Source organism: Sorex araneus, chromosome X (assembly GCF_027595985.1).
Source record: "Sorex araneus isolate mSorAra2 chromosome X, mSorAra2.pri, whole genome shotgun sequence".
NCBI lineage: Eukaryota > Metazoa > Chordata > Mammalia > Eulipotyphla > Soricidae > Sorex > Sorex araneus.
The window spans coordinates 271,074,163-271,146,251 of record NC_073313.1 but is presented as its reverse complement, the minus strand read 5'-3'; the positions used below and the strand labels follow the sequence as shown (position 1 = coordinate 271,146,251).

Genomic DNA, 72,089 nt, shown 5'->3' with positions numbered 1-72,089 from the left:
TTCTGCTGGAAATCAGCCTGTCCATCTAGTTATGGATGTACTCTTGGAAGACAATCTGACAAAATCCACTCAGGAATGTCCAAAGACATACTCAAGATTTATATGAATGGATCTTTCTTCAGTATAGAATTAGGCATAAAATTTCTAAGTATTCACCTTCCAGGTTTTCATTATCACCCACAGAGCCCCTTCTTCGTAGCTCACAGGGTGAAGCTTTAAGTCCCAGATCCCATGATTTTTTCATATATATGTGTATATAAAAATATATATACACTATATATATTCTCCAGATATTAGCAAAGATTTGCTTAAATCTCCAAAGTCTTTAGTGGAATAACATTATTAATTGTGAGTAAAATTCTCATCCTGTATGCCAGAGAGATACTACAGTGGATAAGGTGCATGCTTTACACATAATCCACCAGGTTTTATTTCTGGCACTACACTTGATTCCTGGGGCACTGCCAGGAATATTACCTGAGCATAGAGCAGGAATAAGCCCTAACCACCTCTGGGGTTGGTCCCCAAACTGGAAAACAAAAAGATAATTATCACCCTGGACACACACCATATGTAATGCATCTCCCAGTTGTTCTGTAGAGAATAGAGACTTAAAATCTAGGGGTGAAATAACATTTCATGAGTACAATGTGGAATGGCATAGTAAATATTCAATAATTATTAGCTTTTTTCCCAAGGGAATCAAAGTTGATTCTTCTTGAAGTAATCATGTTTAATTCAGAGGTAAGAGTGATAGTCAGTGGGTAAGGTGATCATCTTACATGCACCTGGATTTTATCCCAAGCATTACATATTGTTCCCTGAGCTTGAAAGGAGTGGTTCCTGAGCACAGACCCAGGAATAAGTCCTTAGCATGGCTGAGTATAGCCCTCAAAATAAAAATAATTTAAATTTAATTTTATTTGATTTGGGAGTACCTCCTAAATGATATATAGGGGACATGAAAGTCACTCCCCATTATACTTAGCCAGCAATTCAGGGCTAGGCCTTGAGAATGCCATGGCTCTTAGTTCCTTTAGTGTCAGGGACACTAGGACCATCCCAACAGTACTCATATTTTCTTAGACCACACCCAGTGATGTTCAAAGATCTCCGGGGCTACATCCAATGAACTCAGTGATGCTCAGTAGAATGTGTAGTACTGAGGATTAAAATGATGCAGGACACATTACCTTGTCACTGTACTATATCCTGGCCCCTGATGTGATCATAGTTTGGAGTAGCAAACATTTATTTGACTCAGAAATTGGTCATTTAAACCAAAAGTGATTGAGCTACACAATCACTACCCAGCATGTAGTTTTTTTTAAGTTTATTATATTAAATCACTTTGATTTACAATATTCATAGTTGAGTTTTGGATAAATAGTGTTCCAACACTGATCTCAGCTCCAATGCCCACTCCCCTCCACCAGTGTTCCCAGGTTTCCAACCCAACCCCCAACCCCAGTCTGCAGCTTGATACACAACTTTTTAAGTTGGTTGTGTAAGTTTGTTTGTTTGTTTGTTTGTTTGTTTTTTCAGTGTTGTTAACTCTGTGGTTTGGTTATCTACCTATTATTTCCATTTACAACATTGAGTTTTAAAATTTCTGAATCTGATATTTCATATACATCAGTTCACAATAGCCCCTACCACTCATATTGAACCACAAATCATGATTAATCTGAAGGCTCCTGGAAGCACATGGGCTCTACTCTTCTCTCTTTCAAATTTCAAAGAATTTCAGTGACTTGTTCAAGGTTACAGAACTAAATAGATGTCAACTAGCATTAGGATGCAGATTATTTAGCTTCTAGACCAGGGATTTTGTGCTATAACCAAAATTCTTCCCCAAATATCTAAAATAGTAGTATGGCTAGAATTTGAACTTTCTTATTCACAATAAAAATTTAAACTCCAAGACTGACTGACTTTTCATCTAACCCACTGGCACACACAGAAAATACTTCTCACTGCACACATTGAAAAAGTAGACCCTGTTATCGCTTGAAGGGGTCAAGTGGAAGGGGTCTCCAATGATTTAAAAAAAAAAAAAAGAACCTCTTGCTGGCTTCTGACTATGTGGCATTTGGCACATTCCGCCGCATCCAATCTTCACACTCTTCTGCCATTGACAGTGTCTGATCTCAAGACTAATTGAAATGCCAGTTGCCACTATATATCTTTTTCTGGCAAAGGTGATTTCATCCAATGTTTCCAAAGTTATACATCTCAATCTTGCCTTCTGATAAACATAAACCACTCCTTAAAAGTCATTTCCCTCTATGGAAACCTGTCTCTTAGTGCTATAGCATCAACTGCTCTAGCTAGTTACAACACTCACCTTAATTTTATCCATGAACCCTTGCTGCATGGCTTAACTTTAGCATGACTTTTATTTTCTCTGGGTCTCATTTGTCCCATATCTAAAAGGGGGCTGACCATGCCTCGCTCCCACAGTTGTTGTAAAGATGATGCACAGTACTATGTGTGAAAGTTCCAGCCAGCAACAGTATGCTTTACAAATGTTAGGTCTGTAGTTTGTGGTTTTATGAAGCCTTCTGTTCTCAGCTTCCTCTATTTACCAGCATCTCATGTTTATTCATTTTTGTGTGTATCTATTTTTCCTTTAGAAAGCAAACACAATATTTTTAAGTTGGAAGCCTAAACAAGTCTATTCAAATTTGCTAGCTTGTACATTATTAGATTCATGGAAAATGTCATAATTTTTTCCATATGTATCAATTTTTAATTTTATCCAGCTAAACACTATTGAACAATTACGACTATAGCAGTAGTAGGAAATGCCATTTCTTGTCACAGAAACAATTTAACTAGAACCAGACCATGCTGTATTTTATTATAGCATAGACCTGACATTGACATGAGTTTCACCTATTAGTGTTTAAAATTCTAGATCAAAATTTTATTTCATCACCCAACCTTTATGAAATCTTGGGAATATTTGGTAAATTTTTGGAACTTCAAAGTCTTCATGTAGACAATTATAACTGCAAATGATGTCATGTTGTAGTACTTTGGTTAGCAAATAAGTCCAGACACTGATGAAAGAAGAAAATCAGAAATTTTTTAATTTCTTTTAAAATCTTGCAAGAGCTAATGTCCCATACAAGTAAACTTTTTAAAAAGTTTTATCATGTTTTCTAATTTTACGTGAAAATTTATCAAAACTGAACCAGTATGTGCAATTATTTTCTGATACATAGCTTTTCTGTATTATATTAGTCTGAGATGCCAATTTCACTACCTAAGATCCGAGCAACATAGAGGATTTTTCAGAGAGATTCTAAGAAAAACTGGGAGGTACAATATCTCAGTCTGTGATCCCCAAGGAAAGGAGAGAGAAAGTGAAGGTTTGCTAGAAATACTCTGTATTGAGATGCAGTTTAAGGCCTATTCAGGGACCAGAGAGCTAGTACAGCAGGTAAGGTGCTTGCCTTGACGTGGCCAACCCGGGTTCAACCCTTGATATCCCGTATGGTTCCCCAATTCCCATCAGGAGGGATCCCTGAGCAAAGACCAAAGAGTAAGCACTGAGCACTACTGAGAGTGGCCCCAAACCAAATAAATGCATAAATACAGTTCAGCAAAGTATTGCCAAATCCTCAAACCAAAGTCATTTCTCCAAGAAAGAAAAACCAGAAAATAGTCCACCCTAGTCTATCCTAGCCTACCTCAACACCCAAGTCATTCCGTCAGATCTTATAAGAGGGATTGCCTGGACCTAAGTACAACAATGTTGGCAAAAGCCCAAAGTCTGAGCCCTGTGCTTTATAGGTCCACTTCAACTCACATGTATCATTTATATTTTTAATGTGATTTTAATAATCCAAAGGCTGACAAGACATCAATTGAGAAACAGAATGGATCAAATATGGCTTTGAATGATTAATTTGTCCTTATATCCTTTGGCAATGTAATCCAATGATCTTGATGCTTGATACTGATTGAGCCATTATTTCATAAGAGTAACTCAACCTTAGATATGGTAATACCTGGTTCTGATCCTATCTGGGTATACTGTATAGTATTTTGGTATAGTCACTGAATTTCACTTACCTTCTTTCTTGTTTTCTAAAACTAAAATCCATAATAAATAAATGCTAAGGACTGAGAACTAAATATGAAAAAATGAATTGACTAACTTTTAGTTACCTGAAATAATTCAACTAACAAATTTATAGAAACACTTAGATTTAGCTTTGTCACTATATATTTTTTTAATTAATTTATTTATTTTTAATTAGTGAATCACCGTGAGGACACACTTACAGATTTATACACTTTTGTGCTTATGCTTCCCTCATACAAAGTTCGGGAACCCATCCCTTCACCAGTGCCCATTCTCCACCACCAGTAAACCCAGCATCCCTCCCACCCTCCCCGATCCCATCTCCCCCCACCCCACCCTGCCACTGTGGCAGGGCATTCCCATCTGTTCTCTCTCTCTAATTAGCTGTTGTGGTTTGCAATAAAGGTGTCACTATATTTTTTAATCATCGTTCTGCATAATATTGCCAATGGTCTCTTATACAGCATAAATATAATTATTTGAATATCTGAACTCTGTGGTTAGCACTTACCGGTCATTCAAAATTGGTCTTTTTTCTCTCTTCTCCATTTTTCTGACAATTTTTACTGCCCTTGAGCATAGTTTTCCATTGATTTATATTCAATAATTTTATTTTGGGGGGCCAATTATACCTTTTGTTTTCTTTTGTGGGTAAGGGGAGACCGATAAAGACTCCATGAACTCAGTTTTTTTTCTTTAATTTGGCAATTATTGAAAGTATCATTGGTGTCAAAGAGCAAAAAGACAGATTTTTATATACATTTTCTGGCCTGAGGTCAGAGTGAGAGTACAGGGCTTAAAGTAGTTGCTTTATATGCTTTCAATTGACCTCAGTTTGATTTCTGAACCCTGTATTTCCCTCCCCTCTCTTTGAAGTGCTGAGAGAGACTCCTGGATACATAGACAGGAAATGCTGACAGATTTAGTTTCCCATCAGATAGATAACAGAGAATTAGTAACTGATGGGTGTGATTCCAAAACTAAAATGAAAGGTAGATAAGTAGATGATAGATAGATAGATAGATAGATAGATAGATAGATAGATAGATAGATAGATAGATAGATAGATAGATAGATAGATAGATAGATAAAGTAATCAAGTCAGTAAATGTTTTTTTTTTCCCTGAAGAAGTGTATTCTCTGACATGGGTATAGGTTGGTAGATGAACAGATATGTAAGTTGCCTAAGCTTTGGATAGTGGTTACCCAAGAACAATGTGACCCACTCTGCTAGGAGTTCTGAAGTTTTCAAGAAAGTTTCTCTTTCCCCTCCTTTTCCACAATCTTTATTTTCTCTCTTCTCTCTCAAATAATTATCTTCATCATTACTATGGATAATCAACTAATGTATTTTGACTGTCAAGTGTCATTGATTCATTCATGTTGACTAAACTTCTTTAGGCAATTATATACCTTCATTTCACAAAGAAGGTTTAATCACCAATCTGCTTATTGGTGGAGCCTGTGTTCAAGTCCAGATAACCTGGATCAATGACCCACAGATAAATGGCTAAATAAAGGATATTCCACACTGAGTAGTGAGAAATTTGAGGGATTCAGTGGATGAAGAGTCTCAGGGAGAAAATGACAGCAGGAAAGAGTAGCAGCATGGGACCATCAGCAGCATCCTCATAGACTCCATTTGCCCATGCAAATATGGTCCCGGGAAAGAGCCTAGTCTTACTGACTGTCACACATAAGAGCAAGCAAGTATTAGAGTAGTGGTGGTTCAATATATTGAATGGGTGAAAGAATAATTCAAACTCTCTTCTCTTTCAGGAAGCTTATATTTTTAGCCAACACTGGCACAGAATGACTTCTCCTACACTCCCCATGATAATAAATATCTGTAATTCTCAGGTAGTTTTTTTTTTTTAAAAAGAGGCACCTTTTGTTTCTGAGGTTTTTCCTTGTTTGTTTTGGGGCCACACTCAGCAGTGATTACCCCTGGCTTTGCACTCAGGGAAAACCACTCACTGCACTGGAAACTCTAGGTGGGTGCCAGGAATTAACTGAGGCCAGCCATGTGCAAGATAACAGACTGACATGCTGTACTCTCTATCTACTTTTAATGGTGCTCTCTTACACATATGCTACATGGATTTATCTAAGAATAGGATTTATGAGAAGCAGTGTGATGGACTGGAAGACACACTCACTGGTGAGAAACACCTGCATTTGAACTATCATCTACTTCAGCAGTGTGACTTGAGGAACTTAATGTGTAAGGTAACTAATGTTTACCTTACACAATTTGAACCATATCTCTAAACTTGACAATGAAATCAGAATATATCTAAGACCCTCAAATTTTATGCCTACAACAATATGAATTATTTCCCTCTTGTACTTCTCCTTTCATCCAGAGATTATAAAACCAAAACCCTGCTGCGCAACATCTGATAGCCTAGTTCTCCCTCTTGGAGAATCTTACAAGCTACCGAGAGTTTACTGCCTGCACAGGGGAGAGCCTGGAAAGCTCTGCATGGTGTATTTATATGCCAAATGCAGTAACAATGATGGGTCTCATTCCCCTGGCCCTGAAAAGCCTCTAATGTGGCACCATTGGAAAGGATGAGCAGAGAGAGGCTGCTAAAATCTCAGGGCTAGGATGAATGGAAACCTTACTGGGCCAGCTCAAGCAAATCATGATCAATGGGATGACAGTGATACAGTGATACAGTGGTACTTCTTCTTTCACTCAAGTATTGCAAATAAAATTCGTGGTAAATACACTGTAGAAGAGTCCTATGAACCTTCAGAGTAGTGTAAACCCTACATCAGAGAACTCTGAGAACCTCATTAAGTCAAAGTGTTGGCAGTGTCATTCCTCAGGTGCTAGAAACTCAAATATTAATAATAAAAAATTGTGTCTTTCAATAGAAGAGCTCTGAACATCAGTGGTAGAGATAAGTTCTGATTGTTGGCTTGCATGGTGATTTGTGAAGTGGAAACTAGATTTCTTAACCAAAATCATAATTTGAAATTCTATTTTGCAATAATAGTAAATCGTTCATTCCATGAAACAGTCAACAAATATTTATTGAATTCCTGATTTGTGAAAGTTGGCTGATCTCAACTACATACACACACACATACACGAACATACTCTAAGAAACATGCAAAAAAATTGTGTCTTTAAACCCAGTCTAGGTTTCTAATTCTGAGCAAACTTTGATCAGTCTGACATGTTTGAGGAAATCCTCACAGACTTTATTTTCCTATAATATAATAGAGAGTTAATAATGCATTCCTGATAAGGGTTATCATAAAAATTCAGGCATGGCATATAAATAAAATATTTAGTGCTACAATGAGTGCATACTGAGTATTTAATAAACAATTAAGTGTATGTGAACTATATCATAGCATCTTCTTTAAAATTCATAATCATATGTTAAATTAAATTACAGGAATGTGCCCATACTTGAAATTCATAACTGTTTTCTGTGTTTTTTAATTTTTATGATCCTAAATCACATTTTTGGTTAGGAAAACTGAGGTTTTGAGAAAAGCTTCAGAAGTTGACTGTTATGTAGTGTTTTTTTCCAAGCAATAAGCTTAAAGATAACAAAATCTATTATGTTTTACAATTCAGCTGGTTTGAACTAATATTCTTCTTGCCTCATGTAATGTCAGATGGGTACTACCTAAATGGAATGTATAAAGTGGCTTTAACCACATGACTGAAATCTGGTACTGGCAAGTAGCTGGAAGCTGGAGTTTCAACCACTAATTCTGCTCCATGGGGAGAGGCATGGGACCATAAGCCATGAAGGAAGTTGAAGTTATCACATGGTGCTTGTATTTTCTCAGAAATTCAGCATTGCTGTCTCAAGGTAGTCAGACTACTTAAACCCTCCTAAGACTTAGTTTAATTATTGGAAAATGCCAGATACCCTGTATTCTACTGGATAACAGAAAGCCTCACTGAAGCAATGATTAGTTGAAATATCCTATGTTGAAAGGGACCATACAATAGCATATATACTAAAAGGAGCAGTTATATGAGGGTCCAACAGATTAATAATCTTCCATATCGAATCGCTTTCCCAAATTCAATACAGTGAGCAAGTAAATACCACATCTATCCCCCCTTTTTTTTTTCTCTAAAACTGCCTTGATGCCTGTTTTCTGGGCATAATGAGGAAAATTCAAGAGCTCCCCATCACCAGAGGGCATGACTTGAACAGTGTTACCAAGCTGCTTCTACATAGTTATATTCTTCATCCTAAGAATCCAAAGATGCAGTTGTAATCATTTTTATAGAGAGCATCTCTCTGACCTTCATGGCTGGATGATGAAATGAAAAGCCTCATGATAACTAAGAAAATTACCAGTGACATGGAATCCACTTTTGATGCCAACTGGCAAAAAAATCATTAAAAACAGTTACCAAAGTTTGAGAGATATTCAATTCAGGACTAATGAACATGGAACTATTGATCTTCTGAGATCGTGCGGGACTGATCAGTATCAGAGTCATAAATTATATTTATGAAGACATTCAAATAGCACACAATGATTACTTTTTCTCATAAAAGCACAGAATAGCCACAGAGGCATCAGTTTTGCACAAGATGATAGAACCACTTCTTCTACAGTTATCTGACCAAGACAGGAAGGCGGATAGTCATCAGCAAAAGGCACAATCTCATTTTGTTGACTTGATAGTTCCTGCTATAGCTCCTCTCAGAAACATTTAATCTCTTTAAAGAAGACAGTATGTGAAATCATTCTTCATTTGCTTTCATCTTTATAGTATTTGTTTTTTTTTAATTTGGTGATTTAAAAAATCAGAAGGCTCCTTGGTAAGATGTATTTGAGATCAGAAAATGAAGTCGTTAGCAGAATTTGCCACAACAGTTTGAAGAAGTAAATATTGATAAAATATCTATGCTCGATTTAGAATGCAGATTCCCATTTATCAGGTAGGGAGACTGAGACTTGCTCTTGTTAAGTAAGCTGTACAAGATTCTACAGAGAATATATAGCCTGACACAGATGGACACCTGATCCCTGTTCCATTGGAAGTCAAGTTCTCTGTTCAGACAGCATGATGACCTTTGTCACCTGGTCAATCATCAGTTAAAGGTCTGTGTGTGAGAAAAAGCAATGAGATTTGTTTTCAAATCCAGGGTTGCAATGTAAAGTCTGACAATGAATCACTGTGGAATTGGATGAAGCACTTAACTTTTCTGAGCTTCAGTTTTTCCAGTTGCAAAAGAACATGTAGACTAAATAGGCGAATTACACGGTCAAGAATGCAGTTAGATTTGACTGATGAATGTTAGCACATTTTACTGCTTTTCAAACATTTCACACCCGATGACTTGCACCAGTCTGTGTACTGATCCACAGACTGGCAGTTAATAACCACTGAGGCAGGGCAGTGGTTTGTGACATTTTTTGTACCTGTAGCTGACACTGGTGGTTTAAGATTATTGATATAGTATACCCACATGTTGATTTTTAATGAAGCACACACACCCCAAACATATTGCTAAAATGTTACTTCAAGAAAAATAAACTATTTATAATTCTGATTGCATTTTCTCACTAGCCCTGAGGAGATCTGGATCTGAGGAGGCTGGATAGGAATATTATACTTTAAAGAAGTAAAAATAATCAAACTTCCCATTGCAGGAGACTCTTAACCCCCAAAGGAATGGCTTTGCCTCTGCAGAGGTCAGCAGCTGTAGGAGGCTAATTTAGATTGTCCCTGGCTCATTGGCAATCATGAGGCTTGATATGCATTTGAAACAAACTAAACACTCCTAATCACCTCGAGAAAGGGATAACTCATTATAACTGCACACTAAGGAACTTCAGTGACATTTATTCCACATTTGTGTACAAATAGATTACATTATTTAACTAAATCAGTTTGGGCAGCTGGAAGCAACCCGTGTACTCATTTATCCCTGTGGAAGATTGAACAGTGATTAAAAGAGAATACCTCTTTAATTCAGATGTCATATACATTCCACAAGGAGCAGGTTTGTTAAAACTTCAATATTACACACACACACACACACACACACACACACACACACACACACACACACACAGAGCATCTCCTTGAATGTCACAGCCACATTGGAAAGATGAGCAGAGGAACTGTGAGAATCAAAGCAGTTCATATCTGGGTCACTCCAGTTCATTCCCACATACATTAGGATACTTATTACTCCACCCACTCACCGACATATCTGTGATGATAATAGTTAAGAAACAGAACCTTCTGTTTCATTGTTTGGATTCTTAATGTGACCATCTGGAATTCCAGGTAGCACATGACTTCCAAATGGAGACAGAACTTCCTAGGACAACCTACTCTTGGACACATATCTCTATTCTTCAAGCTTTGTTCAGTTTGAGGTTTATTTCTCATTTATTTCTTTTTTCTTCTCTCCATATAAAGAGTGGATAAAGATGACTTTTTCCATGACATGTTTATTTCCATGGTTTATATTACTAATTTTTGACAAGAACAGCCCCCATAAAATAGGGAAAGAAAGAAAAATAGGGAGATACAGAACTTTCTAAATACCTATTACAAGTCAGACATTTACAGTCATGTTACATTAACACTGTTCACTCTCTGGGGCAGGAGTGGTAGCACAGCCAGTAGGGTGTTTGCCTTGCATATGGCCAACCCAGGTTCTATTCCCAGCATCCCATATGGAATTAATATGGGATCTAATCTGGATAAGATCCCATATGGGATCTAATAGGGGTTATTCTGTTGTAATCATCACTAACTCCTGGCTCTATGCTCAGGGATCCCTTCCTGAAGAACTTAATAAACATAAGTGGTGCTGGGGATTGAATCTAGGCAAGTCACATGCAAGGCAAGTGTATGTGCCTTGGACTTACTACCGTACTTATGTACTATCACTACAGTCCCCATCACAAAATCATTAATGTTTACAAAACCTCCTTAACTTTTCTTTTTTACTATTTTTTGCAAACTAAGTGTCCAAATCCACGTATTTGGATTAGTATTATCCTTTCTGTACTTTGTGCATGTGTTTAAATATTTTTTTTAGTCTGCGAAGTATTAATGTAGACTGAGATGTCAAGATTTTTGTTCTTTACCCTGCACTTTTTCAAAGTAATAACTTCTTCATTCTTTATCTCGGAATACTTCCAACCCTAACACTGAGGTCAGGGGAAATGTGAGAAGAGCGAAAATGCTGATAGCAGGAAAATATATTTTAAAACTTTGAATGTTTTTCCATTTTTTCCATACATATACATTTTAATGCAGAAGTTGTATTAGAACATAAGATAAAATAATTAGCTTAATATGATATTTAGTAAGGTAAAAATTGAATAAATATTTTTTTTACTATTTCAAATGAGTCTTTTCCATCATGTATTGATGTAAGCTAATGGAACTCATGCCTTATCACATATTCTTCAAAGAAAAAAAAATATTTATTTTAGATATGGACTGGAGAAATAGTACAGCGAGTAGGGTGTATGCCTTGCATGTGGCCAACCTGGATTTGATTCCTCTGTCCCTCTCGGAGAGCCTGGCTAGTTACCTAGAGTACCGCACCTGAATGGCAGAGTCTGGCAAGCTCCCCGTGGCATATTTGATATCCCAAAAACAGTAACAACAAGTCTCACAATGGTGATGTTACTGGAGCCCGCTCGAGCAAATCAATGAAAAACAGGACGACAGCGCTACAGTGCTACTAAATAAGTCATTACTATAATAACATTGACTCTTTGTCTCAAGGCTATATTTAAATAATCATGCTCTTTTTCCTCAGGAAAATGCATCATCCATATGAGTCAAACACTTGAGCTGGCATTTGATGTGCCCAAAATATGATCTCAAACCATCTCACAGCCTTACCCAACACACTGTGCTCTAGCATTACGTATAGTCAGTCTATGTTGAAGACTTTGGTGTTAGGTGCAAATGTAAAAAACTACAAAGATATTATGCTAGAGAAACATAAAAGGGTTGAGAATCATGACTTGCAACAGTGCCAACCCCAGTAATATCTCTGTTACTACATAGTCCTCTGAGCACCACCAGGCATAATCCAAGAGTCCTGTGAGTTCTGCTGTGCCATATCAGGTAATCCCCAATATCACGAGGCCTGAGAAGCACCACATCTGCATCCTGTTGGCTGTAATGAACTGTAGGATAACATAGCCTCAGGTAATTTAGGTTTATTGGGTTACTCCCATCACAGTGCTCCCATTCCTCTGTGTTTATTTGTAGCTTCTTTCTTAGTGTTCTGTTGACTTGTAAATATTGTTTTTCTCTTCTCCTTGAGTCCTTTGCATAGTTTATTCAGAGCAATGTCCTTTTTGTATGGGCACAGGAAGACTGTAGCAAATGTTATGCTTTTGTAAACTGGGCAGTCATTTGGCTCTACATGATATTTTCCTCCTGGGCATCTGTTCTTTCTACCTAAGCCTCAGCTGACCTTACTTCCTAGCACCCCCAAAAGCAGGGTCCCGATGAGGGACGGGACGGACCCAGGGCAAGTGGTGAGTTGTGTGCTACCCTGGCATCGAGATCGGTCTGGTCAAAGTGCCTAATGCTTAACTATAAGTTAAGAGCTTGGTCATGAACAAATGTCATGATCCAAACAGTGATAATTAGATTTGGACCCTACTAGGGTTAGGAATTATTAATCTGGCCTGAGTGCTGTAGTCTGAGTCTGTGTCAAGATGTTGCCAGGAGAGCTGCCTTGCAAGCCTCAATGTATCTCTTGCTATGTCAGGAAGGGCTTTCTTATGTTGACTTTGCTACCTGGCTGTGTGTAGCCTAGGGGCAAAGGGGAGAGAGAAAAAGAGGAGAGAGACAAGAAAGGGGCTGCAGTAGATCCAGAGAGAGGAAGGAGCTAGGAGTGCGGGATATGAGAAAGATGGAAGATTGAATAAACGGTAACTAATCAGCAACCAGCTTGGTCCTCGTTCTTCGTTCACCTGTCTATGACCAACATCCATTCAGATCCAGCCCATACACAGCAGTTCCAGAGCACGGAACGCAGGCAGTGATTCAGAGCCGCCCGGAGAGCCCACGAGTGCACACACCCTTCGGTGTGCATAGTTTTTTACAATGAACCACAGGTCTAGTTGGTTGAAAATCACTCTCAAAGTTCCCTGGGTCTTCTGAGAATGCTTTGGGAAGAAAAAAAACTAGAAAAATAACTATATACATCTATGAAAAAGTATATAGTGAAAATGGTATGCTATGTGCTAGCACCATATCCACACAAAGACTACAGGGATTAATGCGTTAATTCATCAAATATTTCTTGAAAACCAACATTGGGGATCCTCTGCGCCTAAAGACTTTGATTCCAGAGACCTAACACATTTGGGCATCCAGCGCAGCTTCTTACAGCAATGCACTGGGACTGTGAGCTGGGCTACAAATTCATGCTGCCCGGGGATAGAATTTTCCTCTCCATCCTGTCTTTCTGCACAGGAAAATGGCGGTGGCAGCAACATCCACATGGCAGGAGCCATTTTCTAAGACTCCTAATCCAGAGGTATACGGTATTTACACTTGGGGCTCCTAGGGAATCATGGGAAGTGGGTGTAACCTGCACTCCCTCGGCCCAGATAAATCTGGAGCTGCTGAGAGCAAAACGGACCCTCTGCGCCTAAAGACTTTGATCCCAGAGACCTAACACATTTGGGCATCCAGCACAGCTTCTTACAGCAATGCACTGGTACTGTGAGATGGGCTATGCAATTTCTGGCAGAATTTTCCCTGGACTTTATACAGAAATCCAAAACCACGAGGACGTGGCCATGTTCGTGCGACTTAACATATCTTAATTGTCAGCAATGTGAAACGGATCCTTTTTAGCAGGTCTGACTTGGGGAGTGAAACCCCAAATAATAACAGTGAGTTTTCTTGTTGAAATATTGAAGGTAATCAAAGTAGCAGCCATTTATCTGGACTCTGAACTAAGCAACAGCCCCACGCCACCCAAGAAGAGGAAATATCCCTCTTTCCGGGTTGTTTCCCATTTTCGGGAGAAACTCGGCATGGCGTCTACCATACTATGAGGTGCAGGAAAGGGGATGAGGGGGGGGGGAAGGAAAAGGAAAAAGGGAAAAAAAAAGAGTTACATACTTGGAGCAGTGGGGCTACATATCTCCTCATTCTCAGCAATGGAAAACTAATTATCAAATGCTTCCTTGGTAGTAGGGCTATCTTTCTTGGGGGGAAACTCCAACAACAATAGTGGGTTTTGTGTTGAAATATGGAATGTAATCAAGGTAAAAATAAAATGAAGTGAAATTCATCAGTTATGCAGGTGGGGGGGGGCGGGGGGGGGAGTTATACTGGGGTTTTTGGTGGTAGAATATGGGCACTGGTGAAGGGATATTGTATAACTGAGACATAAGCCTGAGAACTTTGTAACTTTCCACATGGTGATTCAATAAAAAAATAAATTAAAAAAAAATTTTTTTAAATTGAGAAGAAAAAAAAAAAGAAAACCAACATTGGCCAGGCACTGTGTAATCCCCTCATGACATTTTCTCTTGCCCTCTAAATTTTATACTCTAAGAGGAAAGAGATATATTTTAAAAATAAATATAAGTTAAAAATATGTGATCCTTAATATGAAAGATAAACATATGGACTGGAATCATTTTGAGGTAGACTTTTCCTGGAGTGGTCAAAGGCAAGTAGGGAGATATACATTAAAATTTGTGATGCTAGCGAAAAGAAGCTCAAGTTAGGAAGCAAACAAAAAGTACAGAAATCCAGAGAAATGGCCAGCTGGATCCAAGTACTGGACAAAATGCTTTACTGCTCAGTGTCATAAAAGATGCCTCCCTCAGCGTCCAGCTGATAGAAGTCCCGACTGTCCATCTGTTGAATTTCAGTTTTCCCCTTAATAAAATGGAGTTAAAGGAAGGGAATTATATAGTTCCCACTGTCTCTGTTTCCTTTTAGCTCAGAAAATTCTGGAACTGAATGAATTCCAGAGGTGATCAAGATCAAGATCTGAAGAGGTATTCTAGAATATGAGAGAGAGAAGATTAAAGTAGTGCTAGATAACAGAAGAAAAAACACAGAATGCTTGGCACCCGCGGAATACACAGCACATTTTACCAATACTGGCAGTCAAGCTAATGATAACAATGTTTGCCAAAGCTAATCTCATTGTAGCTAATATATAGATATCAACACGTCTTACTCTGCAGCATGTACCTCTGATTGCTTCCCCAGCTCTGATATTTATCTGCACCTATCAAGGAAGCTAGTACAGTCTAGAAGCCTCTAACCCACTCTTCCATATTATAGACAAAGTTTCACTAACACAGAGATCCGACTATGTTCTGCTTGTTGACCCAAAAGTATCTAGGATAGAAGTCACACACTTGAGATGGAATTCAACTTACTCAAAATAGGGTCCCAACCACCTCACAGCTTTATCCTATACACTGTACTCTAGGACAAGAAAGAAATAGATTTTAAAACTGACTGCATTGGGCTGAGGGATGTACAGTGTGTAGGGTGTTTGCCTTACACAGGGCTACTTAGGTTTGATCCCCAGCATCTCATGTGGTTCCCTAGTCACTGTCAGGAGCAACTCCTGAGTCCAAAGCCAGAAGTAATCCCTGAGCATGCCCGTGTAGCCCCAAAACCAAAATAAATAAATAAAAATAAATAAAATTGGTCACATTGGCCCCTGAGTCCAAATCTGAATCTTTAAACTTCTTTTGTCTATTTTTGGACCATACCTGGTGGTCATGTAAAGGTCTTACTTTTGACTCTGTGTTCAGACATCACTCAGGACAAACTCATGGGAACATATGTGGTGCCAGGGATCAAATCTGCATCTGCTACATGCAAAGCATTACCCTACCTGTTGTATTATTGATCCAATTTCTGTTGTGTTTTGTTTTGTTTTTTATTTTTTGGGTCACACCCGGCGATGCACAGGGGATACTCCTGGAAGTACACTCAGGAATTACTCCTGGCGGTGCTCAGGGAACCATATGGGATGCTGGGAATTGAACTCGGGTCAGCTGTGTTTAAGGCAAACGCCCTACCCGCCGTGCTATTGCTCCAGCCCCCAATTTCTAAGCAACCTCCAGCAAGTTGAGTAATGGATCAAGAGCTTTTAGTCTATTCAGGACTTTAGTGGTTGCTGAACATTTGATGGCAATAAAAGTATAGTTACCTTATGCACCATATCATATACTTTAACAATATTGTAACCATGTCCCAAAAATTATAAAAAATAAAAGATGCGATTAAATAAGAGAACTGTAAAGAAAAATACTCCTTCTAAAGAATTTGAGCCCAAGAAAGATCACTTTGATCATGTTTTGTCCATTTCAGGTACAGGATAATTCAGGCTTCCAAATACTCTCATCAAAACTGAAATCCAGGTTTTGAAATCTGTATCTGAAAGTCTGAATTAGTCTGTACCTGAAATAAAAATATTCTGAGGGGTAAAAGAGAGAAGGATGATCCTGTCTCAGGAATGATGGGCATCTTATCTGTCTCAACAAGAAAGTATACTGAATTATAGAATTTACCTAGTTATATGTAAGTTGTATTTCAAGAGAAGAAAAGAAATCTTATTCAACCCATTTAACATCAGGGCCCTTATCTCTAAAATGAGATTGAATAATATTGGTAGTGACCTAAGAGAGTTGTTTGAATTAATTTAGTAATATAACTTATAGAGAGGCTGGGAAAGTACTCTTCAGCCTGGTAACATGTCACTTACATCTGCAGTGTGGGCAGTATGAAGTCACTGCCTGCTGTAAATGGTTCAGCATGGAAAACATGATCAAAATGATCCGGGGCATGGATTTCTTGGCTGTGGTAATACTAAATCTTTTCATAAAACTGGACTGAGCTTTCCCTCTGTTATTATTTATAACGACAAGAAAAACAATGGCAGTGTTGACAGTGCTGAGAAACCGGTGCTGTGACTAATGTTTCATAATGGACAAGGTTTATCTTGTGTGTCAAGACATTTCTATTGGTTCTGAGGAGACACAGGGTGTTCCAGCTCATTTCCTCATCTTTCAACCTGCCAGTGTGCTTAGAGGTGTTCATCAAATCCCTTTTCATTTTCCAGGGACAAATCCAGTTATACTGTGATTGGCTTGACTTTGTTGCCATACAGAATTTTACTGTTCCCTAATCAAGTTTGCGTCCTAGTAGCTGCATAACCCAGAGCAATTTAATGTTTTTGAGCCTCAGCTGTATCATCTCAGATATAAAAATAACCAAAAGTGCAAGCATTTTATAGATTTGAGATAGCAATGCCTAGAATACCTTTCCTGGAACTTGGTCAACTTTTAGAAGTTAATGAGGGCCATGTCACCTACTATTATTTTCTCTTGATTATATTACATTGTCCCAAACATACAACTCTTTAACCAAAGTTTTGGTGAATCCATATATACTGTGTCTTCCAAATAAAGATTTTTCCCCAAGGGGTGACACACAACAGGTAGTGCTTGAGGTTACTGTCAATGCAAAAATGAATTTACTCCTGAGCTCGTGGGTTCTTGTGAATTTTATGAAAGATTCACACAGGCAGCTCAGATGCTTCAGAAGTTCAAGTTATATTACCATTTAAGTTGATGAGTCTGAGGTCTTTCCTCATATGCAGGCCTCTCCTTTTATCTGTGATATCACTCATTTTGTTCCGTATGCTGGGTACAGATTATGATCTGCTGGCCCGGTTCATCTGCTTGCCTCTGGAGTATGATAACCTGGTCTTATCTCCATACCATTCTCTGTCTAGTGCACACTTAACCTCGTCTGAAATCTGCAGCTTGAACCCTGTTACCTGTGTCCCCTTGCTGTGGCATCCTGCTCTATAACCTGTCACTTGGCCTCTCTAGGACTGTGCCCCAAGTGAATCTTTGCATCCTTGGATTTCCTTGGTCTCAGTCCATGGCCTTGGTGCATGGGTGAGATCCCTGCGGACTTACTGTCTGTCTGCTTGTAAGGGAGAGAGAGGGCTCTGTGGCTGGGGGCTTCCTTTTATTGCTACTATGCCCCCCCCTAGTCATCCTGTTACCTATTTTGACTGTAGACTGAGTGCTTTGGGTGGGTAAGGTTTAAAATGACCAATTAAATTGATTAGTTTACCTGACTCCTTCCTTCCACTCTCACCATAACATGTGGTCCTGCCTCTGTGCTCATGATCACTCCTAGTGGTGCACAGGTCAAACCAGCAACAGGTGCATTCACGGCAAATGCCTTAATTCCTATACTATCTCTCCCCTCCTTAAGGAGTCTGCTTTACATTGCCAGCACACATTCTTTTAATAGGATACAGTACTCTAACAGGTTTTTTCTAGCCACAGATTTCATCTGATTGAATCATCACTCGGACTTGGTTTGTCTCATAAAACACCTGTTCATGTAGCAGCTAAACTCCTTGTACAGGGCTGCTAAATCAGGTTTTACCATACTAACAGGGTGTTACCATACTCATTGTTTTCTTTCTCCCCCCGCCATAAACTACCTAAATAAACTTATTTGCTCAGTAAGCAGCAAATTTTGAATTGAAGTGAAACATTATTTATATTTTGTAATATCCCTTAAGGCATTTTCTTTTCCTTAAAAATGCAACCATAGAAGCCAGAGAGATAGTACAGCGGGAGGGTGCTTGCACACCGCCAAGAGGGTTCATACACAGGCACCGCATAAAATCCCCAAAGTGCTCTACAAGCAATTCCTGAGAACAGAGCAAGAAGCGAGTCTTGAACACAGTTCGGTGGCACAAATCAATCAATCAAACAAACAAACAAACGCGACAATAGTAAAGGGAAAGCTACATCACTGGTTTCATATGTATTCTCCACTATCAACCTAAAAGATCACAGAGATTAAGGATTTTCTTTATCCAGGGCTGCTCTGAACAGAGACAGCACCCCACACACTTCAATCATTTGTTGAATGCAGAGTTAATTTCAGGTTCTGAGTGGGAAAAACTATGAATGCAGGTCATTTCTTTGTGCAACATATCATTTTGTATACATAAATGCTTCAGCAAATATCATAATGATTGAATTACATAAATCATATTGGATAGACTATATAAATTAGATTGTGTAAAATTAGAATATAGTGCTTTTGACCTAGAGAGATAGTACAGTGGGTAAAGCACTTGCTTTGTACATTGTTGAACCCGATTCAATCCCCAGAACCTCATTCAATTCCCTTGAACACAGAGCCTGGAGTAAGCCCTGAGAACCCCAGATTTTAGCACAAGAATAGTAGAGCTTTGGGACCACCAATGCCTATAAGTCATTAGCTAGCCTGGTGCTGCAGACTCCCCCAAACTACCCAGTCCTCTGAAAGAAGAGACCTGAATTATAATCTCTGTATACAATGTCATTGTCTACCAAAACTGATGTGAAAAGCAACCAAGTCAATGTGCTGCCAGTTTTGTTTTGTTTTTTAAGATTCAACATCATGACATTCCCTAAAACATATCTTAAATCAAGAGATCATGCATACACATTAGAGGATTGGTAGTACTAATTCAGAGTTCTCTGTGTTTTTTATTCTGAAACTTTGAGGTCTTTGAAGGGTTAGAGAAACAAACCCTGAAGCGAGGAGAGGATGAATCTGAATAAACATTTCTAATGGTTGTGCGCAGCACAATTTTCAGAACATCTTGCCAACACTCAAACTATACCTCTTCCCAGGCTCGCGCTATTCCACCACAGATTGCCTGTGGCACTCTCAGCCTTTTTAGCTCTCCTTTCTTCTACCATTTCCCCATCCACCAACCTGTTACTTTGGATAATTTTTCCAAATTAAACTACTGTGAGTTGCAGAAATTATCCATATTCTTTAATACTTGTGTGCCTTCACATGTGTCATTTTTCTCTCCTCACATTTTCAAAAACCTAGTGCCCTTCTTGGCCACATAGGAAATTATTCATCTTTCAAATATCTTTATAAAATATCCTTTCCTCATGACTTGGTTTTCTCCTGATGACTGAGACTCTGCAGAGAAAAATGCAATATTAGTTTACATTCTTAATTTTCAGAATGCTTTTAGTTCTTTTAAGATAGAGAGGAAAAGTTGTTTCTACAGGTCAATGGCTAGAGTGATAGTACAGCAGATAGGGCATTTGCCTTGCATGTGGCTGACCTGGGTTCGATTCCTCCGCCCCTCTCAGAGAGCCAAGCAAGCTACCAAGAGTATCCCGCCCACATGGCAGAGCCTGGCAAGCCACCTGTGGCGTATTCAACATGTCAAAAACGGTAACAACAAGTCTCACAATGGAGACGTTACTGGTGCCCGCTCGAGCAAATCGATGAGCAATGGGATGACAGTGACAGTGACAGTTAACAATTTAATTGAAAACTCCTATATTTATCACAAAATGTTACTAATAAAGCTTATGTTTACTCTATAAATAGCAAAGAGATAGTACAAGTACAGGGTTTTAAGCCTATCATATGGATGAGTATATTTGATCTGTGGAATTGCATACAATCCCCCAAACACTAACAGGACTGGTTCTTGAGCACAAAGCCAGAGTAAGCCCTAAATATAGCCTAAAAAATAGAGTTTATTGGGGCTGGAGCAATAGCACAGCAGGCATTTGCCTGACTTGCCAGCCAACCCAGGTTTGATTCCCAACATCCCATATGGTCCCCTGAGCACCGACAGGAGTAATTCCTGAGTTCACAGCCAGGAGTGACCCTGTGCATCTCCAGTTTGACCCAAAAGCAAAATACTAATAATAATTATTATTTTATTAATTATTGTTAATTTATTTTTATTAATTTATTAATGATCAATTTTATTAATTATTTATTCAGCATGTTATCATGTCAAGGAATTGCCATTTTCTTTGTTGTTGAACTTTAATTATTGACCCCAATTATTTCCTACTTAAACTTTAAAATAATGTCACACAACAAATATTTTAGAACTAGCTGACCACACAATTAATATTCAATATGAACTCTGCCATAGTTACACAAATCCACCATGAAGATAAAACAAAACTGACATTTTAAAAAAGAATTATTTGTAAACAGTGAAATATAAGGGTCTTATAATTTTTGTGTCATAAATATATAATTTTCTTTTTTTATGAACAACTAAAAATATGAAAACCTATAATTTGAGGCTGGAGAGATAGTAAAGTAGAGAAGTACCTCTCTTGCAAACAGCCAACCAGGGTTCAATCCCCCATCCCCCCACACACACATCAAATATCTCCAGGGGACATATAGCCCCTGGAGTAATGCCTAGATGAATCTCTGAGCTCAGAGCCAGGAATAATCCCTGAGAACCACCAGATATTTCTTAAAACCAAATATATGTTTATTTATTAATTTATAAATATTCTACTGGCTCCTTAGAAGCAGAGTAACAGCCTAAACTGAATAAACCTAGCTTAGTAAAAGTACTAAGTAAAAGTAGCAGAAGTAAAAGGTAGATTAGAGGATAGACTTGAAAAGTCCCTACTATAGAACCCTTTGAGTATCTGGTTTTTGGTGCTTAAGGAGTGGTGAAGAAGCATCCCCTCATATCCCATATTCTGGACTGATGGAAAATGGGGCCTCTTATCACAAAGAGGATACAAAGATGAGAGAATCTAGGCACAGGTAGATACTGAGAAATGCCTTTCAGTCTTCAGGGAACCTACTGTGTGAGATTCTTCTGTAAATGGTTATTGGATCTTTCTGTGCGTGGGAGGTTTTCTTGTTCTTGTTCTTGCACATATTTGATTACCATTTGAGTGTTGTTGTTGTCATTTAGAAGAGAAAAATGCTCCGGAGAAATGAATGATCATTGCTAATATCATCTCTTAAAATGTTTTACCTCCTTTAACATTTTCATAAAACTGTCTCACAAAAGTCCCAAATGAAAATGGGATCCATATGCCAGCACCCTCTATCAGCTATGTAAACACAATATTAAAAGGCTCGCTCAAGCTAGAATTTTTTCATCATTTCTTCATAGTATGACTCTCATGAAATAATTAGAAGATACACAAGCTAATGATAAATGTTGACATTTTTGAAATAGATTTTGATGAATTTATCATAACATGATTATGCAGCTTCAAAGGACCTTTTCACCAGCTTGGATTTTCCTCTTCTGATCCTATCTGTAACTGTCTGTGGCCAGAACAGCCTCTGTATGAGGATTTATGATGAACATTTAGAATTGCCAGGAGTTACCTCGCCCTGAGTCAAAAATATTCATAAAGGAGAACAGGTATTTGGACATTTTCCACCTTTTGGGCAAGTCCAGTGTTCTAGTAATGGCCCCAACTTACCAAATAAAGGAGAAAAATAGAAAATGTTCAAACTGGGAAATATATTACAAATATGTTTATATTAAATATCAGAAAATTACCAAAGAGAAAACAGAGCAACACATTTTAAAATTTATTATGCTTAAATTTGACTTTTTAATGTAATGTTTACAATAATCCAGCAATAACCTGATAATTATTTGCTACATGAATAAACAAGTCAATAAATCCTTGTCTAGTATCATATAACACATTAGTATCATATATTGGTAACAAACTCCCAGGTTCTTTACTCTTAGATCTGTAAAAGTAATCTTATAACTACATTTTCCTAAAGTTTGCTACAAGCACATACATGTACACATGAACTCATAAATACTCATATGTATTTGGATCAAATATGTTTGGTGCAGATTATTGAAGTAAATTGGTTTATTTGTTTTAAGAACTCTCTGAATGCCTAAAGATAGCAGTTAATTTCTAACTCTTTAGATAGACAAATATAATGCACTCTTTTTCATATTATATTTTTACCCTTGACCATAATTTTTTCCCTTGGAATCTCTCATAGAACACAGCCCACCCTTAAAGATATATTGACAATCATATTGTCAACAACAGTTTAGACTTATCAGAAACTGAACCATCTTTATATCTTCATTTCCCTTCAAAAACAAATGTGCCTACAAAGATCTTCCACAAATAAAGAGTGAAGAATGTGACATACTTCTTCAAGGTTCCTTGATACTGATATTCTTGGGCAGCGGGTGGGGGGTGGGTGGATGGGAAACTCAAGTTGAATATTTTTCTAACTTTTCCCATATTTTACATGCATTTTCATATACACAGAACAAATTATGGTCACTCTAAATAAGAATTCCACCCCACAAAACGCATCTCTCTGTTCCTTAGCATGTTTGTGAAATGCAGAGCTTTTGTACAAAGATAAAGAGTGTTTCTAATCTCCCTACAGTTTGCCCCTCTTTGAAATACACTTTGCTGTCCATTGAGTCCATTTACAGAGTATGAAAAGAACAGCACATGGCAATCACCCATCACACAATTCTGTAATCATAATGGGCAGTAGTAGGGGTTCAGTCTCCCCCACGTTTGTTTGCAGATGCATCCACTTTGATCTGCACCCTGCACTGCCATGCCTGAATTCAGGTCTGTCATAATCTTCTGCCTCATGGTTTACATTTGCAGGGGCTTCCTTTATCTTGCTGGCACTGAAGAGGGTCTGATTCAATATGGACAAGTTGGGGCACATTATTCCCATGACATTCCCTTGCCGTGTCTGCTCACTCAGCCGCACAGAATCCCTCTAACCAGCCACAGCCTTATTTACTACATCCTTACTCTCCTCCAAACACTGTAAAACATTCTAAACTTGGCAACCTTTTTCAAAATTTTGCACCTCTTATAAAATTATCTTAAGGCAACACATTCTGTCCTTAATTAATTGATAGAGCAATGAAGCTATGAGAAAAGGAATAATTGGCCCATGTTCACATAGCTGGTAAGAATAGCATTTGGATTCAGATTTCTCTAACATCAGTCACTCCCCTGGGCTCTCCTGTCCCAAAAAGGGGTAGGGAAATACTTATGTGCTTTGATGGGTATTAGAATCAGTTCCAGTCTTAGTCCTTCAATAAAGTGTGTCTTATTGAAAAGTTGCATCTCTCTGCACCTTATTATACATGACTAAGAATAAAAATGTTAGGGCTGAAGAAATAGTGCAGTGAAGGGGGACTTGTCTTGCACTCATCCAACTTGGGTTCAATCTCTAGTTCCATGCATAGTCCCCAAATGCTACGAAAGTGAACCCTCAGCTCAGAGAGAGATACTCTTGAGAACAGCCAGGTATGACCCAAAAACAAACAAATGAAAATTACAACAAAATAAAGGGAAAAAATATGTTATCTGCTCCCTGATGCTATTCTGGGGATTAAGTGAGACACATTTCTTTTTGTTTGGTTTTTGGTTTGAGGGCCATACCAGACTATACTGGATTTGATACCAGGCTCTGCTCTCAAGGATCACTCCTGGTAGTCCTCAGGGACCATACATGGTGCCAGGAATCAAACCTAAGTTGGTTGTGTGCAAGACAAGTACCATCTATAAGGCTCAAGGTACATTTCTTGAAATAATCAATGGCAGTGAATGTTAATTTATTTCCCTTTTATTATAATATATTGCACAGAGGGTAGCACATTTGCCTTGCACGTGGCCGACCTGGGTTCGATTCCTCCACTTCTCTCAGAGAGCTCGGCAAGCTACTGAGAGTATCTCACCCACATGGTGGAGCCTGGCAAGCTACCTGTGACATATTCGATATGCCAAGAACAGTAACAACAAGTCTTACAATGGAGACATTACTGGTGCCTGCTTCAGCAAGTCGATGTACAACGGGATGACAGTGATATTATTATATTATTATTATATTATTATTTTCCTTTTATTGTAATATAAACCTAATCCATATTTTCAAAAGTTGGATTATGGGTTAAATTTTTCATGATTTTTTAAATTTAATTTCCTGGCTTCTGGATTTAATTTAAAACTTTAAATTTAGCATTTGAACTGTGTAATTTTAATGTTGGTGGTAAGTGCCTGAGCTGTCCAAAAAGCACCCCCACACTTAATAGCACTTTCCTACCTTTTCTCTTATCGGTTAAAACTTCTTTTACCTCAACATTTATACTTTGAACGAATGGATGGATGAGCTTATCAGAAGAATCTTCTTCATACTGCACTCCAGAAAGGAATTGTCAGAATAAATTTATTCTGACTGTAGCCCACATGCCTTATCATGAAACACTGAATTGTGCATCTCTTAATTCAGCTCTGGTATTTCCATTGATAAAACGAGGACAGTAGCCACTTCATATAATTGTTGAGAGAATTAAGTATGTTGTTGAAAGGATAATTCAGAAAGTATAATTCAGATAAATCAGCAGAAGTAAATAAAACATGATCATAATTTCACTGCAGTGAAAAAAACCAATTCAACTTGCTTTTTGATACTGTCTTCACATTCTTTGAACAGTAGTTATGAACCATTTCCACAAGCTGTAGTGGTCAAAAATCAACTTCACCATTTTTTTCCAGAAGCGAAGAATCAAAGCAAAGAAGCCTAGCAAAGAAGCAAAGCAAAGAATCTTGTAATCTTGAGTCTTGTAAAATCATCTGGGAGACTAGGATTAATTCCTGTTCATTGAGCTCTCTGTGTTTGCACTCTGATGTGTGCTGCACCATGAGGAATTACAGTCAGTCCAAACTACAACCATTCAAGATGGACATTAGTGTGCCATTTTTCATATGAAGTAACTGAGTAAGGGAGAATTATGCTAATGTGCTCATGATCAGACACATAACCAGTATTTTGGTTCACAGAGCCATGGTTTCTTCCCTACTGTTCTATCTCTTTAGGAAGAAATATTTGAAATAAACATCACATTCCACTTGTTACTTCTAAAGTTTTCACTTGTATCATTTGTCATTCCCTTGATCTTCAATTTGCTCGAGCAGGCGCCAGTAACATCTCCATTTGTGCCTGTCGCGTGCTAGTGTAGCCCAATGGTATCTGCTTGCTCCAGGAACAGGAAGAACCTCAAACCATTCATTCAGGGTTTTGACAAATAAGTCTGACCATCTCGTAGGTGGGGACCACCCAGTCTTTTGATATCCCGTGGAATCCAGTCAGTAACAGCTCTAATCCAGCAGTCATCTCTAAATTGCATTACATGTCTAGCCCATCTGAGTTTTGACGCCTTGGCAAATGAGACAGTGTCCCTGATTTTTGATCGTCGATGGAAGTTGGAACTCTGGATTCCTTCTCTCACTTGAGTGAAACATGATACTCCAAGCATAGCTCTTTCCATTCCTCTTTGGGATACCGAATAGAGTTCTCGTCCTGTTTTCGTAGTGCCCAGGTCGTGAGGCATATGTTAGTGCAGGAAGAACAGGATAGTCCAAAAGATGTGCCTGGAGCTGGAGGTTCTTTGTTCTCTTAACCAACTCTTCAATGCTCTTGAAGGCGTTCCACGCTGCTCTCTTCCTCCTGCGCAGTTCTGGCGCCAAGTCATTCCTCATGTTAGTTTCTCGACCCAACAGTTGTATCCAACAGGTACACATAGCTGCTGCTTTTGAAGATGTTTGTTGCATTGAGAGCAAATGGAACACCAAAGACTAGTTCATTTTTCATGAGCATTGTTTTGATGAGATTCAGCTGCAGTCCGACTTTTCCATGCTTGCAGTCGAAGTCGGCCAGCATTTGTGCCGCTTGGCTAATGTTTGGTGCTATGAGAACGATGCCATCAGTGAAGCAGAAGTGGTGTAGTTCCCGACCATCTATCTTCTCCCATTCCTTCTCATTCCAGTCATCACATGACGTTCTTGGGGGTGGCACTGAAGAGTTTTGGTGAAATAGTATCACCTGGTGGAACCCCTCTCTTTACGTCAATGATCACTTCCTTGTTGAATGGTGAGACCCTGGTGATCAATCCAGATTCACCACCAGGATCTAAAGTTTTAGACCTGAAAATTGATTCTGAAGAAGAGAAAGAAAGTTTTGGATCACTCCCACCAATGTTTTAAGGGTCTAGAAGGAAGTGAGTGAAACGCATAACAGAAAAATGACCATTGAAGATTCTGATGTTAAAGTCTCTTTTTCTCTCTCTCTCTCTTTTTTATTAAACCACCATGAGATTCAGTTGCAAAGCTTTCCTGATTGAGTTTCAGTTATACAATGAAATATACATCTCTAGATATTCTCACAATTTTCTGTATATTGGGTACTTTCTATAGAAAGAAAATGCATACTTTGTAAACATAAATTCCCATGAAGTTTCAGTGTAAGCTTTATCCTTAGGACCCACGTCCTCACTCTGCCTCAGGGCAGGTCACTTTGCCTGGATCTTACTTTCCTGGAGTGGATAGAATGGGCCACTCAAACACACCCAACCCTGGCAATCTGTAAGTTAATATTTATTTCTTTGTAATGTAACATTCTGCCTGTTGTGCATAAAGTATATTCTATGACAAAAAAAAACCACCAACATACAAGAAGAGTGGGTAGTTTAAATAGGAATAATTTACTATGCAGAGAAAGGGGAGATAATTGTACTAAAATCATGGATAAAATAATTACTATAATTGAACAATAAATAACATTGTAATTTATCTAGGCCTTTAGTTAATGAGTCTGCAAGTTGGTACTATTTTTTGTCAGTTTGCTCCAGTTTCAATCTTGAATATCCATGATAAGGAGGATTTGGAGGGAAAGTCCTGGACTAGACCAGCAGGGAAGTGGGAAGGGAGATACTTCTTATTATCACTAAATCTCTAAACCTATTCCAAATGTTAATTGAGTTCACACATCTGAGAAATTCAAAGTGAAAATCTAAATGTACCCTGTAGCTCTCAAACTACAGCCTTATTTGCAAAGTGACACTTTTCCTTGAGGTCTGAGAACAGAGCTTCCTTTGTCCATTGGGGGTCCCTATCATAGGCTCTTAGGCACCTCTCACTCCTGCCTGAAGTCACAGTTATGCACAGGGATCTGTCACCTTCCCTCTGACCACCCACCCAACTGACCTAGGGGACAGTGATAGCTAACTCATTTTTATAGATACAAAACAAATCATGTCTGTATGAATACATGGAAAGTAGCGAGAATTAGATTATATGATCACCCAGAATTGTAATAATTTTTTTTTATTTATTCCACAATTTAGATGAAGCATACTCAGTTGCGTGTTAGGCATCAGGGTGGAGGGTGGGGCCTCAAACTATCTAGACTGACAAAGAGTCTTCACTGAGAGGAGACTTATTAGTGTGCTTCGTAACACCAATATCAGTTGGGGTGGAGAATGGAGGAATGATTCTCTACTGCACTGTGGCACTGTACTGTGCCACGTTGAGTGGTATCCTCCCATTTAGGAAAAGTCTACTCCCACTAATTCCCTATGTGAAAGTAAAAAATGCCTGTAATCACTGTCCAATGACCTTAGGTGGCAAATATCCCAAAAGATTTACTAAAGTGGAGGAAGCCAGAAAAGCTGAATATATATGGAGTGAGAGATGACATGGTATCTAGCACCCAAGTCAGAGCACAAAATAGTGTTGGGGGTGTGGTCAAGAGCCCAGACTTCAAGCATCTGCGTCACATCCTTTCCTTCTGCTATGCAGCTTTGTGCTTCGAGGCTGTAAATGAACCTCTTTGTGCCTACATGTGTTCCTTTGTATAAAATGAGAATAACCTTTCTTGTCTCTTAAATTTGCAATAGCGACAATGGTACATTATGAGTAATTTGCATGCCTATCTCTCCTCTACTCAGTAAACTTCTTGAGAATAACACCACTTTCATTATTTTTTGTTTGTTTGTTTGATTTAAATCAATAACTGCTTGGTCTACAAGTAAACTTTAGCCCTTCAGAGGAAATGTGAAGCATTAAGATTTTCTGCATTCAAAGCCCCTTTTACTTGCCTAATAGTTGGACCTATTCATATCTCTCTTTTATTTATTTTTTCAGTTGATATATTTTTATTTATTTTTTATTAGTGAATCACCATGGGGTATTGTTACATACTTACAAACTTTCGTGTTTGTATTTCAGTCATACAATGCTCAGTACTCATCCCTCCACCAGTGCCCATTCTCCACCACCAATGATCCCAGTATCCCTCCCACCCACCTCCACCCCATCCCCCTCCCCACCCCACCTCTGTGGCAGGGCATTCCCTTTTGTTCTCTCTCTCCTTTGGGGGAGGATTTCACACCTTTTAGTATAGATATATCTATGCAGAATTTATAAATAACTATTACAAATCGTTGGGGAGAAGAAATGAATTAATGATAACAAATGTCATTTTGATTAAATGTATTTTGTAAGTTTTTACCAAATATATATCTGACTCTGACATTAGATATCAGTTAACAGAGTAGAGGTGACTTCCAGTACCCATGTTCCCCCCAAAAAAAGGAATAGAAAATTCTCTAAGTTTTCTCTCTAGCACAGAAAAGAGGGCTTCTGCCAAAGAGAACATCTGTTCATAACAACCCCATTGTTTAAGGGAATAATAAGCATTCAACCCCCAGCTCCCAGCAAGCATCAGATGCACTGGGCTAAAGCACAGGTCCCAGGCCACAGTGTCTGTGCATCAGACCACCCCCTCAACTCTTGGTGTCTCTAGCAGTACTTGATTATTTCTGTCCCTTTCCACTCAGGTAACCAAGCCATTCTCTCAAAAGCCTTACTGCTTCACCTGGACTTTCAATTTCTCCAGACTAAATCATCAACTACTCAAAGCAGATGCTCAACTCCTGAGATATTCCAAAATTGAAATATCAACCTGAAAACTCCATATGCTCCTCTTGCATATTTAAAGGATCCACAGCAAGATGTGATTCTTGCCCAGTCCACTCTCTTGCCCATGTCTTTCATTCTCTCAGAATGTTCTAGGGCTCCTGGACCTGGCTACCCTTCTTCACTGACTTCTCCATTTTCCTTCTATTTGCTTTCTTTTCACTCCTCAGCAGGTCAATTTTGTTCTTGTTCATGAGGAACAGTTTCATCAGCCTATCCAAAACCTTGGGTAGAGAAGATATCCAGACTCCCCAGGACCCACCTGTTTTCACTGATGAATCATAGCAAAATTCAACATATGTCTCTTTAGGAAAATCATATAACCGATGCTAAAATAGTATAATTTTTATCTGTCTGATTATAGCTATATAGAGACTTATTCAATTAGATTTTTATGGAACACCTGAGTGAATTTTCAATGATATTTTATGGATTGAAATGGTTATGAACTGAAAATAATCCACAATAATAGTAACTTTATCAAGTGCATTATTTAAAAAACAATTGTGATTAATAAGCAGGACATAAGTAGCCTTGTCCTAAGCATCCATATATAAGAAAAGGGTAGGAAAAAATCTTTCCAAATTAAACCTAGGAACCTGCCCTCTCTCATAGATCTTCTTTGACCTAAATCATACTAAGTGGGTCTTCCTCTTCTCTTGTATTAGTAATAATCATAGTGACTTAATAGCTCTCTAGTTGAGGTATGTATCACCCCAATGAGATCATAAATTCCCCTAGAGCAGAAACTATTTTCTTTCCTCTTGATTAGCCCTGTGTCTAACACAGGTTATATACTCAGCAGGTGCTCAATGAAAACAGTTTTTCTGCTCAAAAAATAATAAGAGGATGAGACCCCAGTCACAGAAAGTCATATTTCTCTTTAGAGTCACTAATCTACTTAAATTGTCAATTGGTCATGTACTTTGGCTTTTGCCAAAGGGACTTCTAAGATGAAAGGAAGAATGAACACATTCATAAAGCCATCAAATTATAATGTAAATGAAAATGCAGGCTCTAGGTTAAGGACCAAGAAACATGCATGCATCTTTTTATTATTAAGGTTATAGATGTGTTTTCTTAGATGTGTTTTTATTATCAAGGTTATAGATGTGTTAGAGAAGCTATGATCAAGAACCACAGGCAGGAAACTCAAGTACTGCAGAATGAGCAAAAGGATTGGGGGTAAGACATATGTGATGTCCAGTGTGACTTTAACAAATGAAATAACCCCTCTGTAACTCGGTTTCCTCATTAGCAAAAATATATTATGGCACCTCATTTTTCCAGAATAACAGAATCCCAGAAAATCATTCTCTATTTTCTCACAGACCTTAGTAGAGATGCTGAAGAGAATGTAACATTAGGCAAGAAAGACTTTCATGTGTTTAGAAATTTGACTCAAACTCTGAAGAGCTAGAAAGCTGGACTGGATTTTATAAGAGACATAAGACAACTCTGAGCTCTCAACTTTAAGGCTTACGCTGTGAAAGAGGAGCAAAAAGACCACAAAGCAGAAGACAAAGGAGGTTACGATGAGATTTAAGGAAAGTATAGCACTGTAGCACTGTCATCCCATTGTTCATCAATTTGCTTGAGCAGGCACCAATAATGTCTCCATTGTGAGACTTGTTGTTACTGTTCTTGGCATATCGAATATGCCACGGGTAGCTTGCCAGGCTCTGCCTTATGGACGGAATAGTAGCTTGCTGTGTTCTCCGAGAGTGATGGAGGAATTGAACCCGGGTTGGCCACATGCAAGGCAAATGCCCTACCTGCTGTGCTATTGCTCCAGTCCTAAGAAGAGTATAAATCCTAAAAGTTTTAATGCAAAGTAAATACCTTTCTCCATGACTTTTTTACTAGTCCCTCTGCCTGGCACAGTAAAAGTATCATGGTCATCAGTCGAATGACTTGGTTCATTTATATACACTAAACCAAACATTCTGATTCCGTGCCAAATGATATGGATATTGTATTTCTTCTTTTAATCTTTGCCTCCTTACTCTCATCTGGCAGAGTTCAAACTCACCCAGGGGAAATGTGAATCATTCATTCAGTTACAGTCCAATGTAAGGTGCCACTGTTTCTTATTCCAGGCTTTTAGAATATGACTTACATGATTCAACCAATTACCAATCACCAATTATCTGTGGTTGAAATCAGGAAGAAAACATGGTATAGTACAGCTTCCTGATGAAAGACTCCTAGATATAAGGTAGGAGTAACTAAGGTAGCTAAGGTAGCTCTGTAACACTGTCGTCCCTTTTTTCATTTATTTGTTCGAGCAGGCACCAGTAATGTCTCCATTGTGAGACTTGTTGTTGCTGTTTTTGGCATATCAAATATGCCACAGGTAGCTTGCCAGGCTCTGCTGTGTGGGCGGGATACTCTCAGTAGTTTGTCAGGCTTTGCGAGAGGGATAGAGAAATCAATCCCAGGTTGGCTGCGTGCAAGGCAAACACCCTACCTGCTGTGCTATCATCACTCCAGTCCACAACTAAGGTACAGGAGAAAAAATAGTTTACACTAACTTCTATCTTAACTTCTTCTCTGACTGATATAGTATATAAGTGCAAACTAGAAGTGATACCATTCCATGTTTGGAAAAATAAAGCTGAAAACAATGAAAATCTCTAACAGCAATGGGTGCTTGTTGCCTTCTGGAGTTGTGTAATGAAATCTCTGATTTTATTCATGTTTTGTATTTTATTTCATTCCAGCAATATTCAGGAGCTACTCATGCCTTGATGCTTAAGGATTACTCCTGACAGTGCTTAAGGCCCGTGTAGTCCTTAGGATCCAACCCAGAGTTTCTACATGCAAAGTACATGCCTCAGACTTTTGAACTATCTCCCTGGTCACTGTATTTCTAATTTTACAAATAATATAATATCATATGGTATATATTTGATATGCCAAAAACAGTAACAAGTCTCACAATGGAGATGTTACTGGTGCCCGCTCAAGCAAGTTGATGAACAATGGGATGACAGTGCTATGGTATATAGAGTGATACAGCAATAGAAGTGAGCCCCATACTCTTCAGATCATATTAATTTATCTGAGAAGGTTTATAATCCATTGCCATGGAAAACTAGCACAGTGGTTATCAATAGAACCAAACACATGCAGTTCTTATTTAATTCATATTTAACCCTTTATTCCATTTTTTTGACTTTATTAATTATATAAATGATCTGTTTAAGTTTTTAATCTGAAATAGAGGAATAATAAATAGTACCTACCCCAGAGTTATTATTGTGAGAATGGAGTGCAATAATATCCACAAAGGGCTTTTCATCCACGAGCTTGATCCTGGAGGTAACTGAACTACTTTGGACACGAGCAGCTCGCAGAAATGCCTCCAGTCTGTGAGCTGAGCCACTGCCCCATGCGGCGCCAGCGGGGCAGGATTTTTCTCTCTCAACCCTTCCTTCTTGGGCACAGCGTGGAAATTTTTAGAACACAGAATGCAGGTACCAGCTGGACACCCGGGAGACCCCATGGGGCGGGATTGCTGGACTCGCCCTTTGCTGATATTTAAGCGCAGCGCTACGCAGGTATGGTCTTTTCCGCTGCTGCACGAGCACGATCCTGGAGGCAACTGAACTACTTTGGAAACGAGCAGCTCTCAGAAATGCCTCCAGACTGTGATCGGAGCCACTGCCCCATGTGGCGCCAGTGGGGCAGGGTTTCTCTCTCCAGGCTTCTCCATCATATGAGCACCACAAAAGGGAAGTAAAAGCTTGCAGTGATGCAATTACTGGCGGAATTTTCCCTGGACTTCATACAAAATCCAAAACCGCACGGCCTAATATCTCTTAATTGTCAACAATGTGAAACAGTTCCTTTTTAGCAGGTCTGACTGTGGGGGGAAACTCCAAAGAATAATACTGAGTTTTTGTTGAAATATTGAAGGTAATCAAAGTAGCAGACATTTCTCTAGACTGTGAACTAAGCCATAGCCCCATGCCGGCCGAGGAGAGAAAATATCCTCCTTTTCTCGGTTCTTTTCCCTTTTCGGGGAGAAACACGGTGTGGCGTCCACCATATTATGAAGTCTATTAAGCAGGCACAAACTTAGAGGCATGGGAATGGGAGGGAAAAAAAATTATGTACTTGGAACAGTGGGATGCTTGGGCAGTCTCGGGCCGATACCAGCACATGCTCTGCCAAGATTCTAGCCAGGTAGCCACACTTTTGTGCGGCCACGTTGGTGCTGATCAACCAGAATCCAGAGGCCATCTAGACTACTTTTGGTTCCAGAAACTGCTTACAGCCATGTCTCTAGACTGTGAACTAAGCCATAGCCCCACGGTGGCTGAGGAGGGGAAATATCTTTTTTTCTTGTCAGGCGGCATGGCGTCAGCCATAGTATGAGGACTATTTATTAAGCAGCATGAACTTGGTGGCGCAGGAAAAAGGAAAAATAAATTCTATGTATTTGAAACAGCGGGACTTCATATCTCCCCATTCTCAGCAATGGAAAACTAATTATCAAATGCTTCCTTGGCAATAGGGCTGTCTTTCTTGGGGGGAAACTCCAACAATAGTGAGTTTTGTGTTGAAATATGTAATGTAATCAAGGTAAAGAGAAAATGAAGTGAAATTTATCAATTACGCAGGCGGAGATCGGGGGTGGGGAGGCGGGGGTTGGGAGGTATACTGGGGTCTTTGGTGGTGGAATATGGGCACTGGTGAAGGGATGGGTGTTTGAGTATTGTATAACTGAGACATAAGCCTGAGAACTTTGTAACTTTCCATATGGTGATTCAATAAAATAAATAAATTTAAAAAATATATCTACAAAGGACTTGTTGCAGTGAGTTGAACATGAAAAGTGCTGCAATCAGTAGCACTGTTTGCTATATTTCTGATGCCTATGGGAGCAGCAATATTATTAACTTACAGCACTAGTCTCATATATATAATATGGAGGTTCTCTGTGTATTAGCTGCTGATCTTTTCTTGAAAACAGATGCCCTATTTTTTTTCAAAACAATAAAATTGGTATCTTAGTATATTTAGTGCCCTTGGGTGTAGATTTTTCACCCTACCACATACTAGCTCAACCCTCCTCTGAATCATTTTCTTATATTTCTGTATACCCTTATTCTTCTTGCCTTACTAGACAGGATCCTTAAGTGAGAACCTGGCTGGTATAGTATAAGCTTCCTTTAGTGGAATCCTTCCCAGGTACTAACACTTTACATGAATAATCTCATTTTATCTTCAAACAACTTTTATTTGTTTACCCATTATATTGAAGAGTATTCAGAACATAGAGAACATTAAAAAAATAAAGTAAGACTTCCTATCCATTTAGCTGGAAAATAATTGAGCATCAACGTGGTGTAGATTCTCAAATCCCACTGAACTTTGGCCAATATGAACTCCCATGCTTTGAAAACAGCTCTGAAGATAATTTTGATTACGATGATGATGATTATAATTATAGCAAAAGTTATTTTTTATATTTTCTGTACCCTTAAAGCAACAATTATTATCTCCCTAATTATCTTGCTGTTCACAAGAAAAGGGTTTTCAAAACATTATCTCTCAACCTCAAAGAATGGCAGTTTTTTATGACAGGTGGTGACATCTATACCCTTATTAGCTGCAGAGCAGAAAGCACCTATGAAAGCATCCAAATGCCACCATGACCTTCAGTTTCTGTCTCATGCTCTTAATGTTTATCTTGCAGAAATGAAAAGCTTTGCTTCATTCGGTACTTTCTTATTCTTTCTTTTCAAACCAAACATTCACTGAAAACTTCTCTGATCTTTAAACTCATCACTATAGTCTAATAATTTGGCTGCCTTCTTCCAGTGAAGAGGAGCAATTATTATTCTAGAACGTCAGAGGTAGATGTTTGTGTTAGGGCTTATTGTACTGCTATTTCCATTGGCACTACAACTACTAAAAACAGACAGCTCCATGACAGTCCTATCTCCCTCCACATGGAACAATATTTTCATAGGTTTCTAAAGGTCATGAGGTCTGCTGCTAAAAGCTTGCTTTCAAATTTCTTAGAACAGCAATTGAAAAATCTTCATCCCTGTTGTTCATCAATTTGACCAAACAGACTCAACTTCAATTGCCATCATGCTCTTCAAATTCAGTTTGTCCAAACTGCCAGAATCTGTACTGGAATCTATAAATACAAAGCTTATATAAGGCATGATACAGAACTCATATTGCATACTTCTAGAAGGTAACAAAAATTAGTGAAGATAAACAGAGCCTTAGGTACAATCTAGAAAACTTTTCATTTATCCAAATGGTTGCAGAGTCTCTTGTCCCTGCACTTGGCTGTCTTCACTGGGGCCCTCGGAGGGGGTGAGTTGAGTTTCCCTCCCTGCCCCGAGCAGAGCCCCGGCAGCCAAAGACCTCCTGAACCCAACCACAGCCATGCTCAAGGCCCCTCTCCACACATTCGGACGAGCCTCATGCACGAAGGAACTGGCAGAGGATTCAGGTGCGCCAGACCCAGGGCTGAGATCTCTAAGCCTGCTCAGATCGGGACTGGGCCTCTTCTGCCCAGATCCCCCATTTTCCAGTAGCTAGGCGTCACACCCAGAAACTGCCCCCGGTCCCATGTAATCCCATCAATGACCAACATCCAGAGACTATAAAACCAAGCTCCCGAGAATGACATCTTATAGACTAGTCCTTCCTCAGAGAACCTGGCAAGCTAGCAAGAGTTTTCAGCCCGCATGGGAGAGCCTAACAAGCTACCCATGGCATATTCATATGCCCAAACAAGTAACAATGATGGGTCTCATTCCCCTGTCTTCTCAGTTAGACTTCTAAAGATAAGTCATTGAACTTCAATCAAGGCAAGCACTGAGTCATGAATGAATAACAATAAAAGTAAACATGGCATACCAATTTGAAATTTTTTTTTATCTCTCTATTCAACTAGCCACCTATCTAAACAAATAAACAAATGTCTGCCTTTAAATAATGCCTTTACTGACATTGTAATACTCAGGATAAGAAATCTCATATCATATAGTGAGACTCAAACCCCGTAATTTTCTATTTCATTAGAATCAGGTCAGACCTTATGCCACTCATACAATAGGAGAAAAGAACTAAAAAAAGTAAAATTATAGTCACACTGAATTTTAACACATTGTGTTAATTTTTTAAAATGCTTTCTATCTATTGAAACTGAAGTTAAGTGAAGCCCTGAGTGATAGGACTTTGCATCTTACTCTGTCTGGGGATTCTTTTTTCAAAATGAGGGATAAATAGTATGGGATAAAGAAACCAGACCTGAGATGGTAATAGCTGTTTCATCAACTCATATGGGAATAATACAGAAAAAATGATAAGTTTTAGGATTGGAATATCTTAACTGTTTTATTCTGCGTGAAGATCTTTGGTAACCATCACAGTTTGTGAAATTTTCCTTTCAGTCACTCAAATTCTCAAAAGGTCAAAAGAGAGACCTGAGCTTGAGTGGAGGAATGAAAGTTCCTTCCATATCTTAGCTCTCTAAGCATCTTTGCATCCCTAATGCCTTCCTGAATTCCTGGATAGGGGTCAGCTCCAGAAACTGATGTACCTCAGAACTCAGCCATAATTCCTTGCTTTCTTTCTGTTGCAGTCTTTGCAAGTACTCTTAGAAGGACAATCTTTCTAGTTCCTTGGATCTGGTAAAACAAGCAAATAAAAACAACTCCCTTTACTATTCTATTATCAGGAACTGTGCTAAGAACATTTATGTGCTAAGAACATTTCCTTTAGTCATCAGAGCAACTCCAAGTTGGTGGATCCTATATTATCATAATATGGGAGAATTTTTAATATTGGAAAACTGATGTGAACAGTATCTTATCCAAGGTCACAAGACTGAAGGTAGCAGAGTCTGGGCAAGAGTCACATGCTCACTAAGGTCAAAATCCTTACTTTTCAATTTTAATTGTTTTTTAATTATTTCATACAATTTTATGAAAGTTCAGGGGGTTCATGTCATGTTTCTACATATGAACAACACCCACCACCAAGAAGACCCTTCTTTTTACACCTTCCTCTTTGTCACACTAATATCCATCGTGTTTCTCACTGAGTCTAGAAGTTAGTTTTGTCATTTCTTTCTCTTATCTCTCCTTATATTCTACAGTTTTTATCCCATTTATCCCCCTGGGCTCTTGCCATGGAAATACTTTTGATGCATGTCTCACCCTACAAAGTAGGAATTCAATCCTTTGAGCAGGGAAAAAATCTCCATAGGACTCTGACAGAGAATTAAACTTATTCAGGGTCAGAGTTAAACGTACAGATGGACTCAAGATTCAAGCATTTGACAACTGAACTCACATTTTATCTCATTATATCTATATATGTAATTAATTCCCACAACAACACTGCAAATGTGACGTTCTTGTCTATTTAGCATAAATGTGATAATTAATATTTGAGATTTTTCCAAACCTACTCAAAGTTTCACAGTGAGTAGGACCTCTTATGTCAGAACCAGGAACTGAGGTTTTACCTATCCTATTATATAGTGGGATCATATTATGCATTAAATTTGACGAAGTCCCTGTATCCCCAAACATAATCTATTTCTCATTTATGAATATAAGCTTCCTCCTCCTCCCGCTCCTCATCCCCCTCTTCCTCTTCCCTCTCCTCCTCCTCTTCCTTCTCCTCTTCTCCTTCTCCTTCTTCTCCTCCTCCTCACATTCCTCCTCCTCCTCTTCCTCCTCCTCCTCCTTAATCTCCTTCTTCCAAACCCAGTTGTGCTTAGGAATTTCCCCTGGTGGACTCAGAGATACATGTGGGGTGCTGGGGGATAAAACCTATGTCAACTGGAAGCAAGGTCCTTATCTGCTATATTATCCCTTGATATACAATCCTTACTGAGTAATATGAGCTGTATTGTAGAAGAAGAAAATTCACTCTTCTTCCACCTTATCATTGCATTACTTTATAATTTCTGTTGAGTTTTCAAAGTCTTTCCTTATAAAACCATCTTTAGAAACCTGTCTTTTCTAAACTGGATGGTGGAGCAGTTATCTTCCTTCTTGTGACCGGATTATTTGTGAGTGCAAAATGTATTCCTACACATAGTGACTATTCAACGAGGACATAAACTAAGAGAATGCAATGTAAAGTATTACAGATTCTTTTTAACTTCCAAGATTTATCACCAGAAAGCAATTTGTCCCAAACTAGAATTAGGGAATAATCAAAAGGCTATATGTCTCCCTGAATTCTTTCTCTCCTTTCTCTTCAATCTCTTTCTCTTTCCTCTCTCCTCTCACCTCTTTTTCCATGTTCTCCTCTCTCTTTCTCTCTCCTCTCAATTCTCTTTCCTCTCTCCTCTTTGCCCTCATTTCTCTATGTTCCTCCCTATATCCGCCCTTGGTGGGTTGTCAATCAGGACTCCTGACATTGATCTTCTAGTTGTGTCCCACTTGCACATATTGTTTCTTCATCCAGAAGATGTGGTTGTTTGCATCTGCAGACTGAGAAATCCTGATGAGGAACATTTATGAGATGAAAAGAATCTTAAGCTGCACGAACAAAGCAAAGCATATAAACAAGACAGCACTTCAGAAAGAGAGTTGCAAATGAGGGTTTAGCACAAAGGGAATAAAATCCCAGAGGTGATAGAATAAATGAAGAAGTGAGAAACACTAAATCCAATCTTCAGTCACAAAGTTCAAGTTTATTTTCCCTTGTGGGGGTGCTGGTGGTATGTGATACACTGAGCAGTGATCTGGACCCTGTGGTGCTGGTGACAACCTGGGAACCAAGCGGTGGCAGGATGGAACCTGGGGCTGCAGTATACAAAGCAAGCATTCCATTCATTTTCTCACTTTTTCCCAGCCTTGGAAATCATTCTTAAGTGTGGGTGAGGAGGTCTCCTTTTGGGGGTGGATAATGTGATGTTGTCTTCCCTGTCATTTGATCACTGAATGGGAGTGAAGTGCCTGGCTTTCCTCTTCCTGGCCTCATGGGGAGTGGGAGGTAGAGTCCTGCTATAGTTATAGCATGCGGCAGGCTGAAATAAGTGGTTGAACAAGCTGCACTGTAGTTTGGTCCTGACACTCACTGGCTGTGGTTGCCTTGGGGCAAAGCTAGGGTACCTCCTTAAAGTGGAAAGCAGTGAAGTGTCTCCTTGGGAAGAGAGAAGTGCCCGTGGGGGGGTTCAGATTATTTTATCTGTCAAAAACTTTGACCCATTTGAAATTATCTTTCATTCTTTCTCATTATGTCAAGGAGAAAACCTCACTTTGGTCATATAGATAGCCCCACTCATTACAAAAGAAAAATATCTGGCTCAGAAGTGTCAAGGAATAGAATCTCTTGAGGATGGTGACTATTGTTACTATGTTTATCGATATTCTTAGTGATCCTTTCTCTCTCATTTATTGCAATGATATAACATTAAGTTATAAAAAAGTGAGGGGATTTAAATAAAGCATTACCTTTATTATAGGTGGTATTCGAATGAGTTATGGGAAACCCAATTCCAGGTGTGGCCTAAGGATCTGCTATTCTAAATATAATTTGCAGACCAGAAGCACCTGGAAGCCTTTAGAAATGCAAACAATCAGGCTGTTCCCTAGATAGATCCAGAGAATCAGAATATGCATTCGAACCAGATCCAGGGAGAGTCATGCATACACAAGAGTTTAGAAGCACTGCACTGTCTTTCTAGTTCTTTCTAGCTCTTTCTGAAGTTAATTCTATCACCATTATTATAAAGGCACTCTTTTAAAAATTTTTTAGTTACCATAAAATGCAAAATTATTCATAACTTGGTTTCAGGCACACAATGCTTCAACACCACTCGTTCACCACTGTCCACTTCCACAACCAATGCACCCCCATGCCCACCCCCATTTATGTCTCACCAACTGGTCTGCTTCTAGAAAGGCACTTTTAAAAAAATATAACATTGTGACCATGATTATCTCATTGTTTCTCTCTCTCAATTCACTCAGCATGATACTCGATACTCTCAGTTCCCTCCATATAGCAGAAAATTTTATGACTTTATCTTTTCATGTTGGCGGAGTAATATTCCATTGTGTATATGTATACTGTAGCACTATCATCCCATTGTTCATCAATTTGCTCTAGCGGGCACCAGTAATGTCTTCATTGTGAGACTTGTTGTTACTGTTTTTGGCATATTGAATATGGCAAGGGTAGCTTGTCAGGTTCTGCCGTGCGGGCGGGATACTCTCAGTAGCTTGCCAGGCTCTCAGAGACAGAAGGAGGAATTGAACCCAGGTGGGCCATGTGCAAGGCAAACACCCTACCCTCTGTGCTATCGCTCCAGTGAGAGAGAGAGAGAGAGAGAGAGATGATAGATAGATTAGATAGATAGATAGATAGATAGATAGATAGATAGATAGATAGATAGATAGATAGATAGATAGATCACTGTATCACTATAACACTGTCATCCAGTTGTTCATCGATTTGCTCGAGCGGGCACCAGTAATGTCTCCATTGTGAGACTTGTTACTGTTTTTGGCATATCGAATATGCCATAGGTAGCTTGCCAGGCTCTGCCGTGCGGTCAGGATACTCTCAGTAGCTTGCCAGGCTCTCCGAGAGGGATGGAGAAATTGAACCTGGGTCGGCCACGTGAAAGGCAAACGCCCTACCTGCTGTGCATAATATATAAAAATTAACATACAGTATATAATAATACAAAAGGAACAGAGACTGGCACCTCCTCCTCCCACAAAAAGGGTCTATTCTGGGGCCCATGGGGGTTCTCCAGTTTCATCACTGTTTTTCCTTGGGGTGGGGGCGACACTCAGCAGTGCTCATGCCTTTATTCTGGCTCAGTGCTCAGGGATCACTTCTGATAGTGCTCAGGGAGCCTTCCGGGGTTTAGGGCCTGCTCCTGGGTCAGAGGTGTGCAAGGCAAACGCTGACCCTGTAGTATCTTCTGGCCTATTTCATTGCTTTTTGTTTGTTTTTCTCTGAGGCCACACCTGGCTCTGGATAACTCCTGGTGATATGGGGGAGACCACAGAGTGCCAGAGATAGACCCAGGTTAGCTACATGCAAAGATCACGAATCACAAATCACGAAATCCCCGTTAATCGTCGATTTCTCAGGGGGGCTCAGTAACCTCTCCATTCGTCCTTTCCCTGACATCTTAGAAGTCTCTCTCGACCCAGCCCTCTCAACCATGTCCCACTGGAGGCTCTTTCAGGGTCAGGGGAATGAGATCCAGCTTGTTACTGGATTTAGCATATGAATACACCATGGGAAGCTTGCAAGGCTATTCCATGTGGGCAGGAAACTCTCAGAAGCTTGCCAGTTTCTCCCAGAGGGAGAAGTAGGCTACAAGATTCTGGAAGCTTGCTTTTAAGTCTCTAGGCGCTGACCGTTGATGGAATTACACACACCTGGGTTCCTCTGCCAGTACCTTCATGTGTGAGGCCTGTCCGAACGTGTGGAGAGGGGCCTCAAGCATGGCTGTAGCTAGGTTCCGGTGGTCTTCAGCCGCCAGGAGCTCTGCTTGGGGTGGGGAGGGAAGCTGGAGCCCATCCCCTCTGAGGGGCCCCGGGGAAGATAGCCAGGCATATGCGGGCAAGAGACTCTCATGCAAAGATAGATAGATAAAGTAAACAAGTCAGTAAATGTTTTTTTCCCTGAAGAAGCTTACTCTCTGACATGGGTAGGGGCTGGTAGATGAACAGATATGTAAATTGCCTAAGTGTGTGTGTGTGTGTGTATATATATATATATATATATATATATATATATATATATATATATATATATACCAGTTTCTTTATCCAGTCATTTATTTTTTTGGACCCTTGAGTAGCTTCCAGATTCTGACTATTGTGGATAGTGCTACAAGGAATAGAGGGGTGCAAATTCCTTTTCTCCATTTTGATGTTTGACCCTTGGGTTGTATTCCAAGAAGTAGAGTTGCTGGGTCAAATGGAAGTTCAATGCCTAGATATTTTAGGAACAAGAGAAGTCTTACCAGGTTTCTTATTCTCCTTATCTTGTACTGATATTAAGTGAAAGTTAAGTACATGAGTCTAAATAAAATTAAAATGATTCTTTTGTCACTGTAGAGCATGGCCTACCTAGATCTAGCCCCTTACTCCACCACTAATGTCATTTCTGTTTCACTGGAAGTTTTTTTAGTTTTGTTTCCTTTGTAGCATGGGGTTATGATTTTTTTATTCTCTTTCTAATAATTGCAGCACACACACACAAAGAGTCTCAGATCTGAAAATGGGAGCAACACCTGGCACCTAATAATAGGCCCATAGTCACAGTATTTCCCTTTCCATCTCCAGACCTGTTACAATGACATGGAGAAGTATATACACCCAATACCAAACAAAACCTTGAATTTCTTTTGGGAACCATGAATGGCCACATAATTTAGATGTGAAATCACAGTGCTTTCACGAGTGCCTATCCCAGTGAGTACAGCAACTATCAAAGTGGCCTGGCAGAGAAGGCATCTATATCTTATCTTGTCTCTGACTGCTCAGGATGCCAGATTACTACAAACCAGTTTCTGCAGAAGTCAGAGCCTTGAGTGAACAGAAGAAAGAGCACAAAATAGACTGGGATATGAGATGCTTTGAAAAGTGTGGCTGCCCATATTGCATTTCCTGTATCTTAGCCAGGGACCTGCATACTCATGTCTCTTTCTCTCCTGCCCCCAGCATGAAGAGGTTACCATGAGGAGAGAATGGACTTGGTAGACAACAACTCAACATCCTGGCCTCTTTTGTTGTGAGATCATTGGCAAGTAAGTTAAGCTCTTTATCTCTCAATGTTCTTTTTTTTAAAAAAAATTTTATTGAGTCACCATGTGGAAAGTTACAAAATTTTCAGGTTTAAATCTCAGTTATACAATGCTCGAATACCCATCCCTTCACCAGTGCTCATATTCCACCACCAAGACTCCCAGTATAGGTCCACCCCGTCCCCTCACACCCCTAACCCCCCCACACCCCTAGCCCCCCCACCCTTAGCCCCCCTCCCACCTGTGTAACTAATAAATTTCACTTTACTTTCACTTTGATTGCATACAATATTTCAACAAAACTCACTATTATTGTTTGGAGAGTCTCTCCCCTAAAGTCAGACCTGCTGAAAAGGAAGCATTAGATAATTTGTTTTCCATTGCTGAGGATGAAGAGGTATGAGGTCGAGTGACCACACTTAGTGGCCTCTCAGTTTTGGGTTTCTGTAATTTAGTATTTTAGTAACTAAGTCCAGAGAGATATCTGCCAGAAGTTGCATCGTTGCCAACTTGTACTTCTCAGTTACATTATATTCCACATATGAGTGCAATCTTTCTATGTCTGTCTCTTTCTTTCTGACTCATTTCACTCAACATGATACTTTCCATGTTGATCCATTTATATGCAAATTTCATGACTTCATGTTTTCTGACAGCTACATAGTATTCCATTGTGTAGATGTACCAGAGTTTCTTTAACCAGTCATCTGTTTTTTTCCAGATTCTGGCTATTGTAAACAGTGCTGCAATGAACATAGAAATACATATGCCATCTCTACTATACCGTTTTGCCTCTCCGGGATATATTCCCAGGAGTGGTATTGCTGGGTCAAATTGAAGCTCAATTTCTAATTTTTTGAGAATCGTCCATATTGTTTTCCAAAAGGGCTGAACCAGTCGGCATTCCCACCAGCAGTGAAGAAGAGTCCCTTTCTCCCCGCATCCACGCCAACACCAGTTGCTTTTGTTTTTTGGGATGTGGGCCAGTCTCTGTGGTGTGAGATGATATCTCATGGTTGTTTTGATCTGCATTTCCCTGATGATTAGTGATGTGGAACATTTTCTCATGTGCCTCTGAGCCATTTGGATTTCTTCTTTAGGAAAGCTTCTGTTCATTTCATCACCCCATTTTTTGATCGGGTTGGCAGTTTTCTTCTTGTGGAGTTCAACCAGTGCATTGTATATCCTTGTTATCAACCCTTTATCGGATGGGTACTGCATAAGTATCCTTTCCCATTCTGTACATTGTCTTTGTACTTTGGTCACTGTTTCTCTTGAGGTGCAGAAACTTCTTAGTTTGAGATAGTTCCATTCATTTATCTCTGTTTTCACTTGCTTGGCCAGTGGCGTGTCAGCTTTGAAGATACCTTTGGCTTCAATGTCGTGGAGGGTTTTGCCGACCTTGTCTTCAATGTACCTTAGGGATTCTGGTCTGATGTTGAGATCCTTAATCTATTTTGATCTGACTTTTGTACATGGTGATAGGTGGAGGTCTAAGCCCATTTTTTTGCATGTAGCTGTCCAGTTTTGCCAGCACAATTTGTTAAACATGCTTTCCTCGCTCCACTTCGCCTTTTTGCTCCCTTATCAAAGATTAGATGGTCATATATTTGGGGGGATGTGTCAGAGTATTCAACCCTGTTCCATTGGTCTGCGGCTCTGCCTTTGTTCCAGTACCAAGCTGTTTTAATGACTACCGCTTTGTAGTAGAGTTGGAAGTTGGGGAGGTTGATTCCTCCCATTTTCTTTTTCCCAAGAATTGCTTTAGCTATTCGTGGGGGCTTATTGTTCCATATGAATTTCAGGAGCACTTGCTCCATTTCTTTGAAGAATGACAAGGGTATCCCTATAGGGATCGCATGTTCTTAACTCAAAAGCCCAGAAATAATCATTTGACTTAACAGACATGGAGGAATGAGATTTGGTATGTATTCTTGGCACAATATCTAAGACAGTAATCTCACAATGGCAGGCAGCCAGTACTAAGAAAGTATTCTACTTTCTCTCTCATCAGATTCTACTATACCTTTTATATTTCACAATGTGTGACTGTGGTCAAGGTATGATACTTATATTCTCCTACCTTTAGTTCCCTGACTAGAAGTGAGAAAATACCTTCCTCCTAGTTCTAGCTCAAGAATGCTGGCAGACAGAATCTGGGAAAAACCCCATTGTCCAAGATTAGACGACTGGTTAAAGAAACTCTGGAACATCTACACAGGGGAATAATATGCAACTGTTAGAGAAGATGAAGTCATGAAATTGGCATATAGGTGGATCAACATGGAAAGCATCATGTTAAAAGAAATGAATCAGAAAGAGAGGGACAGACATAGAAAGATTGCACTCATTTGTGGAATATAAACTAGCAGAATGGGAGACTAACACCCAAGGATTTGTTCGAGTGGGCACCAGTAACATCTCTCATTGAGAGACTTATTGTTACTGTTTTTGGCATATCCAATATGCATGGGTAGCTTGCCAGGCTCTGCCGTGCAGGCTCCATACTCTCAGTAGCTTGCGAGGCTCTCCGAGAGGGGTGGAGGAATCGAACACGGGTTGGCCACGTGAAAGGTGAAAGACGAACCTCTGTGTTATCGCTCCAGCCCAACACCCAAGGTTAGTAGAGATAAGTATCAGGAGGTTTGCACCATGGCTTGAAAGCTGGCCTCACATGTTGGGGAAAAAGGTATCTCAGATAGAGAAGTAGAGAAGGAACCACCAAGTAAAAGGTGTTTAGAGGGCCCGCTCAGGTTGGGAGATATGTGCCAAAAGTAGACTATAGACCAAACATGATGATCACTCAATACTTGCATTGCAGACCAGAATACCCTAAAGGAGAGAGAGAGAGAGAGAGAGAGAGAGAGAGAGAGAGAGTAGAAGAGAATGCGCCTGCCACAGAAGCAGGGTGGGGGGTGATAATGGGGAGATGGGAGAAATACTGGGAACATTGGTGGTGGAGAACAGGCACTGGTGGAGGGATGAGCACTTGATCATTGTATGACTGCAATGTAAGCATAAAGTTTGTAAGTCTGTCACTGTACCTCATGGTGAATCATTCACTTCACTTGTTTCACTTGTCATCCCGTTGATCTTCAATTTGCTCGAGCAGGCGCCAGTAACGTATTCATTAGTCCCTGTCGCGTGCTAGTGCAGTCCAATGATATCTGCTTGCTCCAGGAACAGGGAGAGCCTCAAATCATTCATTCAGGGATTTGACGAAGAAATGTGACCATCTAGTTGGTGGACAGCCACAAGGTATTCTGACATCCCATGGAATCCACTCGGTAACAGCTCTAGTCCAGTGGTTGTCTCTGAATCGGCCCATCTGGTTTTTGATGCGTTGGCAAACAAGACAGTGTCCCTGATTCTTGACCATCAATGGATGTCAAAACTCCAGATTCATTCTCTCACTAAGTGGGACGTGATACTCCTAGCATAGCTCTTTTGATTCCCCTCTGGGATACCTTAATAGCGTTCTCATCCTGTTTGCATAGGGCCCAGGTCTCTGAGGCATATGTTACTGCAGGAAGAACGGTGGAATTGAAAAGATGTTCCTGGAGTCGGAGGTTCTTCATTCTCTTAACCACTTCTTCGATGCTCTTGAAGGCATTCCATGCTGTTCTATTCCTCCTGCGCAGTTCTGGCACCAAGTCATTCCTCATGTTGATTTCTCGACCCAGGTACAAATAGCTGCTGCATTCGGAGATGTTCATTCCATTGAGAGCAAATGGAGCTTCAGGGAACAGTTCGTTTTTCATGAACATTGTCTTTGTTGAGATTTAGCTGCAATCCAACATTTCCACACTCGTGGTTGAAGTCGGCCAGCATTTGTGCCGCTTGGCTAATGTTTGGTGTTATGAGAACGATGTCATGAGCGAAGTGGAGGTGGTGTAATTGCCAACCGTCTATCTTCACTCCCATTCCTTCCCATTCCAGTCGTCGCATGATGTTCTCGAGGGCGGCACTGAAGAGTTTTGGTGAAATGGTATCACCCTACCACACCCCTCTCTTTACATCAATGATCACTTCCTTGTAGAATGGTGAGATCCTGGTGGTGAATCCACAATACAGCTCTCGGAGGATTTTGATATACTGAGTTTGAACGCCCTGTTTGGCTAGGTCTTCGATGACCACCTCAGTCTCAACAGAATCGAAGGCCTTCTTTAAGTCGATGAACATTAGATAGAGCATCATCTTGAACTCTCTCGAAACTTCAATGAGTTTGGTCACTGTGTGGGTATGGGCTATCGTGCTGATACAGAACCCGGCTTGCTCGCATCGTTGTCCTTTGTCTAGTGTTCTGCCTATTCTATTCAGGATGACACGAGTGAACAACTTGTAGACGACAGACAGCAGGCAGATTGGGTGATAGTTGCCTATGTCACGGATGTCTCCCTTCTTGTACAACAAAACGGTCCTACTAGTTTTCCACTGGGACGGAAACTTATATTCTGACAGGTAGCGTGTGAAGAGTCAGGCCAGTGTATTGTTGAGTACTGGTGGCAGATTCTTCAGGTGTTCGGTCTGACCTTATCCGGACCAGGTGCTGTACGGGTCTTTACCAACGAAATGCCGTGTCAATTTCAGAAGGGAGGACGTTGGGAACGACATATCCATCCTTTGGAATTTGGTCTGTGGGCAGGTGGACATGGCTGTCAGAGATCTGAGTAGAAGTCATGAATAATTCTCTCCATTGCCTTTCTGGAAGATGTGGTAGATACATCGGGACGTCGGAGAACAGTCATCTTGGTCTTGTAGTTGGCGAAGGATAGGCGAGCGTTGCAAATACTTTTCCCAGCTTCTGCTGTACTGGCCAACACTGCTGCTCTTCTCTCTTTGAGGTCTTCCTTTATCGCATCTCTGCACAGTTTTGTGAGCTCGAACATTAGCTTGTGGTTGCCTGAGGCTACCACCAAACCATGCTGATGAATGAGCTCGAGAGCTTCCAAAGACAGGTGTCTGTTTGTGGCTTTCTCACTCTCGGTATTCTTCGCACAGTCATGGAGGTGCTGAACCATTCAACTGTAATCCTCATCGATGTTGTCAAGGACGGCATCTTCCCACATTGCTGCAATAGTGCCAAAGAGCTCCCAGTTGGTGGTCATTCTGGGAGTTGCCTTCTTTGACTTAAATTTTGCAGACATTTTTCCCCACTCTGTGAAGTAGAATTTTGCATGAAGGAAATGGTGGTCCAATCCTGTTTGGAATTTTGGGACAACAGTGACATTGGTCAGGCAAAACCTTCGAATGAATATGATGTGGTCAATTTCATTGTGGAACTGTCCACCGGGAGACTTCCATGTCCAGCGTTTAGATTCGGCCTTCTGGAACTGTGATTTACCATGGATGGTCTTGGTCGACATGGAATTCAGACAGTCTCTCACCCTGATCATTCCATTCTTGGCCATGTGTCCCAATGTGTAGTTCTTCGGGCGACCTTCCCGGACCTATCTTGGCATTAAAATCACCAACAATGATCTTGTAGAAGGTGTGGTCTTCTTTATAGAACTTCTCCAGTTCCATGTAGAATCTCTCAATTTCTTCTTCATCGTAGTTGGAAGTTGGTGCATAGACGATGAATATAGAAACTGCAGGCAGTGAGCCACATCTATTCAAGCGTAATCATGTGATTCGGGTTGTTAGGCATTCGAATGAATCAATGCTCATGTCCAAGTTCGTGTTGACAAGGACACCAACGCCACCAACGCCTCTGTTGTCACCTGTTCCAAGGAATAATTCTTCTGCAGTGTCGAAAATGGCATGATGTGATTGATGTCTTCTTGTTTCGGTCAGACCAATGATGTCATACTTGATTTTCTGTGCTTGTACCATCAGGTCCTCGATGGATGCTTCTGATGCCAGTGTACATGCGTTGAAAGTACAGACAATCATTCTAGTCTTTCTTTATTTTGGCAGTCTAGTTCATCCCCGAGATTTTTTCAGCCTCTCCTTGCTCATCATTCTTAATGCTGCCATATTAGGGGCTCTTTTGGTGTCAGGTGAATGAGGCCTATTATTATTACTGTTGTTGGCATATCAAATATGCCACGGGTAGCTTGCTAGGCTCTGCTATGCGGGTGGGATACTCTTGGTAGCTACCATAAGACACACCATAAGACACTATTAACCATTATTCCCGCACCATATTTGATAGGGTTCAAATTTAATGTGAACCATGGTAACACCTCTAAGGGCGATTAAAGGCCTCCGTAAAAGCCTTTGTTCCTCTCGGTGATTCATTAGAAATAAAAAATTTGAAAAAAAAAATGCTGGCAGAGTACCTGGTTCATGGAGTTCACTCACACAGACAGAGTATGTTGGCACGCACTGCTGGAGAGAGTTGAGTGCACATCATACTTCTCTGTATGGAGTTTTATAGTCCATCTTCTCTGCAGCAGCCTACTCACCAGCTGGACCTTCAGGACACAAAGTTCTCAGCCCAGGATCTCTTCTTTCCCCATGCTTCTTTTTTAGATAGGCACCTGGAACTTATGTTCATAAAGGCCAAATAACGATGACTCCAAGTTAAACTTCCAGAGCAGAGTTCTCCTCTGAACTCTAGGTTCATTAATTTAACCACTGCATAGTATTTTCATCATAACATCATAAAACCATCTCAAATTTTCCATATCCCAATTGCTCTTTTACGGTCTACTTTGAATCACCACTAGACCCACCATGTTTCTGATCTTCCCCTTGTCAGAAGCTTGAGAAAAAACCAATAATAGAGTCAAATTTGTCTTATGCCTTGCTTTTATCCCCCATTTCTGATCATCAACAGGTTGTATTAGACAAATCTTAAAATGCATCCACATTATATAATCGATAAATTTCAGATTAAAATCTGTAGTTATCATATGATTTGCAAGTTTACATATGAGCCAGGCTTCTCTGGCCCTCAGTTGCATATTTTCTTTCTGGGACTCTGGGCTGACCCATGAGCATGTAATTTCTTTACTCCTTATTTTTCCTAGAAAGTTCTTTCCCCAATTACCTGCATGGCCTACTCCCATGTCATTCTGATTTCCTCAAATATAACCAATTAAAAGGCCTTCCATGACTATTTTGCTTTATATATAATTATCACTTACCAAATTCTTTCCCCCTTCCCATAGCTTTCACTTCCACCAAATAATCTTTTGTCTCTTTTATAAACTCCTTAACAAAAGTTTTATGCTACCTACCAGTGAATATTTAGAAAATAATCAGTAAATATGCAATGATTCCATCCAATTTTATTTTACTCATCACATGAATGCTTGTGGTGCATATTACTCATAATTCTACTTTGATTGTCTCCCAGTAAACAGCAATGATATGGACAATTTACATTTTTATAAGATATATTATTGTTTATGTAATCCTTTTTTACAACTGAAATTGTTACAAAGCTACTCCTTCATGTACTCCTCTGAACAACCTATAAGAGCAGTAACCCACCCACACTTACAGATGATAAAATTGATATTTACAGTCTTAAGCAATTTTCAGAAAACTACATACTTAATACAAAAAATAGCACTGGAATTAAAGTCTTAATGCACATGATCTAATATATTTTCTATAAAAATATACATTCTTTATATTTGTTGTTAAAATTATTTGCTTTGAACAGTACTTTTCTTCTTTTTGTTCCCAGAGAGGACTGATTCCCTTTATTCTTTTCTAGTCTCAAGTTGATCTAACACAGAATCAAAATACACAATAAGAGTTCTTGCGGTCATTTTATTCGTTTATTTCTATTTTTATTATTTACTACAATCTTAATGTTATCTAAGTGTGTGGTTCCAAAACGTGCTTCTTTATTTTAATTTCTTTTAATTTTCATTATTGAATCACCATGCAATACAGTTACAAGCTTTCATGTTTGAGTTTCAATATACAATGATCAAACACCCATACCTCCACCAGTGCACATTCTCCACCACCAATGTCCCCAGTATACCCCCGTTTCCAGCCCTCCCCCTTCCTCCATGGCTGATATTAAGAAAATTTTTCACCCTGTAGGTTCAACTTTAAGACAGTCCATTGAAAATTGAAACAATAATAGAAATAATATTGGATAAAAAAAAGAAAGCTAGCAAAAATCAAATGAAGTACCAAGGAAATAAACCATCAAAAAGCAAGCCAAATCGGAAGTAGCAAGTCAAAACTTAATTGAGAAACAAGCAAATTTGAAATAGGATTAATACTGAGGGTGTAGGGAGGCAGGGCTGGTAAAACATGCAATGAGAAGTTTGAAGAAGCATATTTGCAGACAAGTATGAAGCATTTTGAGTTTTGTTGTTGTTGTTTATTTTGATTGAAATAAACAGTGCGACACAGAATGGAGCACTTTCCTAGGAACACGTAGCAGAGGAAATGCTATCTGAGACAAACCAGGGAACCCTAGTACCAAGAACATGTCTTGCTATCAACAAGGGGCTAAATGGAAATTTACAAAACCATTCAGAAGGCCAATCATTGAATGAGGATGGGCTGCACCTGTATCAATTCAGGGTTTTCCCCCTAAGAAAGAGGAACTCAGAGAAACCCCAGATTACTTCCACCCAACATCTACAGCCTCCCCAGTGGTTCTGGTCCAGAGGCTCTAGGAAGGTTGGAGATAAGAAGTCTATATTACTATCAGTACACCACACAGAAAAGTCTCTGAATAGGTAAACAGAAGTCTAGCTCACACATGTCTTTTTCTAAGTAATTCTTTTCTTCCCAGTAGCTCCCCCCCACTCTTCTCAATCTGTGAACTCCAAGGCGAACCAGCTTCCTGAGAAGCAGCATAACCCCAGTGTGTGCTCATGAACATAGGACCTGGACCCTCCATGTCCAGATGCCTAAGTCCCAACACATAGATTTCTGCAGGTCTATTTATCTTCTGTTTCAGCCTAGTGGAACTAAGGTCTATAAATTGTAGTTGAGATTCAAGACCATTTTTGTGGATTGGGGATGCACAGCATATAAACAGTAAAGCCTAGTATCAGTGAATACTAGAAACCCAGAGTTCGTTTGCCCAGTGTGGTGAAACAGACATGCTCAGCGGGCAGTAGCCCCCAAGGTGGACAAGGCATCATAAACCTCCACAGTATACAAGAATTTCCCGAGACTGGAAACAAATGAACTGCTTCTAAGCAGGTGCAGGGCTTTTTTCAAAAAAGGAAAAAGAAAGAAAGACAAACAAAACAGGCTCTAATAAAAGCCTTTGTATGCAGAGTCATGCTGAATTTTGCTAAAGGCAAACTGAGTGCTTCTATTTGGCTTGGCATTCTATTATAAGTGTGTGGAAAAAATCTGATGTGTGTGTTGAGCATTCTGAGACTTAATGGCCCAACACAAACTTAGAGGCAGCAAAAATCAGAAGGCTCTTGGGTTGGAAATGGTCTTAAAATCACAGTTTCTCACCTTACTGTGAGACTTTAGGCAAACTGTTAACTTGTTTTCTCAAACAAAAACAGGAGCCAGAGAGGTAAACTTTATTATATGGACAAACCAAGACAAAGGAATTGTTTCCTATACATAGCAGGCACTCGGGAACTTGGAGCTTACTTGGAATTAGATACATCTGTGCAGTAATCAAACCAAGTCTGAGATGGATATTGGAGCATGAGGACTTTAAAGGGAAATTTGGAGTCAGACTTAACTATTGAATCTTGGCCCTTCCAGGTAACACTGGTCATGCTATTTACTTTTCTCTGTCTAGGCAATAATAATATTGTCCATAACATAAAGTTGTTAATGAAACTAGAAGACATGCCTTTAAAGTATAAAACATAGACTTTGTTGCATAGTGATGCCTTAATAAAGGTGATATATTATTATAATTGCATGGCAGAGACTGGCAAGCTCCCCTGGCATATTCGATATGCAAAAAACAGTAACAATGATGGGTCTCATTCTCCTGACCCTGAAAGAGCCTCCAATGTGGCACTGTTGGAAAAAACGAGTAAAGAGAGGCTGCTAAAATCTCAGGACTAGAACGAATGGAGATGTTACTGGTGGCTGCTCAAGCAAATTGATGACCAACAGGATGACAGTAATAGTGATACATTGATATTATTATAACTATTGGATAGTCAAAGGATTAAAGTCCATTTAATTGGACACTTCAATCTGGCCATTTTGCATTCAGATAATATATAAATTATGTGTATTATGGGGAACATAATCTTTAGTGGAATTGTTAATCAAATTGAGTGGAACTGTTGTGGATTTACTTAAGTGAAGTGGGAAGAAGAAGGTGGCAGCCTTAAGAAGGGAGTTTACTAATTCTTTTTCCATCAAAGCTCTCCAGGGAAATGTGTGAGAAATCTAGGACTGATGAGAGTTTTTGATGAGCACCTGAATTATACAGACCTCACTTCTCACCAGCCCCACAACCCAGAAGTCCAACCACAACTGGTTCCACTTGTTCTCCCTGCCTTGGGAAATGATCCCTGCATTTGATTTCTCGGGGAGCTATGGAACCCAGAATGGAGCAAGGAATTGCTTTTTGCAGGATAGAAAAATCAGTCCTAAATCCTATCCAGGGTTTCCAGTTCATTGAGTACTCTCATAGAAAAGAATTTCAAATGTAGATGTATAGTGAAGTCAATAGTTCTATTTGGAGATAAGGAAGGAAAGAGTGGGCCACATGAGACAGAATGCAGACTGCTTCAGAGGGGAGAGCTGAGAGTACACAGATCAGGGAGAGATGTAGACCACCTCCCAGATTTTTAAGTTCTGTCTTTCTTTGGCAGAGCTGGTTTTATAAACTTTCTTCCAACCGTCCCATGAGCAGTCTGACATGGAGATAAGATTACTTGGTAGGACATTGTCAAGAAAGAAATTTCGTTGTGTACCTTCATGCCCTTACCACAACCCTTTGCTCCTGGTGGAGCTTCTTTCTTGATGGGAGCAGGTCCAGTCTTCTCAGGGCCTATGCTGGGATCAGTTTGAGTCTTGTACCTCAGTTCCCATGTCCACAAAGTGAGCTAAGACTTCATGCAGTTTGGTTGCTTTCAGGCTAATGACAAGAGTAACTTCTTTTATTAATAACTGGGTAACTCATTGACAGGTATTCCTCTCTCCTATTTACCTTCCTAAAGTATGGGCTAGAGTGATAGCACAGAGGGTAGGGAGTTTGTCTTGCACACGGCCCACCCGGGTTTGATTTCTCCATCCCTCTCAGAGAGATCGGCAAGCTACCAAGAGTATCCCGCCCTCACAGTAGAGCCTGGCAAGCTACCCGTGGCGTATTCAATATGTCAAAAACAGTAACAACAAGTCTCACAATAGAAATGTTACTGGTGCCCACTCGAGCAAATTGATGAACAGCGGGACGACAGTGTTACAGTGCTACTTGCTTCATAACTATGGTCAAATGAGTCTTTATTCGAATTGTGGGTGCTATACTGTGAATGATGCAAAGATACACAGGAGTGAAAATAAAATCGATGTACCAAGCATTATGCTAAGGACTCTCAGATGAATTATCTCATTTAGTTTTTCACACAATTTCACATATGTTAGGAAGAATAGTTTGTGGTTTTATAGAAAGATTGTGTGGGAAAAGTATATTTTAAATACTTCAAAACCATTGTTAAATACTCACTCTATCTTCTTGCTTTTCTTTCTCTGTGCAAAGTGTTCAGTCTGTTTAGACCTGTTTCCTCTCTAAAGTGAGAATAATGCCTGCACCACTCAGGGATGGTTGGAGAATAAATGAGATACTTTAAAGAAAAGGATCTAACAGTGCCAGACATTTGGTAGCAGCTCAGTAAATTATTGTGTCCTTCAGATACTATCACATATGAATAACTTCATATGCCTTTAAAACTACATATGCCCGACAATACGAGGAGTTCTTTTAGAGCTATTTCAAAGCTCAGGGATAAATTTAAAGCATCTTTTTACAGTGTCAATTTACTCAAATATTTTACATGATGATGATAAAAGGTATGGTTTTATATTAAAAGGAAGGTAATTTTTAAGATGTGAAATTCTTGGCCATTTAAATAAGTGACTACAACAAAGCATCTAAGTATTTTAACTGTTTGGTCTGGGGGATAGTGAGGGAGTGACTCTGTGGCTAAATGTTACACTCTGATACAATGTGAGCTATGAGTTAGATCCCTGTCCACATGTACAGAGAAGCATTCTCAGCAAGCATCAAGCATCCCCACAAAGCATTTGTTACATTGGCCATCCCAGAGATAAGGAAGGGTGCAGAAAAACAAATGCTACAAATGAAAGAAAAACTGTGACTGCCTTGGGCCAGGTCAGATAAAAACTAATTCTACAGTGCTTCTTCCCCTTTCTCATTGGGACTTTTCCATGAAAATATCAAGTGGTATTTGAGGGCTTCAGAGTAGGGAAGGGTTTTCAGTATAGGATTGGCATAGCCAGTATTTGCTGTTAGATCCCTGTGATAGTCTTGGGAGGAAAAGTTGGACATCCGGAGAAGCAAGGACAAGAAGTGGCAAGTGAAATCACTAGAAAAATGGTGGTGGGAAGAAGAAGAGCAAGAGTTGAAATATTATTTTAAGACAATTAAATCCTTGTTATTGCTCAAATAAAAAAAAAAAAGGAGTTGGGCAATAGGTATCCTAAGATAGCTTCTTGGCTCATTAGGGAGATGCCAGGCATGGAAGACAAGGATTTATAGAAATGGTATAGACAGACACAATGACTTAGAGTAGATCATAGAAATCTCTCTGATATCCAAATCTCTTAGCCCCCCTTCCACCCTATTAAAAAGAAAATTGACTCATATGTACTATATATGTAATATAATCATGCACATGATATGCATTTTTCAAATCAATGAGAAACCAGCATTCTCATTCATTGAAAGGACGTTTTGTCTCCCTGGAAATTATACTCTTTCCTTAGAAAGGCCAAACATTGAAAATTGCCTCTTTTAATCACTAGCTCTTGAATACAGAAAAGGTAGGTGGCTTTGGGAAAACCTTAAACTAGACTGTTTATGTTCTTCAGGGCCTCTCTTATAGTGATTTTGCTTGCTGCAGAAATAAGAGCAGAATCACATTTGAGGAGCAGAGCACTGATGTGAGGGCACGCTTTCTCTTTGACAATATCAGGGCAAAAATTAAACATTCATAATATGATAATTAAGAGTTGAATAATTTACTCTAAACCAATAAAGTCCATTATGGTAGTGTCATTGCTCCTGAATGAAATGCAGTAGAGAAAAATATACATGTAGGCTCATTAGCTGTTAAAACTGGACTTCGCAGAGAACAGTGAACAAATTTTCCCTGCAATGACTGAAATTGTTAGGGAAAATGTACTCTGAAGCCCATAGGCTTTCAATAGGAAACTCAGCTTGCAACACAACTCTCCTTCTGTGATGAGCTGTCACCAGGGATAAATCACTAAACTAGCTTATAGACTTGTTTCATTAGGTAGGAATAATCCCTGTCTAGTAACAATGTCACTTCTAAAAGACAACAATCTGTTCATATCAATATTAGTGACACAGTAACTTTGCAGGAGATAAGGAGATGTGTTCCCTAAAAACCTAGTGGTTCACCACTATTACTGCTTTGTAGTTTACAGTTTGCCTATTTGTAACACTTAAGTCACTGGTATACCAGTATTGGTCTGATGAAATAGATGCATTTGGAAGTCTATCAAAAATCACAAATCCACTTAAAATCTCCCCCAGCCATAGAGACTCTTAAAGTTCCATCACAATCAGAGATATATTCAGAGCCCTTCATAATCAAAGATACAGAACAGATCAGAGGAAACATAAGTGTTTTCCTTTTATTTTTCTATGAGAGCTCTCAAGACTTCGTTAGGGATTATAGACCAACTTTTAATCTTGCTTTAAACTTTCCAACTTTTTGAGCATATTCTATCTCCTGAAAGAATGCTGTATCATTGTTCACTGAGTGGCCAAGGTGTGCTCCCAATGTTCAAAGACAAGTAGTTGCTACCCATAGAAGAGATGAGTTCATGTGTCAAGGTTGCTAAGAGTAGGCAGCACACAATCCAGACTCAAATGGTGCATTGTTTATAAAAAGAAGAGAGACAGGGCACCAAACATAGTAAAGACCATGATAATAGATCAGAATTTATTTTTAAAATTAGGAAAACATAGGCATAACTGCCCAGTATACTAACCTCAAAGATGTCTTCAGTGATTTGATTCATTGGCAGGGAAATAAAAATCATTCAACATCAGTGAGAGATCACCTAACACCAGTGAGAATGATACATCAGAAAGGCCAGAAACAATCAGTCAGTGTTGGGGAAGCTGTGGTGAGAAGGGAACTCCTATTCACCACGGGTATGAATGTTGTCTGGTTCAATGTCTAAGGAAAAACAGTATAAAGAGTTCTAAAAGTGTTCAAGAGAAAATGGCCTCCAACTCAGTAATTCCAATCCTGAATGTCTATGCCAAGAACATAAAAATATTCCAAGATATAGAAACAACCCAAATTTCCAACAATAGGCAACTGGATAAATAATTTATGTTATCTATACACAATGGAGTACTACTCAGCCACAAGAAAAGACAAAAACTTTGCCTTTTGATAAAATGTGAATGAAGTTCCAGGGTGTTATATTAAGTAAAATAAATTAGAGGAAAGACAAATTCAGGATGATCTCATTGATTTCTGGCACACAAAAAAAGAAGGGGCTGAATAGTAACGGATGATAAAAAAAAAAAAAAACTCTTAAAGTTCTGCTAGGTAACTGAGGTTACCAAGTGTTAGAGGGGGAGAGCATGGTGGGGTGAGAGGTGGTGAAGAGGCAGATTAGGAGTGACCAAAGGACCATAGTGAAATGTCTTTTGCACTTTGGTGTTGGTAGAGGGGCAGCAACATTTATACCAAAAGCATAAATGTCACTATCATTATAACCATGTATGCTTAATTATGTTTTTTTAAGTAAACAAAATACAGCCTTTTGCAACACATTGTCCCCTGGCCAGCCTATCACTCTTCAACCAACACCAGACATTCAGCCATGCACTCTCCAACTTCATCATTATTTGGCAATAGGAAATTCACGTTTCCACCTTTATTAAGTCTGCAACTCAGAAAAGTGGGACTATTTCCCAAAGACCAATGCCACATGTTTCCTCAAAGAACAAAGGGGTACACACCAATTCTGGAATGAAAAAAATATACTTCTGAAAAGATAAGAAGCGCAGAACAGTCTGTATGGCTCTTTTCTTTGAATTTGTAGTGTCCCAGAGCTGTGACCCATTTGTGTGCAGCCATGTGGAAGTTAAACTCAGTGTGACTGTCTTTCTTAACTTATCCTAAAATCCTCCTGGCTCTTTCCTCCTAGCCCTCTAATGACTAATCCTAATGAAACTAGAGATGCCAGAGAAAACCCATCTCTCCAGGCTTTTCTCTTTGCTTTCTTTCACTATAAAGAATAGACAGGTTCTAGGAAAAATGTTGTAAGAACAATATTCAACTTTTGCCTTAGACCACTTTCCCTGGGAGCTTCTGTGAAGATTAATTCAGATAAAGTATGTTTGGTACAAATGTTTGGTACAGAACCAAGGTCACAATATGACATTTATGGAGGTTTCAGTACCAATGATTAAACAGTGTGGGGGTGGAGAGATGGGTAAAACTGAACCAGATTTAGGGAACTTAGTCTAGTAGGAGAGATAGGTTATAAGTGACTCACACCGGTGGGCTCAGAGGCACTCACAAACAGATATAGATGCAGGGGAAAAAGCATCTCCTCTGAAAACAAGCAACTTGCCACAGCTGCTTGTTGGAAACAGAGCCTTTAATATGGGTACATATTGTTTGATATGTTTAATATGGGAACAGCCTGAGTAGAGTCATTAATGAACATGTTCATTGTATGTTAAAAATTCAGAAACCCTGTTTAGCTGGATCATGAAGAGACATAAATAAATGTTAGTGTGTAGGTGAAAACAGCTATAGAATTCCTTTAAATGAAATAAAATATTTGAATTTTACCATGTAATAAAGAATTGAAAATTATAAGAGGAGAATAAGGATGAAAAGCCAGAGGAATCTACCTCTGGGGTTCTTTGGGGTCATGTCAGCCTTTTTGCTTGTCTTCTCTAATAATTTGCCTACCATATTCCTTAGCTTGAATTCACATAATATATGTAGAATAATTGTGGAGAATGTTAGTAATCATCACCAGCATTTTCTTCCACCAAGAAGAAAGTATATCCATGTGCATTAAGGGATAATTTGGGGAACAAGAGAAGACGGTTCCAGTTATGACTCTGTCCTCTGTGACTAAGGCAAATACCCTCAATGGGTCAGGTTAGTTCTCAAAAATGGAGAAAATAAAAATGAGTTGTCTCCTACAGTTTTCAAACTAGGAAATGAATTTAAACCAATTTGCAAGAGCTAAGAGCAGCCAGTTCTCAGAATCCAGAGTCGATTGCATGTAAGTTTGGCTGAGGGGGTCTAGACCTCTCACCTGTTTTTTCATATTAACTGCATTACCAAGAAGGCAGAAGGAAAGATGCCCTTTAAGTGTGTTTCTTTCCACACAGTCAGTGTTTTTAATTATTTTGTGTTTAATGACTTGCATTTATTTATCAATAACTAATTTGTCTTATTTTTATTAATTGAATATATATAAGAAAATAAGAGCTTTGATGAACCAGTCATGTCAGCACACACTAATCAGATGTATTACAGCCAAAAGCAAAGCAATCTGATACTTTAATTAACCTGAAAATTAGTAAATATATTATTTGCTAGACTTTCTGGAATGTAGAGCATAATTCTCATTCCCCATTACTCTCTTTAAGAGTTCTTATGCTTCTTGGAAGTGTAAGACACGTGTCCACAACTAAGGACTCAGTCATTCTATTTGTAAACACAGAAGAGAAAGAAGCTACCAATGTAACATCACCAAACATAGCTCAATACATTAATAAAAATTGTACATTTTACTGATTCCCTTGCTACTTAACATAAACTGTTATTGAACATCAACAATGAGCTAAGAATACCTAATAAAATTCATGGCCCCTATCTTGAAGCAGCTAATGTTTTTTTTAGTTATGAAGTATTTATATCAATATTTAGTGCTGGATTACTCACTAGCTTTTACATAGGTGATGTTCTTTCAAAAAGTACATGATTTAGTGTGATAGTCCCAAACCTCATTCTCATGGGCCTTCCCAAAGAACTTAAATTCTGTGAGTCTTAACAAGGCTTCTTAAAATAAAATTTCTTGCAGTGGGAACAGGTTTCCAGTGGGGTCTCTCAGCAGTGGGTTTAGAGAAGAATGATTCATTTAACCCACAGCATGCACATAAATAGCCTACAACCCCACCAAGATGATTCTGATATGTCCGCAGCATGATAAAGGATCAGTGGTTCCAAGGGAAAACAGGTTATAGAAGTACTCTCCGAAGACAGTTGAAACTGATGGAAAGACTCCAGGCACAGACTCTCTGTAATACAAAAGAAAGGCTATGTGCCTCTGGGTTATGAGATTGGCATAAAAAGGAGAGGACAGATAGGAAAGACATTTCTTCTCTAGAATGAGAAAAACAACAATCTTCTGAAATGAATGTGGAGAAAGCAGAGGAAGTTTAAAGTCTTGGTGGCTAGGCATTTGATCAAATTTGGGAGTTTTCTTAATTAGAATCACAACTGGAAGCTTGAGAGGAAGAATTGGAGGTGACTGTCAATTTTAGATGTGGTCTATGATTGTAATTCTATGATTATAGCTCTCATGTCATGATTTTGATTTTATAATCTGTGAATGCTTGAAGAAGCTACTCTAGCTCCAGCTACCATTTTCTTATCTGTAAAATAGAACCAGTGGTCCACATGGTTGCTCTAGGATTATTTTATGTATGGGTATAACACACTTTAATATGGAACTGATCAACAAACATTTCTTTAAAGAAGTTTCAAATATTGTTCATACCATTTTCTACGTACCGTTCAGCTTCTCTGGCCATCTGATAAATTTTTATCTCAGCAGTACTAGGTTATTAAATTCCCTTCAGTGTACTTATATATATGCTATAAACAAATGTACCTTCTGGAATTCTGGCCACTATGAGTGCATCTGAGTTTGAATGGAGCTTTCTATGAATTTACCTGCTATGTTCATTATCAAATAAATTCTGCATGATAGTTTATGTGACTGTGAATAAAGAATTTAAAACAGCTATATTTTCCAGGTGTATGACAAAGGCACTGGAGAGAAAAGTATTAAAAAAGTGGTTTATAGATGGTGGTATCCAAAAACTTGAAAAAGAATAACTACAAAGGGCTTTTGACTTTGAAATTTGGTTATTAAAATAAGGTGAAAGTGATTTCCTATTTCATTTATTTCCATTTTAATATTTGATCCTGCTCCTTGTCAACTCAAATATTTCTAAGAAAAATTTTAGAAGTCTACTTAAAATTTCTCTTAGTTGTATCATTTATATTTTACCTAGAAATTTTGGGCCTTAGTGGTTATTTATAAGAATCTTAAACTGTGTTTACAATATATTTTATCTTATTCATTTTTTTTTTTGGCTGGAGCTAATCACAAAATTCAAAGGGAAATAATATGAGATTAGCCTTAACTAATCTGCAAAATAGACATAAAAGCAAACAAGTCTACTCTTTGAGTCAACATAACTCTAAGATAACTCTCTTGAACACCTATGCTTTGGAAACATGTTTTGATGGATACATATTTAGACATATGTTTAGGTTGGTACATATTCTCTCAGGCCATTTTGGAGGTGGGTTGAGGGCCCAAAGCCATCTGAGCTCATGATTTACTCCTAATTCTGGACTCAGGGAATATTCCTGGTGGTGCTTGGTGACATTTTGCTGATGAGAACTTAAACTGGGCTGACTGCATGCAAGGCAATCATTTTATTTATTTATTTATTTTTAAATTTTATTGAATCACCATGTGGAAAATTACAATGCTTTCAGGTTTTTTTTTTAATTTATTTATTTTTAATTAGAGAATCACCGTGAGGGTACAGTTACAGATTTATACACTATTTGTGCTTATACTTCCCTCATACAAAGTTCGGGAACCCATCCCTTCACCAGTGCCCATTCTCCACCACCCGTAAACCCAGCGTCCCTCCCACCCTCCCCAATCCCATCTCCCCCCAACCCCACCCTGCCACTGTGGCAAGGCATTCCCTTCTGTTCTCTCTCTCTAATTAGCTGTTGTGGTTTGCAATAAAGGTGTTGAGTGGCCTCTGTGCTCAGTCTCTAGCCCTCATTCAGCCCGCAACTCCCTTCCCCCACATGGCCTTCGACTACAATGTAGTTGGTGATCGCTTCTCTGAGTTGACCTTTCCCCGGAACTTGAGGCCAGCCTCGAAGCCATGGAGTCAACCTCCTGGTACTTATTTCTACAGTTCTTGGGTGTTAGTCTCCCACTCTGTTATTCTATATACCATAGATGAGTGCAATCTTTCTATGTCTGTCTCTCTCTCTTTCTGACTCATTTCACTCAGCATGAAACTTTTCATGCCCATCCACTTAACTACAAAATTCTTGACCTCCTTTTTTCTAACAGCTGCATAGTATTCCATTGTATAGATGTACCAAAGTTTGCTCAACCAGTCATCCGTTCTGGGGCATTCGGGTTTTTTCCAGATTCTGGCTATTGTAAACAGTGCTGCGATGAACATACATGTGCAGATGTTGTTTCGATTGTACTTTTTTGCCTCTCTGGGATATATTCCCAGCAGTGGTATTGCTGGGTCAAATGGGAATTCAATATCTAATTTTTTGAGAGTCGTCCAAATTGTTTTCCAGAAGGTACAATGCTTTCAGGTTTAAGTCTCAATTATACATGCTAAAACAACCATCCCTTCACCAGTGCCCATATTCCACCACCATAAAAAAAAAAAAAACACCAAAAACCCAGTATACCTCTCATCCCCACAACCCCCCACTGATAAATTTCACTTTACTTTCTCTTTGCTTTGGTTACATTCAATATTTCAATAAAAACCTCACTAGTACTGTTAGGAGTTCCCCACTAGAGTCAGACCTGTTGTGAAGAGATATGAGGATTTCTGTATTTTAGCAACTAAGTCCAGGGAAATTTCTTCCAGATATTAGATCATCGCAAGCTTGTAACTCTCATCAGTGGTCGTCATAATATGGCAGTCACCATGCCCTTCACCCCCGGCAAGGAAAAAGGCAAGAGAGAGAAATACCTTTCCCCTCCTGGGCAGGCAGAGGGCCTTGGCTTAGTTCTCAGCCTGGAGCCATTCTGCAAGGAGCTGCCTATACCAAAAGTAGTTTAGCTGACCTCTGGAGTCATGCTCATGCAGCTGCAGAGAAGCCACACACGTGCGGGCCCCGGATCACATCTCGGCGGCCAAGGCAATCATTTTAAAGTAATTATTTTAACATGTTCTATAGCCCATCATTTCTTCTGTTAGTCTGCTGGTTATTCGTCCTTAGGCAGTCTGTCTTTTCCCCCCTTCGTTCTAAGATCCCTTGACCTTTGGTGTCCCCTGCTATTTGGGCTTGGTATGGGTTTCTTTAGTTCAACCAGTTTGATACATGCTATGCTTCCTGTACTTTTGAATCTAAAATAATTTATTAGTTCTAAAAATTCATAGTCATTTTATCTTTTAATTATTTTCTGTATTCCCTTTATTCTTTCCTCTGGCACTCCAATTGTGTTTAATTGATATAATCGTTATGTCTCCCACATCTCTTTATTTTCTTCAAATTTTCTCCTATCTCTTTGTAGCTCTCTCACTTGCTTCCCCAGCAAAGGTAGAATTTACAGTGGATTTTTTTTTAGGTGTAATCTGGTTAAAAACCCATATTTAGCAAAATACAATAGTTCTTACTCTGTGCACAGTTCTTAATTCTGAAGTACTTCATGGCATCTTTGATTTTAGTGTGGTCTGTTTGTATTTGCACCTGCTTGGGACTAGTTGAATATCCTCCCCCACAAACCCAATCCTGATAATTATGCCACCTGCACTTAACCAGATGCAGTATTTTGATTTCAGTAGCACTGTAGCACTGTAGCACTGCCTTCCCGTTGGTCATAGATTTGCTTGAGCGGGCACCAGTAACATCTCCATTGTGAGACTTGTTACTGTTTTTGGCATATCGAATATGCCATGGGTAGCCAGGCTCTGCCATGAGGGCAGGATTCTCTCAATAGCTTGCTGGGCTCTCTGAGAGGGGAGACAGCCCCTTTTTAGAAAAAAAAATATGGCTCAGTCCCCTCTAGCATCCCAGGCTACAACAGCAGCCCTGGCTTATCCCAGCTCCCAGCAGAGCAGGCACTGCCCATTTGGGGAATACAGTTCCAGATGACATTCCACAAGGATTCAGTGATCCGCCAAAGAGGCCTACACCCTAATTCCTGGTGACACAATTCTAAGTATCCATTTTGTTTTCACAATGTGTATGGAGAAGGAAGAGGAGTTCTTGGAGTTTTCTATTTATTTTTTGATACCCGAACAATAGTAATTTTGGATGAAATATTTTACCTAGAACTTAGTAGTTTGGAAATTGAACTTTTGAGGGTCTACATATGACCATAGCAATATTCACAATCTTCAGGTAAAGAAATATTTCTATTCTTTTTGAACATATTAGCATTGATAGTATTTCCCCCCTATTTATTCTTATCCATTATAAATTCTCCTTCTTCTGATTCTAGACAACCTAGAATATCAATGGGAAACAGATTCTAGAATAGTAGCTGGAAAGAAACTAAAGGACCTTAAAGTAAAATGAAATCTGCTCTTTGAGTTCCCTTACATTCATTAATGATCGGAAGTACATGCATTCAATCCTCCATTTATCTATCCATCAGTCTATTAAGATTGACTACAAAGAACTTATTTTTTTTTAATTTTTTATTGAGTCACCATGTGGAAAGTTACAAAGTTTTCAGGTTTAAATCTCAGTTATACAATGCTCGAATACCCATCCCTTCACCAGTGCTCATATTCCACCACCAAGAATCCCAGTATAGCTCCACCCCGCCCCCTCACAAACCTAACCCCCCCCACCCCTAGCTCCCCCACCCTAAGCCCCCCCCCGCCTCCTGTGTAACTAATAAATTTCACTTTACTTTCACTTTGATTGCATACAATATTTCAACAAAACTCACTGTTATTGTTTGGAGAGTCTCTCCCCTAAAGTCAGACCTGCTGAAAAGGAAGCATTAGATAATTTGTTTTCCATTGCTGAGGATGAAGAGGTATGAGGTCGAGTGACCACACTTAGCGGCCTCTCAGTTTTGGGTTTCTGTATTTTAGTATTTTAGTAACTAAGTCCAGAGAGATATCTGCCAGAAGTTGCATCGTTGCCAACTTGTACTTCTCAGTTACATTATATTCCACATATGAGTGCAATCTTTCTATGTCTGTCTCTTTCTTTCTGACTCATTTCACTCAACATGATACTTTCCATGTTGATCCATTTATATGAAAATTTCATGACTTCATGTTTTCTGACAGCTACATAGTATTCCATTGTGTAGATGTACCAGAGTTTCTTTAACCACCAGTCATCTGTTTTGGGGCACTCTGGTTTTTTCCAGATTCTGGCTATTGTAAACATATATGACCATCTAATCTTTGATAAGGGAGCAAAAAGGCGAAGTAGAACAAGGAAATCATGTTTAACAAATTGTGCTGGCAAAACTGGACAGCTACATGCAAAAAAATGGGCTTAGACCTCCACCTATCACCATGTACAAAAGTCAGATCAAAATGGATTAAGGATCTCAACATCAGACCAGAATCCCTAAGGTACATTGAAGACAAGGTCGGCAAAACCCTCCACGACATTGAAGCCAAAGGTATCTTCAAAGCTGACATGCCACTGGCCAAGCAAGTGAAAACAGAGATAAATGAATGGGACTATCTCAAACTAAGAAGCTTCTGCACCTCAAGAGAAACAGTGACCAAAGTACAAAGACAATCTACAGAATGGGAAAGGATATTTATGCAGTACCCATCTGATAAAGGGTTGATAACAAGGATATACAATGCACTGGTTGAACTCCACAAGAAGAAAACTGCCAACCTGATCAAAAAATGGGGTGATGAAATGAACAGAAGCTTTCCTAGAGAAGAAATCCGAATGGCTCAGAGGCACATGAGAAAATGTTCCACATCACTAATCATCAGGGAAATGCAGATTAAAACAACCATGAGATATCATCTCACACCACAGAGACTGGCCCACATCCCAAAAAACAAAAGCAACTGGTGTTGGCGTGGATGCAGGGAGAAAGGGACTCTTCTTCACTGCTGGTGGGAATGCCGACTGGTTCAGCCCTTTTGGAAAACAATATGGATGATTCTCAAGAAATTAGAAATTGAGCTTCCATTTGACCCAGCAATACCACTCCTGGGAATATACCCCGGAGAGGCAAAACGGTATAGTAGAGATGGCATATGTATTTCTATGTTCATTGCAGCACTGTTTACAAAGAACTTAATAGCCCAATTTAGAAGCTGGCTAGGAAAAGTCTACAAATTCATAAGATAAACCATTTGAGGAACAGACTGCATATTCTAAGCATAGAAGCTGAAACTTCAGTCCACAGACCAACTTTCTTTAGAAAGACTCAGTTCACAAATACTATACTTGAGTTATTTTCTTTTTCTTTCTTCTTTCTTTTTATTTGAGGTATTGTGATTTACAATCCTATTTATGATAGGGATTCGTGTATACAATTTTCTAACATTACACCCTCCACCAGAATATCATCTTCCCTCAACCATGTCTAAATATGCCCTAGATCTCCACAATTAGAGCATTCTTTCTGTATCTGTAGACCCATTCTCAAGTTCTATTGCCTCTGGGCACTTGTTATTCACTTGCTATGTTTATTTATGCCCTACATATGAGGGAGACAATTCTATATCTGCCCCTCTCCTTCTCACTGACTTCAGTCAGCATGATGCTCTCTCGTTTCTTTCATATAGTGGTGAACAGCATGATTTCATCTTTCCATATAGCTAAGAAGTATTTCATTGCGCATATGTGTATAGGTGTCATAGTTTCTTTATCCAGTTGTTGGTTCTTAGACATCTGAGTTATTTCCAAATGTTGAGTATTGGTAATAGTGGTACAGTGAACACAGAAGCACTGAGTTATTTTCATGCTGAGACTTCTGCTAGTAACTACCTTTGACTGAGTGTAATGCAATGCTCAATATATTCACACAGTGGGCTGGAGCGATAGCACAGCGGGTAAGGCATTTGCCTTGCACGCAGCCCACCCGGGTTCGATTCCCAGCATCCCATATGGTCCCCCGAGCACCGTCAGGAATAATTCTTGAGTGCAGAGCCAGGAGTAACCCCTGTGCATTGCTGGGTGTGGCCCCCAAAGCAAAACATATATATATATTCATATGGGAGTGTTTTAACATAACTCTGTGTGTCTATGTATATGTGTATATGATGGAGAAAGTGTTTTAAGATATTGTTGGGTGCTTCTATAGTTTTGTACTGGTATAATTAGCATGGAAGATCATATTCCTATGCTTACTGAATGTTATCCCTGATTCCTTTGAATTTAAAAATATGCTACAGTTGTTACTGAACTTTTTATTTATTTTTTAATCAGAGAAAAATTCTGTGTCTTCTTTTCTCCCATTAGCAAGTCATTTGCCAGGTGCATACGTTGAAATAGTCAAAATACCAAATTAGGATTTTTTGAATATATTACAGGCATATCTTCATAAATCCTTGGAACATAGTCAGCAGAGCTGATACCATTATAAGGTCTCATTAAAGTTGTATTTGAAAGTGGCAGGGTCAAGTTTTTTGAGAAATAGACCACACTTAGTGGGCTTCTCTGATCCAAGCAACTTATGTAGTTACAACAAATCACAATTTTTATAATAAAGATAAATATCCCCAAATACCTTTGGGCATATTTAGATAAAAATACCTTCTGAAATTAAGTTCTAAAAATATCTGCAATTTATTTATCTCTGCAATGAATTTTTAATATAAATTTTGACATAAACAGTCTTTGAAAGTAAATCCAAAATTTGAAGTCTACAATTTCATAAATACATGAATAATAATATGAAGAATGTTTTCTCTAACAAAACTACCACACAACGCAGAAGAATGACAAGACACTATATTTGGAGTTCTATATGGGAAGCCTTCATATTGTCCCTAAGATTAATCTTCCCCTTGGGAGAACTACACTCTCATCCATTTCCCTTCTCTTCCCAGCAGTCATGCAGATTTGGTTGTGTTACTTGCTCAGACCTAAGAACTTTATGTGGAACTAGAGCACTGTATGACTTCATCTCTACTAAGACGATTAAACACAACCCTTCTAGCCCAGAGCAAAAAAGACACAAAAATGAAGCTGAGCTATAACCACCATCCTATGCTGGGTATTCGAATGAGAGATGGGTTTATGTATAGGTCACTGATATAGGAAATCTTCTACCAAAATATTAGTAAAACCAGACTGATACAACTAGGTCTAATTTCTGGTCCAACCACCTATTGCTATCAAACTTGAAGAATATATTGAAAGTTTAACTCCTGGCACTGCAAAGCCCATTATAAGCATCACTAATAAGAAAAGTACATCTCTGGTCCAGGTACTAAACTATGAGAACCCCACCACCAGGCTAAGAATCACTGACAGTAGCCACTGACTTCCCTAATTTCTACAGGGTGTGGGTCCTAGTAAAGCAAAAAATGGGAGAAATAACAAACATTTTAAAACTATAACACTCAATTCCTTCATCTAATCCTATAGATGAATAACCAGTACCTCCTTCACTGAATTATTGAATAATATAAATGGAAAATTATTAAAATGACCCAGAAAATGATAGTTAACCACTTCCCATGGACTGTGTCTGGCACATAGTAGGCACACTGTTGCAGACTGGTAGCTATAGGGGGGCCCTGGAAATGTGTGTTTTCAGGAAAACAGCATCTGAAATCTGAACCATCCTGAGGGTCTGAGTATCTTTGACCCAAGGCATTTCAGAAGCCTAGAGAGTCATTGAGATGCAGAATTCCAGGCCAAGTGCTGGAGGCTTCCCAAACTGAGAGATGGACGGACCCCCTGAGAGGAGAGGCATCAGAAACAATGGCCAGGTGAAGAATACCAAGAGAAAACAATGGGCTGCTTTAAACTCCCCTTTGGCAACCACCCTAGTAACATTCTGGGCCCTGGGGGGAGGGGTAGTTTGGGAAAAGTCTATTTAAAACCATCCTGAACAAAGGAAGAACATACATGTATGTGTGCATGTGCTGCCCAAGCACATATGTTGCTGCCACGTGCACATGTTCCTGGGAAGACCCCCCCAGTACCCCCCACACACACAACCTACATCTCTGTTCAGATGTGTACTCTCAGCTCTCTCATTTTCTTTCTTTCTAGTTTTTACTTCACTAGCTTATTTCCTGCAATATTTTTTTCCTGTGAGAGGAAGGCAACAGACCTAACAGACCTATGTAGGGTCTAAGACTTCTCTCCTGCAAAGAACAATTCATTGCTCCAGTCTGAGTCCATGTTTCCCAGGAAATCTGGTGGCAAAGAACATCTCCCAGGATATGCAGAGGTAGACTAAAGCTGAAGTTTGATGGCTGCACGACATCTTTCTGGGGCTGCACGACATCAAGTCTGTGCTTTATAAGGGCTCAAAAGCAGATTTTATCAGTGCTAGATTTCCCTAGCTGCTTCCCAGAGAGACAGAGGTGAACACAGACAAAAAGACGTGTTTCCTTTTCGAGCTTGTTACCTCTCTTCTCCCCACTTCACCTAAGTCACCCCTGATCTCCACCTGCAACACCATTAATGTTAAAATATTTATGCCTGGAAAATTCCACCCATGCAATGTAAGGCTTACCATCACAAGAGAAAAGAAACAAAGGACTCAGTGTTAAATATTTCTTACTTATCTTTCACTCCCTCTTAAATAGTAACAGAACTTCTTCAGGTATAAACTAAGTCTAAATTCATTCTTCATTACAAAAAACCATTTAGTTCTGAAGCTAAACTTTTATGAAAGGCAGTGTTTTAGACTTATTTTAATATATAAGTTATATATTAGTGTTATATAAGAGTGTTATTTTAATATATAAAACAATTAGATGTGATCTGCAAACAAATGATATATTCAAGAGCAGCCATAGTTCAAAGTTTAAATTGAAGGACAAAACTGTCTTTACCTTAATTGTGAGATTTTCATGCTGAAAGAAGTAACAGCCTTGGAAGAGGGGTAAACTCAAGGCTATTGGGTGTTACACAAGTTCTTAAGTATGAACTGTTCAACCTGGGAATTAAAAGGTATGCAGTTCATAGATGGAATTATGGTGTATAACTCATCTGTTGAAGAAACCATTTTAGAAAACTCAGAACGTCTTGAAGAACATCACTTACAGCTGGGCCTGAAGGAAAGAAAACCAGACTCTCTGCTCTGTGGAACTCCAAGGAAAACTTAGTAGCCTCTAACTTCATTCTAGACACCACTCTATTCTTTTGATGTTGTCCACGGGAGGGGTGACATCTGCTTTTAGAGTAGGTTATCTAGTGATAGATCCCTGACGTCAGCTGCCACAGACAGAGACAGAGACCAGTAGAGTGAAGGAAGTGAGAAGTTTATTGGGGTACGCTCCTGGGTGGACTTGATAAACCTCAGGTGAGGCTGGGGGAGAGCCGTGCCTAGGGAGAGACTAATGGGATTTTTAAGTTGTCTTGGACAGTAAATGGGAAACAAGACTAGTGGAACTAATGCACTTGGTCTGGCTCCCGTTATTTGTAGGAGGCAGATGGTGAGGAAGCATGGAATGCAGTCTGGTGACTTCCTGGCACCAGGTGAGCAATGAGTCCTGTCTTCCATGCAGGGGCAGGGTGATCTCTGGTTCTAGGAATGTTACTGTCTCGTTAGCCGATCATCATTTTGTCCCAGTTGCCATTTTGTCCAAGTATACCTTATATTTAGGGAGACATATGCAAAATAGGGAAGAGAGAGCTATTAATATTGAGAAGTTTCTTCTCTCCTCAGCTTGGTAAACTGGGGAAGTGTCTGTGCTGCCCAAGCCCACATATTACTGTCACATGCATGCGTTGCAATAAGACTGATGAGAGTTTGTGATGAGTCTCTGAACAAGACCAGACCTCATGTATAGTCAGCCCTCTAGGATGCCTTCTAACTGCACTGGTCTGTCCACATGGGAGATGATATTTGCCACCCAAGATCCCAGGGAAGCATGGAACTCAGACTGGAGTGACAAAATGCTCTTTGCAGGAAAGAAAAATCAGTGCTGATTTTTTTTTCAGGCTTTACAAGGCTGTTGCCTTCCCTCAGAGAAAAGAATTTCAGATAGCGAAGTAAAGCAAGCTTATTTGGGGACTTGAGCAGAGGAGATAGGATATTTGCCTTGCATGCAACTGACCCAGGTTTGATCCCTGACAATGATGTTGTTGAGCCCCACGAGTGACTTAAGTGAAGCAGGAGGAGAAAGATGGTCACTTTCTCCCCAACTGCCTCTGCCACATAGGACCCAGGGTTACTGGGTTCCTGTCTCGCCTCACAGAAAGGAATTTCAGGAGTAGACAAACAGTGAATAAACAATAAACAGATTTTATTTGGAGT

General features: G+C 39.4%; 1 pseudogene; it reads right to left on the bottom strand.

Annotated features, from left to right (window-relative positions):
- Window positions 1–25,858: 25,858 nt before the first annotated feature.
- On the bottom strand, window positions 25,859–49,343 carry LOC129399562 (craniofacial development protein 2-like; annotated as a pseudogene).
- Window positions 49,344–72,089: the final 22,746 nt, after the last annotated feature.